Genomic DNA, 72,089 nt, shown 5'->3' with positions numbered 1-72,089 from the left:
TGGAGGAGCGTTTGGGAGCCAAGGGTCCTGCAGTCACTGCTGACTTCAAAGCCGTAACCTGAGTCTCTCTGCAACTCCACAATAAATCAAATAAACCATTCAGTGGGTGTTCAGGGGGGCGGAGGGGACTGAGACGGGCCAAACGCAGAGACTGAGAAAACAAGCAAGTGCAGTAGGGGAGAGAAAAAAACAGAGAGAAAAAGAGAGGGACAACAAAAGTGAAAGGAAGATCAGAACAAACCGAGGAAATGCAGGATGTTACAAAGTAACAGAGAACAATTAACTGATAACTCATATTTTTCCCCTACACATTAATGAGACTGGTCACATTTCATTTCAAGGTCCAGTTCTCTCTATTAACAAACTATTAACTATGACTTTTACCTCAATAAATTCCTAATTTGCTGCTCATAAAGAGTTAGTAGGGTAGTTGTTAAGTTTAGGTATTGGGGAGGATTAAGAATGTAGAATATGTTTGTGCAGAAAATATGCTTTATAAGCACTAATAAATACCATGAGACTATACATTGAGAAATTATGGTTATATATATATATATATATATATATATATATAATTTGGTAACACTTTATTTTAAGGGTCCAGAATAATGCATTAGTTAAGCATTAATTAACGGTTAATTTGTTCACAGTTAAGCATTAGTTAAGCACAAACACACTAGCAATTAATGATTAATTTAACATTTTAAGGTTCCCAAATGATGTATTAGTTAAGTATGAATAAACTAGTAATTCATAATTAACTTGTTCACAATTATGCATCAGATAAGCATGAACACATACATAAATAATGATTAACTCAACATATAGTAAGGGCATATTAGCCATTATTTACAAATTATTAAACGTTTAAAAACACATAAATAAGCAAAAATAAATAACAAAAATAAGCTAGTAATTAATAAATAACTGAATGTACAGTAAATACATGTTAGCCATTATTTTCAACTTAATAAGCTATTATTATTTTTATATTTTTTGTAGTGATGTAAATATATTTCTGTGATTTACCATCTATTAAGTTAACCAAATAATAAACTAGTAATTATGTTTAATTACTGCTGGTTTGCAATTATAAATGGCTAAAATAGTGTAATAAAGACTATTTGATGCATCAGGTTCTACAGTTCTAATGTTAAAGTTATATCCACAATAATTATGGCACTTATTAAGTGATATTCAAGTTCATTTACCAGAATAAGCCAATAATTAAGGCTAAACTGCCATTAATATGGTACTAATAAAGCCAATTTGACCCCCTATTCTAAAGTGAAAGTTATATCCACATTAATTATGGCAAATATTAAGTGATATTCAAGTTTATTTACCAGAATAAGCCAATAATTAAGACTAAACTGCCATTTATACAGTACTAATAAAGCCAATTTGACCCCCTATTCTAAAGTGAAATTTATATCCACATTAATTATGGCACTTAAGTGATATTTAAGTTTATTGACCAGAATGAGCCAATAATTAAGGCTGAACTGCCATTAATTAATAGTGCCATAATTAATGTGCCATAATAATAATAAGTGCAATAAGTGATTAATTACGTGATATGATACGTGATCTCATGATAATTCGTATGTATTTTATGTAAAATGTGGTTCTACAAAACGTACATCAATTTACGTTTTTCCAGGCACTAAAACGTACAATACGTTTTTTTTAATGCAGTATTTGCAGCATCTATACGTACAAATACATACGTATTGTTAGAATTTTAACGTACAATACGTACGTTTTGACAACACCATGCTGCGACTAACAATAGAACCATAAAATATACTGAACACGCATCATAATTACAAAATGAAAAGATTTTATTTCTGCGTTCAGAATCCATACGATTGCGAGGAACAGACCCAAATTCAAGCTTTTATCCGGCGATCTTCATCTCCATCCCGAACAGCGAATCCAGCAGCAACAGCTATAACCCGCGCTGAAGTGCATTTTCTAAATTCAAATATTGCCGCATTAGAGACTACAGGTTTTACGACAGGAAAAAACAACGCTCATTGGCTCCCGCCTGCCTTCGTCACAGATTACGACATGACGTGTTTCTGGTGTTTGAATGATGCGCGGGCGCATTCACGGAGTGGATCAAGACAATAATCTGGATATTATTTTCAGCGATTATCATTTTAAAATCTGCCCAGCACCTCAAACAAACCTACTGCATTCTGCCAGAGAGGACTGCGACTCCAAATGCATCGTCATTTGGATTACTTTTTGGTACGGCTGTTGATATTTTTGTAATAAATCAATGATTGTGATTGCACTGTCATGTTTTGTTTTCTTTATAACTGTACAGAGAGAGTTATGGTTAACATTAGGTTTAGGGGTAGTAGTGGGATTAGCGACTATAAAAAATATTTGTATTCAAAATTCTTAATAAATGGCAATTTCCCTGCATGTTTTGGTCAGTTACGTTTTATGTTAATGAAATAAAAGATACGTAAATATTTTACGTTTTTTAACAAAAAAATACGTAGCTATCTGTACGTTTTAAACGTTGAAATACGTCTAAATTGTATGTTTTAGCATCAATACAAAGTTCAAAAATGTACGTTATGTCCCTAAACGTTAACGTTACGTATAAATACCTACGTATAAACAGTGAGACCAGGCTGAATTAATGGATTATTCTGGTAAATAAATTTGAAAATCACTTAATAAGTGCCATAATTAATGTGGATATAACTTTCACTTTAGAATAGGGGGTCAAATTGGCTTTATTAGTACTGTATTAATGGCAGTTTAGTCTTAATTATTGGCTTATTCTGGTAAATAAACTTGAATATCACTTAGTAAGTGCCATAATTAATGTGGATATAACTTTCACTTTAGAATAGGGGGTCAAATTGGCTTTATTAGTACTGTATTAATGGCAGTTTAGCCTTAATTATTGGCTTATTCTGGTAAATAAGCTTGAAAATCACTTAATAAGTGCCATAATTAATGTGGATATAACTTTAACAGAACTGTAGAACCTGATACATAAAATAGTCTTTATTACACTATTTTAGCCATTTATAATTGCAAACCAGCAGTAAATAAACACAATTACTAGCTTATTATTTGGTTAACTTAATAGATGGTAAACCACAGAAATATATTTAGATCATTCCATAATAATAATCATAATAATAATAATAATGGCTTATTAAGTTGTAAATAATGGCTAACATGTATTTACTGTACATTCAGTTATTTATTAATTGCTAGCTTATTTTTGTTATTTATTTTTGCTTATTTATGTGTCTTTAAATGTTTAATACTTTGTAAATAATGGCTATTATGCCCTTACTATACGTTGAGTTAATCATTATTTATGTAGGTGTTCATGCTTATCTGATGCATAATTGTAAACAAGTTAATCGTGAATTACTAGTTTATTAATACTTAACTAATACATCATTTGGAACCTTAAAATGTTAAATTAATCATTAATTACTAGTGTGTTTGTGCTGAACTAATGCTTAACTGTGAACAAATTAACCGTTAATTAATGCTTAACTATGCATTATTTTGGACCCTTAAAATAAAGTGTTACCTATTTTTTTTTCTTCTTCTTCTTCTTCTTCTTCTTGAGGTTTAAAAAAAAAAAAATCTAGTATGCAAGTCCTAATCTCAACAAATATTTCTATGGAACTTTATTTTCACCACAAAATAAAATTAATAAATAAAATTAAATTAAATTAAATAAATTAGTGTTGCTATTAATTAATATTTTAACAATAGCTCAAGCTCAGAATTGACATTTTGAAATTATTTCAAATCAAAATCACAGTGTGAGTAATTTCATATAATGGTAAATTTTATTTTTATATGTTTTATATATGCTTATTTTAATTAGAATGTAATTGGCATGGTTTATATAATATATTTAATATATACTACTAGTATTATAAATTAAATATATACTAGTATGTATACCATGAACTATGGTATGTATTAAAACTAATAATAATAACAATACTATATATATATATATATATATATATATATATGGGGTTGGTAAGAAATTTTAATGTAAGATGTTGTAATAAAAGGTTTAAAGACAACGACATCTCAAGCTCAGAGTTGAAATTTTGAAATTCTTTCAAGATCAAAATCAGTGTGATTAATTTCATATAACGGTAAAAATATATGTAATATTATTTTATTTTTATATGGAATGTCATTGCTACAATGGGTAATACATTAAATGTATAATACTATCCTGAAATAGTAGTAATCCTGAAGTAGTATATATATATATATATATATGTATATATACACTGTCCTCCAAAAGTTTGGAAACACCCCTGGCAAAGGGTGGTTTTGGACGATATCAGCATAAATCCTTATAATTGTTTGGTGCAAATACATTAAAGTATCTTGACATTATCATTGAAGACCAGCAGTAATAATTTTCATTTTGATTACATAATAATGGCAATGTATACATTTCACAGTCAGACATGCCCCTTTTCCAGCTGTGATGACTGGTTACTGGTTTAAACTTGGCCCAGGTTTTTAAAAGATTTTTGGGTCAACACACCTTAATAGCTTCAACAATTGATTGTCAATTAACTTTAGAATACAGTGAATTTAGGCCCAGATTATGCAGAGCTGTAATAGCTGCTAATGCTGGATATTTTGATGAATCGGAAATGTACGTTTTTTTTTTCTATGTATAAACGATGTATACACAAATTAAAAAGGATTCATGGCAGTATTCTCCAAAACCCCACTTTTCCAGGGCGTTTCCAAACTTTTGGAGGGCAGTGTATGTATGTGTATGTGTATATATATATATATATATATATATATATATATATATATATGTATGTGAATATGTATTGTACACTGTGTAATACATAATAGTATGTATTAAACTAAAATTAGAAATTAATAAATAATACTAGTGTACTAAATTTAATACATAATATATAATACTAGTATTATATATTAAATATATACTAGTACGTATACCATGTTCTAGCATGTACTAAAAAAAAAATAAACAAATAAAAAAAAAAAAAAAAACCTTTAGGGTCGATAAGATGTTTTAATTTTTTTTTTTTTTTCTCTGATGCCCTTTTGGATCAATTTAAGGCATCTTTATGGAACAGTAGCATTAATTTATTTTAAAAAATAATATAAATAATAATAATCAATAAATAATCTTACTGACCCCAAACTTCTGACTGGCAGCATGAAATTAAATGTGCATAATCCAATTTGACCTTTATTATCTGAAAACAAAATACCATTCATCATTCATCAAAGGTTATTTGTAACAGTTCTCACATTATGTAAGGCTTAAAAAAAAAAAAAAAAAAAAAAAAAAAAAAAAAACTAACATTGTTAAATGACTAGTTGTGACTTCTAACCAAATAAGACACATTTTAAGCGGTGTTAAAGTAGCTTCTATATACACACGCACTTGTGACTGCGGATTAGTTTAATCCAATATTAATGAAACAAGTTATGATGTTGCTTGGCAGCCATAAACAGTTAGTCCTAGCACAACTTCTTCCACATCTTGACTTGTTTGGAACACATCCTGCCCTGAATTTTCACATTACACCACATTCCATGTGTTATAAATCTCTATCAGACTAAGGATAATTAAAGATTAAATCTCCTGATCTATAAAAGATCAACACAGAAAAATACATACATACATACATGTATAATATATAGAATATATAGTATTTATACACACACAGACACACACACACACCCCTCTAGGAAGTGTCTGAAGTCCAAATACTACGGGTCATCATCAAAGACCACTATCCTTGGGGTTCACGCCACAACAACTGGAGGCCAGGAGGCCGTAAGAGGTTAAGGAAGGACATCTCAGCGAGGGGGAGAGCGTCCCGCTGAGCCTGCTGGAGAATGCAAGGTATTTCTCGTCTTAAGAATATGCAGGAATGCAAGGGAGCTGACTTCCCAAAGATAACATCAACCTTATATCTTGTTCATGGAGATGTGTGATTATTACAGAACCTCGTCAGCTTCGTAATCATCGAGCTGACACTTAAGTCACCATTTATCAAAGTCTGAACCTGTTCTTCAAACTCGGTCTTATTAGTTTGATGGATGGGAGTGACCTTTCTCAGGTTTTAGAACAACACACACAGGAAAATGAAACGTATTTCAGACACACAGTGGCGAAAGGCAAAAGGGAGGCGAGGGAAAAAATCTAGAGTGCTTTACATGGATTGCAAAATTTGGTTGGACGTGAGCCTCCTCCGTGGAGACCTCCACCCTTCATTGGTTCATTCCCCTTTCGAATGTCCCATAATTTTATAGTTCAGGGTAAAACTGCAGCCAACTTCTGCATTGCATCACAACAGGTGGTTGGTTGTATCCTTGCCTTTCACCCTCCCTAAAGAGACTCTGAACAAATACAGACACTGAACCGGTTTTGCTCTCTTTAATGTTTCTAGAATGTGGGTTAACACCCCTTAAGCTTATTTCAAGACTGACTAATGCATTATTACTTCAGCAGTGACTCTGATTACATTTCATTTTGCATCTTAGGATATGCTTGTGGTGTGATATGTGGTGAGTTTTACAGGAAAAGTTCACCCTAAAAGCTTTCAAATAGACTATAAAAATATTTGAAAAAGTAACTCAGATATTTTCTTAGAAATTCAAAAGTAATGCATTACTTTACTAGTTACCTGAAAAAAGTAATATTATTACGTAACTTGCATTACTTGTAATGCGTTACCCCCAACACTGTACACAACCACCCTATAATGATAAAAATCCACCTAGTGGTTTTTATTTAATCTATATAAATAATTGCCCTTTTTTCTAATCAAGCCAGTCTCAGCATCTTGGCTATGTGATGTCACACAGATCAAGGCCGCTCCCACAACAGTTGACTGACATGATCGTCTTACCTTAGACCCACCCTGAGTGAGCTGTGAAGCAGGGGAAGCGACGTCGGAGCAGGGGAAGACAGCGATTGAGGTGTTTTGTTGTTGAATGCAATAATGAACATAGCAGTCATCATTTACTCCCGCCACTGAAGATGCAGAGGATTTACGTTACGTTAGGGAATGCGCCAATCCCCGATCTGCCTAAATGCGTCTAAGTTCACGCAAATCATTTGTGATCCAGCTTCACCTACAGAAGAAGTGAGTATAAAGGCTTTTATGAATCTTTGCAAATCACCTTTCCTAATAATATGTTAGTTAGCAAGCTTTGCGACTAAATGTGGCTAAAGTAAACATATTATAGCTGGTCATACCACAGAAGAGAGGGGCAGGGTGAAGGGAACATACAACAAAACGGGTTTCTGTGAAAAGAGCTGATTTTGACAAGGTAAATGGTGTTTTTTACATTACCACTGAGAAATTCAAAGCATGTTATAGACTTTAATTAAGACCCTAAAGAATCATATCAACTTGTGGAAAATTGACATCCGATGACCCCATTAAAAGCATATTACTGAAAGTTGTGGTGTGGACTCAAAAAAACTTTATTTTATCGCAGTCATTAGAGTAATCTAGAATTCTTGGTGTGAGCAAGCATTTAGAAGTGGGTCTTCATGCTCAGTGTTTTGCTAAAAATGGAATGTTGCCATATAAATCACATCATATAAATTAATATGAAACTGCTACCTAAAATAGTTATATTTTCTAATAAGATCAAATTTTAAGATTGACGGTATAAGGGAATAGTTTACCTAAACAGCTTTCAAATAGACTTCAAAAGTCTTATGGTCTACAAAAATTGTAGTGGCGTTGGTGCCAAACATCATTAAGCACTGCAACACACGCTTATATGCTCATGTCAGTGCGATACTATTTTGTTACATTGTTGAGAATTGGTGGCTAATTTGTATATATATATTTCATTCACATGTTTTCGTACCTTTTTTTTTTTTTTTTGACATGGTAAACTTGGTAATAAAAACATAATCATTGCCACATATTGAACGTATGTTTTAGCGCCACTTACTGGACATTTCACTTTGAAACTGTCACTAAATGTGCAATGAAGTACATAATATCGGTGTTGCAGAAACACCATCACAAGTATGTATTTGCAAGGAGGCTGAGCTGTGATTTGTTAACGAATACATTTTCATGTTTGCATCACATTATCATATCCCTATGTATGGCTTTTCTGACATGGTAAACTTGCTTGTTACCGCACCTGGTACAGCACTGAATTTGCAATGCAAAATGCTCCAAGTCATGACACTTGATAGAAGAGCTCTAAGACTTAAAATTGAATAAATGCTTTTTTTTTTTTTTTAATAAAATCTCATGTTTGCTTTTGTTAACCCTATCATTAGGTTTAGGGTTTGGTTTAGTGTAGATGGCAAGTTATTTGCGTAAGAAAGCACTAACTTTTTAACGTAACTCAGTGGAAATATCATTTCAAAAGAGCTGTGATACGTACATCAACCAACATAATTTTATAATTTTTAAGGATAAAACATGCCTTTAGCACCACTCACTCGACATTTCACTTTGAAAGTGTCAAAAAACATGCAAAATGCAACATAATTCTATTTTGCATAAATGCCACAGGTATGATTTTCCAATGACCCTGGTTTTCCATTTTCCCAGGTTAAAATTTGTTTAATTTTACTGGAACCAAACGCAATTGACAATGTCAGTCAGACTTTAGACTACAGTCAAAAGTCTGGATTTGCAAATGTAGATGTTTAGCATACTGATGGCAAACAGCTGGGCCTGAAACTAAAATCCTCCCTGAAAAGTTACTTTTTTTGAAAAAGTACTAATTTTGCAGCCATTCCAAAATTATGTTTTATATTGTATGAATGTGTATATTATGATCTGAAGGTACTACATTTATCATGTTGTCACTGTCATGTGACTTGCTAACGTCACTTGTGTCACATCATTGCCATTCCCAAATCGTATGCATATTTGGACACAGCACCCCAAACCTCAGTGATGTCAGTGCTACCATGTTTGATTTATGAGCTTCAATGAAGAAGATTTTCTGAGCATAGAGGCTTAAATTCTACGCAACTAGGATATTCTTCAAAGAAAGAAGAAATAATCTCATACAGGATTGGACTGAATTGAGTGTGGTGAGTAAACGATGACAGAACTTTCATATCTTGGTGAATAAACTCAACACAGACATCCATCTGAACGGATATGCATGACTCCGTCTCGGAAAACAATGGTAGTTATCCAGCTGTGTATGGTTGTGCAAGTCTTTCAGACAATAATTTCCCTGATGGACTGTGGAAGTAAACGGTCATCCTCTTCTTGCACTTCAATGCAAGCTAAACAGGCCACCCAGGACATGAAAGCCTCTTTCTCCCTCCAACCCACACTGTCAGAGCTTTTACTGAACAGGCCTCCCAATCGAGATCTCTGGCCCTTCTCCAAAAACCAATAACATGTTCTACCCATCAAGCTCCCCTTGTCTCTGTTATTTATGTATCAAATATATAACTGAGCTATACTCCCTGCAACATAATGGCGTTCATTACACTAAAGACGAGTAATAGACCAATTCTACGACTTTGATAAGCAGCCAAACCAACCAAGTCAGTACAAACTGTACAAACTTCACAAAGTCCCTATGTAAGGACTAGATTAACCGAGTAGATTTGTGTTGTACCACACGCAAACTCTGCATGTAAATGTCTCCCAGGGCCCAGGGAAGCTGTATGTCAACTTTGCATGTGGAAGCCATGTGTATAATGGTGGGCTAAGGAGGGCGTCATCCCAAGAGACAAGCCTAAGCTGTCCGTCCTGCTGGCAGGTCAATGGGAGGTCTACTGCATTAGTGAGCCTCTGGGTAGTACAGTCACATCCAGTTATTTAGCTAGCTTAATCAGTTTGGCACATGATGATATGACATAATTTGAAACGTTTTCCAGGGTAAAATTTGTTGCACATTACTGGAACTAAACACAATACCATCTCAGTCATTTAAGATTTCCAAACTAGGATCATTGGAAAAACATGTCTCTACCAACATTTTCTGCAAAAGTGTACCAATACATGCAATTCACTGCAGTTTCCAGCTGAAACGAATTGCAAATGGACACGCCAGGCAGTAAATCTCCAACAACTTTTATTCCTTTTTTACACAAATTATTATTTGCAGGGCCAATGTTTCGAAAGCCTAACTTGCACATAACTCCATAAACAATATTGTTATGACCTCAAAACAATTTTAACATGCTGTGAGATTTGAAAACGGATACTTTTGAATGTTACGGTCACATATACAGCTCCATTTATATGGATTTTCTAACGAAGTAGGTTTGCTTGGTAGCTCACGCAATACGCCGTTGCACTTGTGAGGTGAAGCACTCCGTACAAATCCTGTGAAATTACAGTTCGACAAAACATTTCAAACCCGCATAAAAGGAAGTTAAAATAGCATGTTTGCATCAGCAGTTGTGTTTTTATATCACTTTTGCTTTCATTAACACTATCGGATAGGTTTCAGGTTGGGTTTTGTGAAGGGGGTATGTTGTTTTCCAACACAATTAAGCATTTTGGTTTTTCTGAGATAGTAAACTTGCTTGTTAGCACACCTGGTACAGCATTGTACTTGTGATGCAAAGCACTCAGCTATGAGTTCAATTCATGACAGTCAATAAAAGAGCTCAAAGGCTTACAGAGGCAAAATACACTGACATGATAGCTTCAGCAAATGTGTTTTATCTCACGTTTGCTTTTGGTAACACTATCGTTAGGTTTAGGGTTGGGTTTGGTGTAGGGTGTACTTGAATTCTGAACCGCTGCAATACATGCCTGTACCAACGCAATAAAAACATAACCATGGCCACGTATTGAACGTATGTTTTAGCGCCACTTACTGGACATTTCACTTTGAAACTGTCACTAAACTTGCAAAGAGGTACGTAATATTGGTGTTGAACTGACATGGTAAACTTGCACCTGGTACAGCATTGTACTTGTCATGCAAAGCACTCAGAGTCCAAGTCATGACATTCGATAAAAGCGCTCAAAGACTTGCAGAGGCAAAATACACTGACATGATAGCTTCAGCAAATGTGTTTTATCTCACGTTTGCTTTTGTTAACACTATTGTTAGGTTTAGGGTTGGGTTTGGTGTAGGGTGTATTTGAATTCTGAACCGACGCAGTAGGTTTGCCTGAAAGCCACAGCCACGTATTAAACATATGTTTTAGTGCCACTTATGGACATTACACTTTAAAACTGTCACTAAATGTGCACTGAGGTGCGTAATATCAGTGTTGCAGAAACATCACCACAAGCACGTATTTCCAATGAGGCTGAGCTGTGATTTGTAAACAAATACATTTTCATGTTTGCGTCACGTAATCAGCTCCCTACGTATGGCTTTTCTGACATTGCAAACTTGCTTGTTAGCGCACCTGGTACAGCACTGAACTTGTAATGCAAAGCACTCAGGTACGAGTCCAAGTCATGACATTTGATATAAGCGTATAAAACCATATAGAGGGAAGATAAATTGGCATAATCGCTTCAGCAAATGTTCACTTTGAAACTGTCACTAAACGTGCAATGAGGTACATTATATCAACTCCCAATGTATGGCTTTTCTGGCATGGTAAACTTGCATGTTAGCGCACATGGTACAGCACTGAATTTGTGATGCAAAGCACTTTGGTATAAATCCAAGTCATGACATTCGATAAAAGAGCTCAAAAAACTTATAGTGGCAATATAAATTGGCATGATCGCTTCAGCAAATGTTTTATCTGTTTTATCTAAATGTTTGCTTTTGTTAACACTACCGTTAGGTTTAGGGTTGGTTTGGTGTAAAGTGTATGTTACTTTTTCAACATGATAGAGCATCAACTTTTTAGCGACACTTCCTCGACATTTAAATTCTGAAGTGCCACAATACATGTCTGAACAGCGTAATAAAAACATAACCATGACTATGTATTAAACTGATGTTTTAGCGCCACTTACTGGAGATTTCACTTTGAAACTGTCACTAAATGTGCAATGAGGTACGAGCTCCTATGTATGGCTTTTCTGACATGGTAAACTTGCTTGTTAGCACACCTGGTACAGCATTGTACTTGTAATGCAAAGCACTCAGGGTCCAAGTCATGACATTCAATAAAAGTGCTCAAAAAACTTTTGAGGCAAGATAAATTGGCATGATCGCTTCAGCAAATGTTTTATCTCGTGTTTGCTTTTGTTGCTTTGGTGTAGAGTGTATCCTATTTTCCAACACAATAGAGCATTAACCTTTTAGTGACACTTTCCGGACATTTGAATTGGATCATGCCTGATCCAAGGTAATAAAAATGCCACAATACACGCCTGTACCATAATAAAAACATAACCACAGTCACATATTGAACGTGTGTTTTAGTGCCACTTATTGCACGTCACTTTGAAATTGTTACGAAACTTGCAATGAGGGACATACTATCAGTATTGCAGCAATGTTGCCACAAGCACATATTTTCGATGATGCTGAGCTGTGATTTGTTAACAAATACAATTTTTATGTTTGCATCACATAATCAGCTCCTTAAGTAAGGCTTTTCTGAAATGGTAAACTTGCTTCTTAGCGCACCTGGTACAGCACCGAACTTGTAATGCAAAGCACTCCGGTTCAAGTCATGACACTCAATAAATGAACTCAAAGACTCGTGGAGGCAAGATAAATTGTCATGATAGCTTCAGCAAAGGTTTATTTTTGTTTGTTTGTTTGTTTGTTTTTTTTAAAAAAAAGTTTCTTTAAAATCTGCCACGAAGCATGCAGCGAGGTACATAATGTCAGTGTTGCAGAAAACATGCATTTTCAATGAAGCTGAGTTGTGATTTGTTGACAAATACAGTTTCATGTTTGCATCACATAATTAACTCCCTATGCATGGTTTTTCTGGCATGGTAAACTTGCTTGTTAGCGCACCTAGTACAGCATTGAATTTGTGATACAAAGCACTCAGGTTTAAGTTTAAGTCATAACACTCGATAAAAGAGCTCAAAGACTTGATTTGATTGCTTCAGCAAATCTGTTTTATCTCATGTTTGCTTTGTTAACACTATCGTTAAGTTTAGAGTCTGGTTTAGTGTAAATGTTGCGGTATTTTTAAACTCGTCACACCAATAACTTTTTAGCGTCACTCAAGCGACATATCATTTCTAAAGAGCTGTGATATGTACCACAACCAACGTAATAAAACATAGCCATATTGTTTTTGGAATAAAACTGAACATGCTTTTATCACCACTAACTGGACGTTCCACTTTGAAAGAGTCAAGAAATATGCAAAATGCAACGTAATATCATTTTGCTGGAATGTCATAATGTTTTTCCAGTGAGCCTGGGTTGACCATTTTTCAAGTTTCAATTTGTTTCACTTTACTGGAAACAAATGCAACACTGTCTCAATCATTTAAAAAATTCACAATGTGGACCAGACTTTAGGCCTTACATGGCTAGATGTTAGCTTGTGAGTATGTTAGCATAGGCACACACAAGGCTTACCACATGGATTTACACCAGGGTGGGGCTACACACAGCAATGAAATGCTACAAGCTGTTAGCACAGCCTGAAAGTGACAGACTTAGCCAGAGACCAGAGCAAAATATGACGTAGCTAGTGTTTTGGCTAGCCTCCTGTCAGGAAATTTAACTTGTTAGGATTGATCGCCACAAAAAGGGCATTTAGCTCCCTTACGGAGCACTTTTTCCTCTTACTCTTTTTTTTTTTTTTTCTTTTTCATAAGGAGTGCGCTTTGTGTTGAACCATCTGTATAACACATGTCCAAGGGTTAAGAGCTTGTGATTTTATACAAAACACACCAGTTCCCATGCAAGGGCTTTTAACATTCTTCTTCAGCTTGGCGTTAAGAATACAATATAACAATGATGAAGTGTTTTAGAGGCAGTTAAAGAGACCAATGAAAATTTGTTTTGAACCGAAGAATCATCTTAATGGAGCTTATTGTCTTATCTGTAAGTTTGGAGATGAGGTGTATCAAAAATAGGTTGCATAAAACCAAGACACTGTGACTGGTTCATGCTCCTTTGATCTGACCCTGATTGCGTGAATAGATACAAAGGTATGCGTGTTTGGAATAGGAATGTGTCGTGAAAGAGTCCTCATGAGACATCCACAATCTGGAAATCCTGTTTGTCAGACTGACAAATAGGATCCAGAAGTCATCCTCATGTGGTGAAAGAGGGCAAGTAGCAGGGCATTGTGAAAACTACAAGGAATCATGAGTTCATGATGATTCTAAAGAAATTCTATTAATAATAATAATAATAATAATAATATAAGATATAATAATAAGATCATGATGATTCTAAATAAATTCTATAAATAATAATAATATAAGCTATAATAATAAAATCATGATGATTCTAAAGAAATTATATAAACAATATTAATATTAATATTAATAATAATAATAATAATAATAATACATTTTTAAACTGTGTTATTGTTTACTGAAACTTATTATTAAGTGATTTCAGTAATTAAAATATGCTGAAATAAAACAGAATATAATATTAATAATTGAAATATACAAAAAATAAAATGTAAAAAGTTTCCTCAACTAATTAAAATAAAATTATGAAGTACAAGTACTAAAAATGAAGTACTAAAACTAATATATATATATATATATATATATATATATATATATATATATATACAAAAAAATACTAATAAAATATCAAAGCAAATAAACAACAAAATTAGTTTAAATGAAAATGACAATTGAAAATGTAAAAATAATTTCTAAACAATACTAAATTAATAATACTGAAATAACTATAGCCAAACTCCCGCATTTTAATAATAAAATAAAATGATTATTTTACACTTCACAATAAGGTTCATTAGTTACCATTAGTAAAGTACTTAGTTAGCATGAACTTAGAATGAGCTTTTATTAATTGTAGTTAATGTTAATTTCAACATTCACTAATGCGTTATTAAAATCACAAGTTGTGTTTGTTAACATTAGTTAATGCACTGATGAACTTACATGAACAAACAATGAATGACTATATTTTTATTAACTAACATTAAGATGAATAAAAAGTATAATAGTATAATAAATAGTAATAAACGTAATGTTCATGTCTTGCTCATGTTACTACATTAACTAATGTTGACAAATAACACCTTATTGTGTAAAGTTTTAAAACAAAAAATACAAATAAATAAATAAAAATTAATGCTCATTGCAGAAGTTTAAATAGTCTTTATAATGCATATTTTTAAATTGTTTACTGTAGTTTAATGTAGTTTATTTTTGTGTATTTTGTATAGTTTGGACTCAAACATGAGCCATATTGTGCATTGTGTCTTTAATCCATATATGGTGTGTCCTCTATCACAATGTAAAAAACAAACAAAACAAACAAACAAACAAACAAACAAACAAACAAAAAAACGGCTCAGTTGTTGTTGTTATCAGGCCGTAACACGAAAACGCAGATGTTCATAACCTGGTAGTATGTCTACTGCCAACAAGTTCCTCTGCTCTCTCTCCAGGACGGCCGAGACTGAGGTAGAGTAAGGTAGGGGGTTGGTAGAGAGGGGGGGTTAATTGGTTCCTTATGTCAAACTACACCAAGTTTTCCTCTAAATAACAGGGCTTTTTTGTTTCAAATAATGGCTTTTCCATCCTTTTCCATTTGCGATGTTAGAGAGCAAAGCAACAAGCTCAGGAATGAAGAGATCAGTAGTTCACATTGCTTGCTGCTTTTTTCTGTCAGGTTAATTTTGGTGTCTGACGGCGGGTGAAATCTTTAAGTCTGACTCTTTTGAAACGTAATCAATATATAATAACAATATAATAACTAAAAAATAACTGTGTTAACAGTAATTCCTGCTCAAAAGCAACCAGTAGCTTTACCCAAAACCATCACAGGGAAAAGATGTTTAATAGATGGCTGCATAGCACCTGTTTGCTCAGCTTGTGAACTGATTGGTTGATCAAAACCATGTAGATACTTGGGGTAATACGGACCAGACCTCAGATGTCTTTGAAGATCCTGTTTTATGTTTTTTTCAACCAAGCGTCTCCCTTCGATTTTTCCCCTACCGAGAGAAGAAAGAGCTAGAACGGTAATACCGAAGCACCCCGGTTTATGCAGCCTATATGGAAGGCATTAACTCAGAAATTCCTTTGAATCTGTGAGTAAACTGACAGGATGGTGGGACTGGGAGTTGCAATTGGCTTCAAAGGGATTCACCAATCCTGCCATGACCCCCAGGACACACCCACGGTGAGGTATCGCTAACACGCAGTGAAAATGTGATTACTGACCTCACTGACTCAATAACAAACATCTGTAGGGAAAGAGGCTCCGTGAGTCACTCAACGTTCCTTGCAACCCGCATGTAGAAGATCTCACATCTTGAAAGGAATGTTAAACTGAGAAAATGGTCGTTGTGCCAGAGAGCGTTTAGTGATGGGCCATATTCCATATCAGTTTAAAAAAAATATGAAACTAGGAATTTCTTAAAATTCTCATGAATTATTCATGCTTAAGCATGTCCTGGTTAAAAAGACCATTTTAGCTGGTTATCAGCATATTTTGTGGTTTGGATTCTGCTCCACAGCATACAGTCCAAGAGCTGCTATTCTGGTGTTCACACCAGGCTTTAAAGGTGGTCACACACCAGACAAGGAGCACAACAGCACACCGCATCATGTCTAGGACAGTTCACAGATATTGAAAACTGGACAACTCAAGGTTGCAGTCCACAACAGTGAATCTAATCACCAAAAAGGCAAAAGTTCACTTAAAGAATCAAGAGTCAATGACCAAAATTTGAGTGTTGAGTGAACAGAAGAGAGAAGGTGATTTATATTTTATTACATGAAGCATAAACTTTATTCAAGCCACAGAAAGACAAATGCTTTACTGAAAATTGAGGAAAACAATTCTTCCAGTCTAAGGGGGTGTTTACACGATACTGTTTTCACCTAAAATGGAAAATATTTAATGTGTTTGTCCGTTTATTTACATGACAGTGCTGCTTTTGGAGAATGAAAATGCAAACTTTTGACAATGGGTTTTAAAGTTGACATTTTTGGAAACGATACCAATAACATCTTTGTGTAAACCGCGAAAGCTCTAGTTTGTAAAAACAGTTACGTCATGTGCATGCATTTTATGTGTTTAGTCTATATCATGTTCTGAAATGAGGAGGCAAAGGTATCTATTGTATCAATTGGCGTTCTTCTTCTTCTTCTTCTTCTTCTTCTTCTTCTTCTTCTTCTTCCGCTCTTGAGTCTATGGCAGCCCATAGAACCATTTGCGGGAAAGTTGTGAAATTTGGCACACTGATAGAGAACAACATTAACCACAGCAAGTTTGGAGTCTCTAACTCAAACTCTCTAGCGCCACCACTTGTCCAAATTTTCAGTCATTTTATGCTAATAACTTTTGAACCGTAAGGCACAGAAGGATTTTTTTTCCCTCTGAATCCTTGGCTCATGTCGAGACGAATCAAGTCCAAAATTCAAAAATCATTAGGTTTAGTTTTTTTCTATAATTTTTGTTTGAAAAACCTACTTGTTCGAACTCGTCCTAGACGGTTTGTCTGATTTTCACCAAAACTGGCTCAGATCATCTTCAGACCATGCAAACCGTCCTCGAATAACACACGAACGAATTCTACAAAAAGCATGCAAAAATGAATGTGAGGTTATATCTCCACAAATGGTTTGGAATATAGAGACCAAACTTGGGGTGTGTTATAACAAGCCTGACTTGAGGCTACCTGCAGTGTTTCGGCACAGTGCCACCTAGCGGTCTGGAGATACGAAAAATTGCTTATTTTTTGCTTATAACTTCTTAATCGTTTGGCCAAAAATTACAAAACTTGCCTATTTAGTGCATCATGCCAAGTCCAATCATACCTAATTTTCCCATATCAGCCATTTTGTGCATCGGCCATTTTGAATTTTCTGCAAGAATGTTATATTTTATGAACACATTGGCGTATCGTTACAAAACTTGGTATGTGTCTTTAGCACCATCCCTTGACAGTACTCAAAAGGTTTTGGGGCAGTGCCACCCTATGGCCAAAAGTTATTAAGAAATTTTTAAAAATGCTAATAACCTTTGTTTACATTAGCCTATTGTAATGAAGCCTGTCTTGATAGATTCCTTGGATCATGCCGAGAACACTGATACCAATTATACTTTTTCTAACTCCTCCTAGACCATTGATCCGATTTTCACCAAATTTGACTCAGATCATCTTCAGACCATGCTGGCAAAAAGTTATGGATTTCGTGTCGATATACGAAACAGTGTTTGTTTAATGCATCAAAGAATTTGTTGGAAAAATACCAAACTGCATCTGAGGCTGTATCTCCGCAAAGCTTTGACATAATTACACCAAACTTTGTATGTGCCATTGTCACCTCACACTGACTACGCAACATCAATTTGGTAACAGCGTCACCTATTGGTCAGAAGTAATACACCATTCATTAAATATTAATAATGAAATTTACAAAAATGCTAATAAATTCTAATTGCATTAGCCTATTGTAATGAAACTGGTCTCAGAACATTCCTTGGGTCATGCCAACAACATACATACCAATTATACCATAGTTGGCTGAACTTCCTTTCCGCCATTTTGATTAATGTACAAAACTTACTTGTTCGAACTCCTCCTAGACCGTTGGTCCAATTTTCACCAAATTTGACTCAAATCATCTTCAGACTGTGCTGACAAAACTTATGAATTTCGTGTCGATGGACAAAACTGTTTTCATACAGCGCCACCACAAATTTTAGGCTTGATGCCAAAATGACTCTGAGGCTGTATCTCTGTATCTCTAACAAAAGCTTTGACATAATGACACCAAACTTTGTATGTGTCACAGCACCACCTATTGGTCAAAATCCATTAAATTATATGATTAGTGTTGTATTTATAATTTTTCAACCATTTCAACTGATATCCTCCTAAAATGGCTTTTATTACTCAGTGTTGTGGTTGGTCTGTTGCTTCTTGCCGTGCTTAGCTCCTCATTCTGCTGCTTTTGTGCTTGGCCCTGCGATTGCTGCTTGCAGCTATATTTATTATTGTTGTTCTTGTTGTTTTAGTTAAATGTAAATGCATGTCCCAGTCACATTTTCTAAATAAACATTACTTATAGCAATTCTATTTTATATTATTATTATTATTTATTATAGCCAAGTATGAATCTCATCAGGTTAGTGTTTTTAAGAATTTTACATTTGTTCTAAAGTAGTAACTCAAGAGAGTAACAATTTAAACTTTAAAGCTGAACACAGCGTTAAAAGGGCTTCTGCACCCTGGCTCACCACTACCCGGTGGCTTTAGGAAAACAGTGAACGATGAGCATTTAAAGTGGTAAATATAGTAAGAATATTTCAAGTCATTTATATGTGCCAAACTTCCTGCTGCCAGCTGATGGCGTTATGACTATAACTGAATATTGACATGTAGATGTCTTCAAGCCAGGACTTCATATCACATGAAGTTTGGCAGAGATTAAACATGGTATCTTTGAGTTAGTGTAAAACATGACATATCCTGTTGCCAACAGGTGGCGCTATGAATATAACTGAATATTTGCCTTTAGATGTCTTCGGACTCTTACCAAACATGTGACGTCTATTGCAGAATGGACAGTGCTTGTTTAATTTAATGTAAATCAAGTAATTTCATGTTACCAGCAGGTGGCACTATGATTATAACACTATATTGGCATTTAGATGAGTTTAGATGTGTACCACAGACACGCCCTTTAACAAAACCCTGAAGTGTGAATGTGGTGTGAATAATACAGCGTTTGAAGTCCTTTTGATAGATCCGTGTGAATGAGGATTGTTTTGACACCGTTTTTATCTGTGTGCAAAGCCTTTCAATAACGCAAAGGAAATTTCAGCATATTTGTGTCATGTAAACATACCCTATGGTGAAGTCATTATGCACACTGATTTAGAATAAATATAATGCAATTTAACTGAAACTATGTGACTGGCGTGGGATTCTGTGGCATGGCAGGATTTTGAATAACCTCCACAGTTGTAGATGGGTGCTGCGAACACATGCTGAAAGTGTGGTGTGTGTAGACCATGAGTTTTAATTTTAAAGACACGCTTCTTGTCACGCTTCAGCACTAGATGCAGGCCATGCTAGATCACGATAAATGCAACACCCTTAATACCATGATGATTGACTAAGTTTTGCTGAGTTAGGACCTGTCCCTGAACCCTTTTTTTTTTTTTTTTTAGACTTTTGGGTAGAAGTCCATTCTACAGCATATATTGGAAGTAAAGGGGGTGCTAGTGAGTGATTAAACACCACAGCCTCATGGACTTGCCTGGACCACAAGTGTGTTAACTGGAACAGAGCAGTTTTTCAGTAGGAATCCAAAATGAGAATTTGCTGTAAGGGCAAAATATTTCCCAATGCACACCTTGCAACAGGTTCAAGTTGGTTGTGCAAATTTGCTATACTGATCAATAAAAGGTACTTGGTTTTTCAGCATAGGTCAGGAACAGGGTTGAACATAAGATCTATGTTTTAAAGTGATTTTGGTGATTTTCTGACCTAATGACATCATTATCACTTGGCACAGCTGATTGGTTCTCTCTTGTATCAGTAGCCAATGAGCTCACTGCTCAGCATTCAAATATATGACTAGTGCTGGCTGTAAGCAGTTTTCATTATGCTCAGAAACCCTCCACCTTCCCCAGCTCCACCTGTATAGATCTGCTACGAGGTGATTCATGTATGCTATGGGGGTTATTCATGTTATATGTGCAGCAGCAATATTTCTTAAATGCTCACAGCAGCATGTTGTGGATGTATTGACAGTATCAAGTCTCTGTATTTGCGCTGTCGCAGCAGCAGCAGCGTAGCAGATCTATTCCCCCAAGACCAAATACATTTACACTGTCATGTACATTACCACGCCAGTCTCTCCAAGAGTTGTCACGAAAGAACTAGTTAGTAACTCCACCAACACAAAAATGTTTATATGCACAGCTTTAATTGATTATATGTATCTAAGTATAAATGAGATGTTTTTATCCATTGTTGCTGTTTGCAATTTTGTCTATTAAGCTTTAAAAGCACATTTTTTATAGCACATTTCTTTAACTGTAACACATGCAGTGTTCAGACTGGTTATTGAAGTTTTGATCGTTCTGTTCATGAAATCTGCCAGTAATTTTGAGAAATGAAAGCGTTGGGGCAGTTTTCATTACCCCGCTGTCACGCTACGTGCTGGAATGAGGACAAGAGTGCACGACGAAGAAGGAAATCTTTAAATTCTTTAATATAAATCCACAAGGAATGACGAAGGAGACATCCACACACATAGGGACACCAAATACAATGACCGGCCATTGAACTTTAGACAAAGTGGAACTTATGTACATAGACAAATGAGGATAATTAACAGGACACACCTAATAAAGAACTCAAATCAGTGACCTTGACAACAGATAAAACAGTGAAAAACAAAGTCCAAACAGATTCCAATTTAGGCAAATAAATGGAATTTCGTATGTCAGTATGTATTATCGTCAGGAAATTTGAGGATATTTGGTTTATTTTCTCCGTATTTCATTTCTGTCTACAGTTAGAGTAAATATCTATGTACTAAATGCCAATGGGCTTCACTGAAGATACAGTATTTGTGCATCTACTGACTTCATCTTATGTGTGAATTATTTGAAAAACAGAAGCACGCCATGCTGAACAGATATCATAATTACCACACAATGTACAATTTTGGACAAAAGCATACACAGCAGATGAAACAGCACATTTTAAAACAACAAATAATTCCTTTATTTCGACTGGAATCAAATTATTAAAGTACTTCTAGGAGATCTGTTCTTAAGTGATTGTTTGAGTTCTTAAGTTACAGTTTCATAAACTGTATGTCTTGACTATGTGCTGTAGTCATTTGCTATCAAGATGTTAGCGTCACTTCTTTCAGTCTGACAAAGTCATTACAGCACACATGTGGGAGTGGACTCATTAGTCTTGTTTGACCCAGTTCTAAGCTAAAGTGTGTTTATTACAGATTCCGGTAAAACGTTTTCCAATCAAAGACGCCTTCAGCAAAGGTCCTCTTTCATTTTGCTAGGAAACCACTAAGACACCATAGCTCATCGCCTCTATCTGTAGTTTATTTAATCTGTCTCTGACAGCAGTCCGGAAGGTCACCAACCCCTCCACCATATGACCTCCTGTTTCCTCTCGCTCTCGCACCCTCATGTCCTGAACTCTTGTTCTAACTCTTCGGCCGGCCTGTTCTGGCAGAAACAAGAGACGCCAGGTCTCCTGTCAACTCCCCTGGCCTCAGAATACATGTTTAGAAATGTCCCTACTCCCTCTGAAAAATATGGAGTAAGAAGTTAGTTGAGTTATGACACGCCTGGAAGAATGAGGAAAATGTGGCTGTGATTTCAGTGTCATGCTGGTGCTGCCATGCTAATATGATCTTGTTGTTTTTTTAGGTTTTTTTTTTTTTCTTTTGCAATAGAAGCTAATTACACTGGGCAATGCAGCCCACTGCATGGACATTTGACATTTTCATGTTATGAATGCACTGAGCAGACAATCTAACAATGTTTACTGCAGGAAGAAACATTGGTGCTATTGGCTCAAAGCTTGACAGTTTATAAAAAGAAGAAAAGCTTGTTAAACCCAGCTGTAAGTCAGATGTTCCTTCTTGGTATGCTGTTGTGCAAACTTCAGAAGAAATTTAACCTCAGTTTTATTTAAACAACTGATTGGGCTGTAAAATTGATCCATCTTGATGGGAAGGACTGTCATGGAATCATTTTGAACCACAATTTGCAGGAACATAAAGAAACATTTTCTACTTTTATGCAGTGTGAAACAGCATTTATCCCAAAACAACAACAAAAAGCTGAGTAAGCGGTGCAGTATTTTAATGACAAATCTGTGGTATTTTTGCAGGGACTTCATTTCCGCGACTTTAAAGAACAATTATTGTGAAAACTATTCTTTTCAACTTTGGCCCTGTTTACACCTGGTTATGAGAATCTCAGAAGTGCAGAGAAACAGTGCTGTTTACTGTTAAATCTGAGTGACTTTCCTTCATACACTCACGATTAGAATATTCAAGTGAGTTTATCACTCAATTCATTGCAGTCGTTTAAGACCCCTTTATACCAAATGTGAATGTTCGGCTCAAGTTTTATTTATTTATTTATTTTTTCTTTGGTAAGTTGTGTCAGTTTGTTTCTACATCCATAGATGAAGCATGCCAACAGATAAGATGTGAGGTTATGACTAGTATTGGTGCAGATGCATTTAGTGCCTCTGACTCATTCAATACAAATTTGAAAGCTTGTATTTTAGATTTGAAAACAAGCCTGAAAATTACTCTAAATAAAACATTTGCAATACTTTTCATACTTGAGATACTGTGTGTTTTTAATGTGTGCTGAAAAAGCACAAAAAAGAGTAAAAATACAACCAAAATAATGATTTAAACTGTCACGATATGGCACAGACTCAAAGATGACGACAGAAGATGTAGAACAACACATGGTACGTTTTATTGAAAGAGGCAGGAACACAACCAAAACAAGTGACCGAGACTTTATAGTGTGCAGAAAACTGGAGACTTGAGTAATGATGCTTGGATTTGTCTAACAGGATGTCTGGGAATGCACCCACAAACATACACACACACAGGAGAACAGGAGAGACTCAGAGAAGAGTCTCAAAGACTTTGGTGACAAGACAATTGCTATGACGACTCAGAAATGACTTTTAATTGACTTGGAGATGACTTTGGATCAACTTGGAGATGACATAGTAGACTCAGAGATGACATTGTTGACCAGACATTGACTATGAAGACTCGTATATGACTTTGGGTTGACTGGAGATGACTTAGGAGATTTAGAGATGACTTTAGAGTGACTTGGAAATGACTTAGGAGACTTGGTGATGACTTTGATGGCTGGGTAATGACTATGAAGACTCAGAGATGACTTTGGATTGATTTGAAGGTGATTCACAAATTCACCTGGCCATCCAGTCCCTTTGGCTAATGGTAAACAAACCTGTTTTGCTGACCTCAATGGAGGCTCGAACTCATCCACCTCAGAGATTACTAGATCAACTTTAAGTTTACTTAGGAAACTTAGAGATTACTTAGAAAACTTAGAGATGGCTTTGGTGATCAGACAAGTACTATGTACTCAGAGATGACTGTGGATCAACTTGGAGATGACTTTGGTGACCAGAAAATGACTATGAAGACTCAGAGATGACTTTGGTGACTTGGAGATGACACAGTTGACCTTGACAATGACTATAACAACTCAAAGATGACTTTGGATCAACTTGAAGTTCACTTAGGAGACTTGGAGATGACTTTGATAATTGGACAAGTACTATGGAGATGCTGAGATAACTTTGTATTGACTTGGAAATGGCTTGGGAAACTTGGTGATGACTTTGGATTGGCTTGGAGATTACTTAGGAGACTTAGAGATGACTTAGAAGACTTGGAGATGACTTTGATGACCTGAAAATGACTATGAACACTCAGAGATCATTTTGGACTGACTTTAAGTTCACTTAGGAGACTTGGAGATGACTTATAAGCATTGACCAGACACGTACTATGAAGACTTGGAGATGACCTTGGAGACCTGGAGTTGACACTCTTGACAATGACAATGAAGTCTCAGGACAATGACAATGAAGACTCAGAGATTACTTTGGATTGACTTGAAGATGACTTTGATGACCAGACAAGTACTACAAAGACTCAGAGATGACTTTGAATTAACTTGGAGGTGAGTTAGGGAACTTAGAGATGACTTTGGTTTGGCTTGGAGGTGACTTAGTAGAGAACTTATAGATCACTTTTAAGGCCGGACAAGTACTATGAAGACTCAGAAATGACTTTGGATTGACTTGGAGATGACTTAGGAGACTTGAAGATGACTAAAGCCCAAAGTATACTTTGGCAATCTGCATTCCGCAATGGTCCGCGCACTGTCCTTGTGATGTAGTTTTCATCATCAGAAGTGTATGTGGACATCTTCACACACTGTCCATGTGCAGCCCAGTTTTTGTGACTGCACGGACCGTCCGTACAACAGCACAGGCAGAAGGTGAATGTTGAGACAGAATGAATCAAGTAGGTGATATTTTGCATGTGTTGAGCTCATCCATCCGCGCTGGTCGAGTATACTTTAAACATTGTGTGGACGTGACTGTGCATAAGACAGAATGGAATGCGGAAAGTGAAGTATGCCCTAGCCCAGGGGTGTCCAACCCTGTTCCTGGAGATCGACTTTCCTGCAGAGTTTAGTTCCAACCCTAATAAAACACACCTGTCTGTAATTATCAAGTGCTCTTGAGATCCTAATTAGCTGGTTGAGGTGTGTTTGGACAGGGTTGGAGCTGAACTCCGCAGGAAAGTCGATCTCCAGGACCAGGGTTGAGCACCCCTGCCCTAGCCTATAGGAGACTTGGAGATAACCTGGGAGACTTAGAAGACTTGGAGATGACTGGATAATGAATATGAAGATTCAGAGATGATTTTGGATTGACTTGGAAAAGGCATTGGAGACTTAAAGATGTCTTTGATGATTGGATGATGATGATGAAAGCTTAGAGATGACTTTGGATCAACTTGGAGATGAACTGGAGACTTTAAGATGACTTTGATGATTATACAATGACTATGAAAGCTCAGAGATGACTTTGGATCGACTTGGAGCAAGGATAAGCAGTGAGCAGAATTCCAGGAGTCTCTGGTGAGTTTCCCAGTGAAAGTTTCCAGGCAAAGAGAGTCCATGTTCTTTAGACGAGGCCAGACAACCTATGATGGTGTGTGTGTGCGTGTGTGTGTGTGTGTGTGCTTTATAGTGCAGGTGATGATTGTTCATACTCTGGTGACTTCAATGGCTGGGTCAGTGAGGGAAAGCATGGCAAGAGTGTGACTTACAGTAAATGAGACATCACTACTTCACAAGGTAATCTAATTCAGATGTTAGATTTAACTCAGATTATCAGTGAATTTGATATTCTGCATTTGTTAACTGTGTGCACAGCCAAACAACTTTCAGTCTAATTTCTAATATTACCTGTGCTAGAAGAATCATGCATTATTGTCCGTTCTGCATCACCAATCACAAGAAAAACTCTGGTTTATGTTACATATTTTTACTGTAGTTCAAACCATGTCTGCACAATCCAGCCAAGAATGTGGCAGGGCACATGCACACCCCTACACTCACAGCTAGAAACACATGCTTTTTGTAAATGAAAGCCAATGAAAGAATCATGAATGCAAAGTTCTCGTATGCATTCTATAACTGCATTTTATTTGTGTGTAAGTATTCCTATTTTAGAAGTTGTGTACACATCTAAAAATATTTATATGTAGGCACTTGTTTTAATTTTAAAAAAGTCCAAATACTTTTGTAGGTCACTGTACTGTAAGTTTTGACAGCAGAAGGCACCATTATTGCAGACAAATATACATTATATATACGATATGTAAAAGAAGTCCTCACTGAGAGAGTGAGGGAGTGACTGTGATGTCACATGGTGGCAAGTGTTTTCATTCTACCAAAGTATGCTTGTTTGGATAGTGTAAGTACATTTACAAGCTTGTTTACAGTTTACTTGACTATGATTGTTCAGTGCACTGTTAAACAAAGACAACATAAAAAAGCTAGAGAATAGTTTGAAACAAAGGTTAAATGCATGGCAGAATCATCCAAACATATATCCAAATAATGACTTACAGTACCACATACAGTACCTGGTCTGATTATGACTACTTATACCAATTTCTTTTTTTGAGAAATCACATGCATGCTAAGTAAAGTAGTTCACTCGCGGCTTATAAACTTTACTGGGCGAGCTGACAATGTGTTTTCAATTATACACGCCACACCAGAGCGCGCCTACAGTGAGTGTTTGCATTTACGCGTCTGCGTGCGTGTGTGAGTGCGTGACGTCACTCACACATCACTCTCCCTCTCTCTCTCTCTTTCTCTCTCTCTCTCTCTCTCTCTTTGAGAGTATTGCCGCTGAGTCTCAGTGCCGCAGTTGTTCTCTGAGTAACGGGACAGAGGTGAATTATTCCAGCTCACATGCCGTATATGCGCGCAACTGCGAGGACATAAAATGAATATTCCAAACAGCTGTGGACTAAACAACAGCGCTAAACAACAATCGATCCTTCTCTCTTAACCAGACGCTGTGTTTTTGGAGCTTTTAGTACTTTTTAGGACTTACGAGTGAGTTTTGGAATAACTTTGTTGGATTTCACTGTCACTACTGCAAGTAAGTGTTTAACGCCAAGGTTCAAAATGTGAAAATGATAAATGAGATATGTTTTTTCTCCGTATAGTTAAACTTATAATGTGATAAATTTGTAAGCTCAGCATATCATGCACATTTCTGATCTCAGAGACAGTAACGCGTGGCAGTGTCCGACAGAAGAGGCAAAGGAGCTGAAAAAAGCATCGCAATTCATTTTAGCCTCTAATTAATGTAGTCTCCCCTATATGAGTTTAGTGATGCATAAAATAGACGATAAAAATCCTACTCTTTCAAGGTTTTTCTTTTTGGATGTATTGCATAGGTGCCACCCTGTTCCCAAAAGGTGTCAAACTTCAGTGTTTGCCCCAATTTGCACTAATACCTCCCCCACTTTTCCACACAGACTAAACTCTCTCAAGAAGATGATAACGTGTACCTAACAAAAGGGGGTTTGTTTCATGCTGTGTTGTGTGTAGGTAAGGTTGTAACAAGCCGTTCTGGTTTGTTGTAAAATCAGATTGATAGCAGTCAAGCATTCCTGGCCCTTCTGGCCGGCTCCCAAAAAACACGCCTTGGAATAGTGTATTCCAAACCAGAACAGACTCAGGTCAACACACAACAATCCTCTTCTGATGCTGTTTCAATTCTGAAATTTGGTTTATTTTGCAAATACATTTGGTTTTATTGTAAGCAGTGTGTAAGGAGTAGGTGTGTTCAGTCCCACTGTGTAGGATGAGCCTGAAAATCATCTCAAGGGCAAATTTATTTTCATTTCATTAGACTGAGTCATAATGTGGTCACCCTCTTATGCAGTTTTATTAAGTAAGATTACTAAAGAAACACTCTTAAGCTGTCGGATGACTGTACATTTGATTTATTACACAATATCACATAAATCAGGTATATTCAGTGTAATTCTGTTTTAAACAAGTACGATACTTTATATTAAAATACATTTTTAGTTTTATTATTATTATTATTATTATTATTAGTTGTTGTTGTTGTTGTTGTTGTGATTATTTAGCATTTGTTTGTACTCTAGAGGTCATACCTACTCATTTTTCATATTTTGAATTTATATAAATTTATATTTATATTTACATTTATATTCATATTAAATATATAGAAAATTTATATATTTAAAATTAAACTATAATATATATATATATATATAGAACATTGTATAGAAAAATGTTCTGATTTATTGATATTATTATTAGGTGTGATTATTTTGCATTTGTTTGTACTTTTTATATTTTATATTTATATTTAATATATACAAAATTGTTCAAATATTATTATTATTATTATTATTATTATTATTATTATTATTATTATTATTATTAATTTTGGGTGTGATTGTTTTGCATTTGTTTGTACTTTTTTATATTTTACAATTATATTTATATTACATTTATATTTGCATTAAAATGTACATTTATAATAAATACATAGAAAATTGTTCCGATATTATTATTATTATTAGGTGTGATTATTTTGCATTTGTTTGTACTTTTTATATTTTACATTTATATTTACATTAAATTTATGTTTGCATTAAAATACATAGAAAAATACTCAGATATTATTATTATTATTATTATTAGGTGTGATTATTGTGCATTTGTTTGTATTATAAGGTGTGATTATTTTGCATTTGTTTGTACTTTTTATATTTTAAATTTATATTTATATGAAATGTATGTTTGCATTAAATGTATATTTATATTAAATATATAGAAAATTGCTCAGATATTAATAATAATAATAATAATAATAATAATAATAATGATAATAATAATAATATGTGTGATTATTTTGCATTTGTTTGTAGCTTAGAAGTCACTACTTATTTTTTATATTTTTCATATTATTATTATTATTATTATTATGTGTATTAAAATGTATATATATATCAAATCAAATTTATATTTAAAATATAATTTCAATTTATATTAATTTATATTTATATGTTAACTGAAATAAAGCAAAATCTTATATTTGAGCTTCCTGGCATGCAGTCATTGTATTTTAAACCTTTGACTGATAGTATGTTTGAAGTTGGTGTAGCCGAAAACTGAAAGCATTCAAGATGGGCCGCTCCTAACATTTACAGAGTGTTATAAAAGCAAAAATACAGTCCTTTTTTTAATCCTTCATTGTCCTTTTTTAAAATGGGCGGACTTAACAAATTCAGTGCCAAGCTTTTAATATATCCATTGGCTGCTCTGCTGCACCCGAGACAGAGACAGGAAAGCCTCCTCTTTACAAAAAACAGCCACGGTTGCCCATCACCTCCCAGGTCAGGACTGGGTGCAGCTGTGCCGTGCAGCAGAGCTGCGATGCCAATGCTGGTTCCTGCCCTTCCTGCTGTGTGTCAGAGCTGCTGAAGGGAGATATCAAACCCCAAAATGTGTTCAGTGGCCTTCAATTTGCTGCAGTGGCGCTCTCTAAATAAATAGGTGGAACGGGGCATGGCTGGGAGGTCCCGTGACTCGAAAGAGGGGATGGTTGTGCTCTATTGTGTGCTATTTTAATGGCCACCCAGTCAGCAGTATAAATACGACCCACTATTTTGATACATGTGATCGTTTGAGGTGTGTGGTTTGTTGCTTTGAATGGATGAAAAGAGGCAGATGTCAAAACAGTTCAGTTTAGTTACAGTATGAGGTTTATTGATTTCTAAACTGCGTATTATCTTCGTAGGATAATGATTTGTTGTGGTGTTGGTGTCAAGCTGTTATCTGGAGATTGTTTTATGTCCTTACTGGAGTTTACGGCGCCTAGTCTGGATAGCTTCAAAGACAAACTCACAGTGTGAATTGTGGTAGGCTGCTGTAACTTTGTGATGACTTGCTTACATGTAGTAGGGTGTATCCCACAAAAAATACTTCCAAGTTGTATTGTATACACACCAAAATAAACAGTAAAAAGGCCATAAGATGTTTATATGTATAAAAATCTAAATCTTTTGAAAATATGATCTGTTCTTGACAGGTTTTGTGAGATCAAAATAAGTATAAGAAGGTATTTGTTTGCGTTAAAACGTCTGATTTGAGTTATAGCCCATATAATATGTTAAGTTAAAACATGTGTGATTAAAAAAAAAAGGTAAAACTTGTGTGTGCAGCCCATATGCATTTCAAGACACACCCGTACACAACTGTGACACAACTGTGATCACAACAGGCTTCATGGCAAACGTGGGTTTCATAGTTCAGACGAGTGCATGAAATCACCCTTTGGCTTCTTCCTCAAGTTTTCTTACACTGATGTCAGTGAATACTGTACTTAAGTCATATGCCATCATTTTAAAATAACATTTCAAATCCATCATAAGATATCGCACTCAATTTCATAGTGATGTATGTCCGGCCTCTGGTCCCTATTAAACTCTTAACTATCTGATTAACCCTCTTAAGGCGTCGATAGTCAAGAATGTAGGCTTAATTGTTCCTGATGGTTAGCATGTTGTCATACTCATAGTTATGACTCAGACTAAAGTCAGCCTAATAATATCACCTTCAAGTAAGATCTGAAGTCAAGTGTTTGGCAGAACAGTAAATGACACAGGCAGTCTCTCATCTCATACTGTTGTTTAGTAGGAAGTCTTGCTCGTAAAATCCTTAAGAAAGAAAACAGAATAAACAATTCTGAAATACGAGGGTGAGTACAATAACAAAACCATGTAAAGTGAGCTAAAAGTTGCTCAAATACAATAACACATCCAGCTGCACAAGTGAATCATTAAGATTTCCAATCAGCAGTATGTGTCAGCTATAAACAAAAGAAGAAAACTCAACCAAGAAATATTATTTTCAAATTTTTAAGATATCATGTTCTAAACTATGGAAACCCATTTCCGCCACTGAATAAAAAATACAAATAGGTAACTGCGATTTTTTTTTAAATGAAGTTCCAAACGTAGGTTCGGGAGGAGCCTAATCATTCAGTCCTGTCAATCATCATTACGAGCCTAAATAAGCAGCTCTCATTGCACCATCCCAGCCTCAGTTCTTCCGGCATCCCTCCACCCAGGGGCGTTTCTAGGATTTTAAAACATCTGGGGCTGGTGCCAAAACATCAGTGGCTAGTGGTATATGTTAGACAAATAAAATAATACATTTGAAAATGTGTTTATAACTGTAACAAATATATGGTTGCATGCAAAAATAGGGCCCTATTCTTTTCAGATTCTGTTTTCATTTTTCTGGTCTTCGTTTTAATGGTTAAATATAATTTTTATTAATCAAAATGTAATTAATCATGTGTAGTTAATTAAAACCATGAATCTTATACAATTTACCGTCAATTTATCAAAAGTTAGGAAAAATTACATGTTTAGGACCCTATGAAATGTTTTATTTTTTCTCACTTTACATTTTATTGTTACCAAATATGTTTATTTGAATGCATAAAAACAACTTTTATTTATTTTTACAATAGCCTTATGGAATTATGTGTTGTGTATTTTTCTGGTTATCAAATGAAGGTATAAAATATTGATTTCATTGATCTTTTAATGAAAATGATGTGTTATTTTTGGCAAATAAAGGGGATTTACTATTAAAATGTAAAACATGGAAGAAATATTGTGTAATTTTTTTTTAGAAATGTTTATTAATTAATAGTAGTAGTAGTAGTAGGCACGTACATTATACTGAATGATTAATAAAGTTTAACCAAACTTTTACTTTTCCGGGTTGCCGTGAATACCTTTAAAATTCTGTGTATATATTTGGGGCTTGTTTTACTCAAATGAAACAGTGAAATGCTCATGAAGTGACTCTCAGAGCAGTTCTGGAGATGTTGTTAATGTATTTATGTCCTCATTTAGTGAAACGGCAGACGCTGAAATCACTGCACACGTCACGTGTGCAGCATAATATTTACAGATACTAGTCGCGACTTGATTTAAGTTTAATGACCAACTTTTTATCAATTCATTCAAATTTCTACAAATTCCGTGGAAATCATAGGGCCATACAAAAAAAAAAAAAAAAAAAAAAAAAAAAACCATTCGGGGCTGGAGTAAAAACTTTCGGGGCTCAAGCCCCGAATGATTAGCCCTAGCGACGCCCCTGCCTCCACCTCCTCTTCTCTCCTCTATTTCTGTTATTGGGGGGTTGAACTCGGCGCACGAGCCAAGCCTTGGGTTCGAGCCTGCATTACAGACAGTAAGCCAAGTTTGTTTACCATTGCCCATCAGCACTGGATGGGCAGGTGAACTCGTGAATTCACAGTTCTCAGAATTGTGAGATATAAACTCGCAGTTGAGTATTTAAAGTCAGAAATGGTGATTGTAAACTCGACATTTTGACTTTTTTTCTTGAAATGTAAGTTTATATTTCATAATTCAGAATTGTTTCCCCGCAATTCTGACTTTTTTTCTCAGAATTATGAGACATAAACTTGCAAATGAGTGTTAAAAAGTCAGAAATGGTCATTCCAAACTCACATTTTGACTTTTTTTCTTAGAACTGTGAGAGATATACTCGCAGTTGTGAGTATCTGATATAAACTCGCAATTCTGCCTTTTTTTCTCCAAATTATGAGATATAAACTCATAATTGAGTGTTATAAAGTCAGAATTGCTGATAGAAACTTGCAATTCTGACCTTTCTCTTGCAAATGTGAGTTTATATTTCACAATTCAGATTTTTTTCCTGCAATTTTGACTTTTTTCTCAGAATTATGAGACACAAACTGAGTGTTAAGACATAAACTGAGTGTAAAGTCAGAAATGGGTAATATAAACTCACAATTCAGATTTTTGTTTCTTAGAATTGAGAGAGATAAACTCGCATTTGCGAGTTATAAAGTCAGAGTTGATATGAACTCACAATTCTGACATTTTTCTCTTTAATGCGAGTTTATATTTCACAATTCTGACTTTTTTTTCTATTCTTTTTTTCTCAGCATTATGAGATATAAACTCTCAATTGAGTGTTATAAAGTCAGATTGTGATTAGCGATTGTAAACTCGAAATTTTGACTTTTTTCTTAGAATTGTGAGAGATAAACTCACAGTTTTGAGTTAAATTCTGACTTTACAATTCTGACATTTTTCCACAATTCTGACTTTTCTTCTCAGAATTGTGAGATATAAACTCGCAATTGAGTGTTAGAAAGTCAGAGTTGAGTGATATAAACTCACAACTCTGACATTTTCTCTCTAATGCGAGTTTATATTTTGCTACTTTTTTCGCAATTCTAACTTTTTTTCTCACAATTTTATATTTCACAATTCTGACCTTTTTTGCTACTCTTTTTTTTTTCTCAGAATTATAAGATATAAACTCGCAATTGCAAGTTATAAAGTGCAATTTTGAGAGGAAAAAGACTGATATGTTCTCTGAATAGCAAGTTTATACGTCACATTTCTGACTTAATAACGTGCAGTTGCATGTTATAAAGCCAGCACTGTGAGATACAAACTTGCAATTCTGAGGGAAAAAAAAAAAAGTCTGAACTGTAGGGTTTTTTTTTAAAAAGTTGTGAGTTTGTATCATGCAGTTGCAAGAAAAAAAGTCGGAACTGTGAGATGAAAAGTCACAGTTACCTTTCTATATTTTTTATTCAGTGGCAGAAACTGACTTCCATAATAACCCCCTTAATGACTTTCTTCAGTTCAAAACAAAGGAAATATTCAGAAGAATGTCCATGCTGCTCTTGAAAGCTCAACATGCTTTGTTGGCAGATTAACCAATGATGTGTGACTGGCATCAAACCCGGTGTAATGCATCTTGACTATCTGATTTTTGTAGAGTTTTGTCTCACACAAACCATTATGTGGTTTCATACGACTCGGGAATACAATATACAAGCCGTATGGACTTCTTTTAAGATACTTTTATGCTGACTTTTGTCATTTTTGAGCATAAAAAGCCCCATCTATTCGAGGGTTATTGTTTTCTAAAAGTATACATATCCATCCAACTTTCATTTTGTTGTTTAAGAGCAGTCTTTCCATTCTGATAGATATATATACAACAGTTCGGTATAACGGTATTTCTCACAGTGAGTGTCATGGTGGACGCCCAAACTACAACTGTATAAATAATACTGTTTTTGTGACGGAATGTAGTTTTAAGAGTTTTTTAGGCAAGGGTGTACTTGTTTAGACTTTAAATATGCAGTTTGTTAATAAAATTATGTCTGTTTGAAAATTTGGTTCAATGTTTTTTTTTTTTTTTCTTTTCCTTTTTAAGGAAGGTAGAAGTCATGTGAGTTTTGAATGTGGGTGAATATATGTAAACAGAAGTTTCATTTCTGGGTGAACTGTTGCTTTAATAGAGATAGATGGATACTTTACAGAATTGGGTCTGAATACCGCAAACGTATAACCTCAAAATTGAACCCCCGTGACCTACTCTGAGCAAAAACCGAGCTAATTTATGTCAGGGGCCTGCCATTTGGAAACCACTTGTATCTGCAGACCATGTACAGTGAAGAGTAATCTGGAGAAGTGAGCAGGAAACCTAGACCCCTGAGTAATGGAAAAAACCTTTTAAAACATCTTTTATCCTGTTTGCTTCATCCAGCTGAGTTTGCCAACTATTAAGCACTGAGTTTCATAATGATTCAGGCAGCCATGTTGTGGGAATCATTAGATCTGAGGACTGTGTGACTTCCAAGGAATATGAGACCCGCCAGGTGCATCTAATCCATGTGTTCTTCCATGACTATCCTATATTTCAGATAGTTCCACCTTACACTCCAGGATGGTTTCTTCACCAGAATGGCGTAAAACAATTTCCACGTTCAGATGGTAAAATGATTGAACCATGAAGAGCCAAATGCAGATGTTATCTGAAATTTCTTGAGAACTGCAGGATTTTATTCTTGTGTGGTATCTCACTATGCATAGTTCAAAGCTTGTCAAAGACATTTCCATAGATGTGTGATTATTAAGTCAGTCTAAGCCAAAATGAGCAGACTGTGTTTTTATATATAGTTACCCAACAAGCTTCTCTGAATGTACATCAATCACCACGTTACCCCAGCTCACCAATCAAAAAGTGTAGTCCTGAGAGCTCTTTCCTTTCACCATAATACAAAACAAATGGTGACCTGAATATGGTGGCTTCCCATTAGTTTTCTGACGGTGCCAGACTTGCCAGTATGATGGGTCTCCACAAAAGGATGTGAAAAGCAATTGAGGATATAACAATGCGGAGTTAAGATGAAACAGTTGTGAGCTCTTCCATGCTCATGTGGAACTGGCTTTACAGACCTAGATAGTACTGTTTTGTGGCATACAAGCTCTGTTTATGTTGGTTTCTTAACTTCAAGAGGGGCAGCTGCCTTCCTTGGATTTAAGCCCTCCTAGGCTTCGTCTTTGTGGCACAGTGTGCCACCAGACTAACCAACTCCATGCCCTCAAATCTGTAGTGGAGTGCTGGCACCAAGAGCTGCCAAGAGACTTTTACTTTGGCATTGCTGTAGACCAAGGGTGTCCAGTCCTGCTTCTGGAGGGGCAACTTCAAGTTTAGCCCTATCCTGTTCCAGCACACTTTCCTGGGAGTTTCTAGAGAGTCTGGTGACCTTGATTAGCTGGTTCAGATGTGTTTAATTATGGATAAGGCTGAACTTTGCAGGACTGTGATTGTCCAGGAGCAGAGCTGGATACTCCTGGTTGACACACGGGAGATACTCAAAGAGAAAGACATTGCATTAAGACACAGATATACTCACAGTAAAGTTTTCGCTTCTGCAACGCAAGTTCGACACAAGCAGCCCCTTATCAAAAAGAAGTATGCTTTAAGTTTTTTTTTTTTTTTTCATTAAGTATACTTAAGTAAAGTTCAAGTACATTTTTAGGTATACTTTATGTGATAAGTATGTCAGTGTACTAGTAGTATACTTGTAAATGTACTATTTCAATACTCCTTGGGACTAATTTGCCTCACTTTCTAGTAAATAAAAGTATACTTTTCAGTATACTTTAAGGATGACAGTAGTAAACTTTGAGTACACAACTAGTTTGCATGTATGCTTTTAGTTTGTACTGCAACTATATTAAAAGTGAACTTATAGGTATACTGATAGTTTACTAATCAAATACTTTGTAGCATTTTTAGGACACTTTGAAGTATAGTCTCAGTAAACTACTAGTTTAGTAGTTTTATACTGCAAGTATACTCGTAAGTTTTCTTTAAGTAAACTTTATATCATACTTTAAGTATACTACTATGTCCCTATTTAGGTAAAAATTTGTATATATTTTGTTATATTAATATCTGAACAAACAAAACAAAAGAAAGAACAGGGTGTCTGCTTGTAAACAAAAACATTTTATTCTAGCTTAATACATTCTTTTTTTTTAATAAACACTTAAATGTGGGTAAGCTTCATAAAAAAAGAAAAAGAAAGAAAGAACATTTTAAACAAAAAGCTATTTCTGAGAGCACATTTCTGAGAGGTACTTAAAAAAGTAGACTGAAAGTATGCTTTCCTAATTTTAGTTTTAGAAGTGTACTAATAGCACACTTGAATAAACTTTTTTTTTTCGTAAGGGGCAGTATATTGTTGAAGAACTCATCCCAGTGCTGTACATGCTACTGAGTTTTTTTTTTAGATAAATATGTTTCCTCTCAATAATTACATCTCTACCTTATACTATAAATCAGCTTTCCAGTGTGTTCATGTTTTTACTTGATCTGACAGACTAAACAGGACAAATTAACTGGAGAAGATTTCCAAGTCAAAGAAGGTGAAGCCCCAGAGCCACAGCTACCTATTACATAATCTCATCATCAAATCAGTGTTAGTCGGAATGAAGGTGTTTACCACCCAGAAAGAATGTTCAAGAAACTTTTAAACTTCAAATGAACTTTGTTTTGGCCTGATTTGAAATGCTGCCATACCAGTTTGTCCGTCAGTTTCACCTGAAGTATTTCGGAGGTTTTACACTGAAGAACGGCTCTTACATATTCTGTTGCAGTTGTCTCTGGAAACTAGACCTTGTAGTGGTTCATTTTCCATTTCAGTTTTGCTTACGTCTGTTGGAATGATGTTGTTAGGGTACTATTAACTAAATGGACATTCAGCAAGTTGGTTGGCAAGTTGATAGTAAAAATGAGCGAGGATATGTTTTTTATTCCTCTTTTCTTGTGTTTTAGAAGAAACATTTAAAGCCTCCTAATATCAATGCCGAGCTAACGTTTCAGGCCAAAAGACGAAAACTGGACAGTCAAACTGCCCACAGTTCTCAGCAAATTTCAAAAGCATTTCTTAGCAGTCCATTGACACATTTGTGGTGCATTTTGTGATTTAAAGCCTCCAACCCTTTACTTTAGTTGAGTTTTTTGTAAGATCTGTAGCCTAACTGTAGCCACTTTGTGTTTTGGGACTGAGGATGCTTCCAAAGAAATAAAGCTGGTGGTGGGTGGTGGTGACAGATCAATGAACACATTCAACAAAGCAAGTTCACACTGCTTTTGTGTCATTTATGCAGTCCATCTGTAATTTTGTAGTCTCTGCCTGAGGCTGTGTGTAATAAGTTTCACACTTAAGTACATTTTGCATGAGTCACTTTCCAGAAAGCTTTTTTTTTTTTTTTTTTCCTGTTTTCATACACTAAGTATGTCAGAAAATGCCCTTAAGTGTGCTCTGACACAAATATTTAGAGGCTTGTTTTGACCTAAGGGTGCTAGACGCAACAGGTAAAACATACTATTAGCACATCTGCAACCAGAACAGTCCTGAAGTGTGCTATTAGTATACTTATTTTAAACTAAACTAACAGGAAAGTATACTTTTTATGTACTTCTCAGAAATGTGCTTTGTATACTTCTCAGTAATATACTTATACTTAATATGACATTTAAGTGTACTTGATTTATACATAGAAAAAGTCTATTTAAGTGTACTTGAGCTATACTTGTGCTTTGAGAATTCATGTTTTCATTGTTACATGCTAGGGGCACTATTGCACATCTTCTGTACAGAATTTCCCACAAGTGAAGAAGAAACCGAAATGCTTCCACATGTAATCTAACACATTTGTCAGACATAAATCAGCATCAAAACCATAGATACGTAAAACTGTGTAACGTTACGGAATTAAATGTCAACCCATGAAGAGGTAATAATGACTGTCAAACTTTGGGGTGTTGATCAAATCCATCTATGGTTTGATTAGCATGAATAGTCATGATTTTTTTTTACCTTTTTTCAAAAAGTTTATTTATTCTTTATTTATTCAACTTACCCACAAGTGTTTATAAAAAAAATGCCTGGAACTAAAATGTTTTTGTTTACAAGCAAACACCCTGTTCTTTCTTTTAAAGTTTTATACATACAAATTAATACCTAAATAGAGACATAGAAGTATGATGTAAAGTTCACTGAAAGAAAACTTAAGCGTATACTTGCAATATAAAACTATTAAACTAGTAGTTTACTGAGACTATACTTCAAAGTGCACTAAAATGCATAAAAAAAATATTTAATTAGTAAACTATCAGTATACCTATAAGTTCACTTTTATTTGCAGTACAAACTGAAAACATAGATGTAAACTAGTTGTGTACTCAAAGTTTCCTTCTGTTATACTTAAAGTATACTTAAAAGAATACTTTTATATACTAGAAAGTGGGCAATTTTGTCCCAAGGAGTATTGAAATAGTACACTTACAAGTATACTACTAGTACACTGATATTTGTATACTTACTACATAAAGTATACTTAAAAATATACTTGAACTTTAAGTATAGTTAATAAAATAAACTTGAAGTACACTTCTTTTTGGTAAGGGAACGTATAGTTGCCACGTTCAGACTGAAACAAACAACTTCCTCTAGAAACTCAGAAAAGTCTAGAGCAGTCTGTAGTAGATTCTATAGTAGGTCTAGAACTAAATAGTATAGTATTACAATTGATATAGCTCTATCTGAATTGTTTGTGAACATGAAAACACAAAATGAGTTGAATGCACCACTGCTTTACCTGATTTCTTTATTCTTCCTGGACTGTTAACAGCTTGCAGATGCCTACCTAATTATGGGCATAAATTAGCATCATTTTGGTCTGAATCACATTGGAGTATTGCCTCATAGAGCTTAAGCACCAATGTGAACAATTTATTCTTTGTAACAATCTAGTTTCATTGCTTTTTTGACAGGATGGGTGCAGAACAATGCCTGCATTGTATTCTCAGACAGGCAAGGGACCAATACTAAAATGGATCGAGGCTGGTGCTGTTGCTCGTTCCTTAACCTTATTCTCGGGAACTTTGCTTGCACAGTATTTATATTGCATAATAATGTTTGCTTCTGATGCTAGTTTATATTGATGATTATGATCTGGGTCTGGTTGATGTTCTGGAAAGGTGCTAGCATGAACACTCTTTTATTTCAACACTTTTATTATTTAGATATGCTTCCAAGATTGTCATTAATACATCACTAAATCGACAGGATCATGTCAGTTAGGGATGAATGTATTGAAACAACATTGGTATCAAAAAATATCTGAAAATTTAAAAAAAAAAAATGCACTGCATGGATGGTCACAAATAACAGCAAAAAATGCATGAAGTGAAATATTTTTTGAGAAAAACTTTGGCAAATGAAAACATCCTAAGCAAAATTGTTTAAGCTAAGTGTTCACTATAACGAAATGTTTCCTTGAGTAACGGTCTTGCAATGTGGTTTTAGCAGGAGACACTGTGAAGATACAATGTTATCAAATGCACTCAGCAAGGCCTTTCTGGAATTTCCTTTCCACTGTCTTTATCCATTGAGGATGGGTGCTACAATAATGCTGAAACTGTGGCTTTGAGCATTGCTTCAAATGAGAGAGGAAGTTCACAGACATTTGTGCACAGACCGCTCTTGTTCGTTGCCTTTAGTTTAGAGAGATCAGACGCCTGGGGCTGTATGATAAAACACATCGACACACAATGACAGGATCTGTCTGTCTGTATCCCAGCACTATGGACCAGTGTGTGGTGATGATAGGTTTAGAAGTACACAATAACTGTGGAAAGGTCATCCACTCTCGCTTGGCATTTGGATTCTAAACAAATGATAGCATGCTGGGCCTGACAGCTGAATGTGAGCAGGAAACAAAAAATGTGTTTTAATGTGCTAGTAATGGATAAAATAAAGTATAGAAATATATATATATATATATATACATATAACACAAAATAATAAAAAAAATTATTAAGTGAGAATTGTGAGATATAAACTCTTAACTGTGAGAAAATATCAGTCTTTTTTCCCCCTTGCAACTGGACTTTCTAACTCGCAATTGAGCAAAAAGTCAGAATTACGAGATATAAACTCTGCTCACTTTGTCTTTTCATTATGTAAAGTTTGTGTTTAAATGCTTAAATGGTCTTATGACCTTATATAACTTTTTTGAGAGACTGCAGGGGAGCAGCAGATCCTTCTGCAGATAGGCTTCTAGTGGAAATGTAAAGTCATACTTTGTAAAACATTTTCTCAGACTGTTCTCTCAGTGAAAGGTGTGCAATTTTGGAAGTCATTGACTGACTATTTAAAATCTATTGCAAATTATAATAATTTAAAAAGAAATCCATAAAATCTTGGCTGATACAGCAACAAACTTGCAATCATGTTTAATGTACTTATATTATAAATGTGTGTACAACTTTTTTTTTTTTTTTTTTTGTAACTAATTTATAAAGAATATGTCCTAAGGACAAGGGTTGTAAATTAGTTTTAGCTACAAGCACTAGATACATGCATGGGATGACTGTTATTTCAGTTTCATCTGTGTTTATTGTATAGGTCCCTAACAAATAAAAAAAAAAAAAAAATGTGAGTTTCTTTCACGCAGTTCTGAGAAAAAAGTCAGAATTGCAAGAAAAAAAGTCAGAATTGCAAGATAAAGTCAGAGTTGTGAGTTTATATTCTGCAATTCTGACTTTCTAATTCACAATTGCAACTTTATATCTCATAATTTTGATTTAATAACTCACAATTGCAGGTTTATGTCAGAGTTAGGTCTAAATTGTGACAGAAAAAGCCGTATCATAATGATTTATTCATACTTGAATGGTTCTTTTTGCATGATTTTTGAAAATTGAAAACTATATTCCCAATTCATTTCAGTTGCTGGAAAACGAGTGACCAATAAATTGGCATTATTGTGCCATCCCAAAAAGGCATCACAAAATCACATTCATAGACTTTTACATTAAATGTTCACTCCTGGTGGACCTGCCCAATGATCCGAGCAGCTGAGTCCTTAGCCATCGTCAAAAATCGGCTAAAAACACATCTCTTCCATCTTTATTTGACCACCTAACTCTAGCACTCTCTATTCTAATTATATTCTCAACATTTTAATTCTCAAAATTTTATTCTCCTTTAATAGCACACCGTTGAATTAATTTTTAAATAACTTTATGAATTTAATTAAAAAAAAAAAAAGAATACTGAGACAAATCTTACCATAATGACTCTTAAAAAATATTTGAAAAACAATGAAAAACTGCTGAACTCCAGGTGATTGCTTTCAAACACATAGGGTTAAATTATCGTGCAATACCCAAATGAGGCCTATTTCCTGTGCTGGGTGTTTGGGGAGAAAAAATCAGCTAATTCAGTTTTGCATTGATGTGTTTAATGGTTAGTTTTGAGTGTCAGAAACCGATGGTATAGACAACCATTGTGCCTGTTTCCGTGTTTATGCATGTTGTCCTATTTTTGCATATTTAGTTTGCCCTTCCTGGTCAACATCTGTTTATTCAATGAGTGGAAACGGGCTTCCATAATATTTAGTGTAGGCGGGTTTTCAGACAAAAATTATCGTAATGATACTTTATTTATACTTTAATGGTTCTTTTGCATGATTTTTGAAAATTGAAAACTATACTTTCACTTAATTTCAGTTGCTGGGAAAAGAGCGACCACTAAATTTGCATGATTGTGCCATCCCAAATAGGCACAAAATCACTTTCACAGACTTTTACATTAAATGTTCCTCCTGGTGGAATGCTTGCTCTTCTTTGTCTATTATATCTGTTTTCTTTTTATTTATTATATAATTTAAATAATAATAATAATAATAATAATGAAACCTTGCTACATGTACTGTGTTAGGCTGAGACTTGTCATAGCACTTGCATTTCATTGCTTTTTTGTTAATTTTAATTGCTTCGATTGCTCAAAATTTCAACTTTGGTAAATGATGACAACCTTTTCAAAAGTAATAGCACACCATTGAATTAATGTTTAAATGACTTTATGAGACATACTGTAGACAAATCTTACCATAATGACTCTTAAAGAAATATATATATATATAAAAAAAAAAAAACAAACAAAAAAAAAAAAACAGTGAAACTCTGCTGAACTCCAAGTGATTGCTTTCATACACATAGGGTTAAATTATCGTGCAATACCCAAATGGGGCCTATTTCCTGTGTTGGGTGTTTAGGGAAGAAAGAACCGGCCAATTCAGTCTTGCATTGATGTGATTAATAGTTAGTTTAGAGAGTCAGAAACCCACGCTACAGACAACCATTGTGCCTGTTTGCGTGTTTATGCGTGGTGTCCTTTTTTTACATGTTTAGTTTGCCTTTCCTGGTCAACGTTATGAGGTAACATGCCAATAAAAAACAGAACCAGATGGAAAATGCATGCCATAAAGTCAATATTTAATGCCTGTGAAACATCTCACTGAGTTCAGAACATACTTTTGAGTTAAATGATAATCCGCCTTGTTGTTCACAATGGAGACATTGTGGCTGCAATTTATTTTACAGTCTGTCCACTTACCTGTACTCACAGTGTACTTATCTAAGAAAGTACTGGATAATATAAGGTAACTACATGGGTTAGGATTAGGTTTAGGGGTAGATTCACAGTTATTACATAGTTATGAACATATTGTATTTACTATACCAAGTACATAGTATGAACATGTATGAACTACAGTATATAATAAAGTGCTAGCCACATTGCTGAGGGATTTATTCGTTTCTATGGATGTACCATGTATTTTAAATTATCTTGTCCATAGTCGCAGAGCATACATCAACACTTTACATCAGAATAATCCAGTTATTGTGTCTATGGCTCTAAGTCAATTACTCTCAATGTGTATGGGTGACAGGTCTACCATCAGTGTGAAATTGCAACCCATAAATTATGCAAAACTTTAAGCCATGTGTTACTTTCATTAGACTTCATGCAATATTGAAGCTCTGACAGCTTTTTTGATCTTTTTCAGAAACCTAACCTTTCAGGATGGATGACGGACAGTGCTACTACAACGAAACCATAGCCTTTTTTTACAATCGTAGTCATAAGTATCTGGCCACAGAATGGAACCCCGTAAGCAAGCTAGTGATGGGACTTGGGATTACAGTGTGTATTTTTATCATGCTAGCTAACTTGCTTGTGATGGTGGCTATCTACATCAACCGCCGATTTCACTTTCCAATCTACTATCTAATGGCTAACCTAGCAGCCGCGGACTTCTTTGCGGGACTTGCCTATTTCTACCTGATGTTTAATACGGGACCCAATACGAGAAGGCTAACGGTCAGCACGTGGTTGCTTCGCCAAGGCCTTATCGATACGAGCCTTACAGCCTCGGTTGCCAACTTGCTAGCTATAGCCATTGAGCGCCACATAACTGTTTTCCGCATGCAGCTCCATACCCGAATGAGCAATCGACGAGTAGTTGTAGTTATCGTCATCATCTGGACCATGTCTATCATCATGGGCGCCATTCCTAGCGTGGGCTGGAACTGCATCTGTGCCATAGATACTTGCTCCAACATGGCTCCCCTCTACAGCAACTCCTACTTGGGCTTCTGGGCGATCTTCAACCTGGTGACCTTCGTGGTGATGGTTGTTCTGTACGCCCACATATTTATGTACGTACGTCAGCGAACCATGAGGATGTCCCGGCACAGCTCGGGTCAACGGCGGAACCGGGACACTATGATGAGCTTGCTGAAAACGGTCGTGATTGTGTTGGGTAAGTTCTGCATTCATTTAATGATTCGTCAGGCTTGGAGGACCAACATCTTGCAGAGTTTAGCATCAACACACTTACCTGGAAGTATAGTAGTCCCAAAGACCTTGATTATCCTACAAAGTTTATATAGTAGGATAGTAAGGTTCCAAAAGCAGGATAGCACAGTAGTTCCCAACCTTGGTTCTGGAGCCTCTGACACTGCACATTTTGCACACCTAATTCAGGTAATCAAATCATTACTAGAGACTGAAATGGGTCTGAAAATCCTGAAATGGGTGTGAAAGAGAAAGAGACATGTCAAATGTGCAGTGTTGGGAGCTCCAGAAAAAAGGTTGGGAACCAACCCTGCTCCTGGAGGGCCACTATCTTGGAGACTTCAGTTCCAACCCTGCTTCACAACACACTTGGTTGTTGTTTTTAAGTAATCTTGAACATCTTGATTAGCTTGTTTAGTGTTTGATTTGAGTTGGTGCTAAACTCTGCAGGATGGTAGTCTTCCAAGAGGCAGAACCAGAACTATGATAAAAATGGTTGTGATTGTGTTGAGTAAGTCCTGCCTTCATTCAATTGTTCTTCAGGCTTGGAGGGCCCTCATCTTCAGAGTTTATGTCCAACTTGCTCCAGCACACTTGCCTTCTTGTTTAAAGTAATCTCAAAGACCTTGAGTAGTTGATTCAGGTTAAGATTCAATAACTCTGTAGGATAGTGAGACTTAAAGAGCAGCATAGCACAGTAGTTCCAACCTTGGTCCTGGAGCCCCCAACACTGCACATTTTGTCTTTTTAATCAAACAGACCTGCTTCAGGTCATCAGGTCAAGAGTAGAGACTGAAATCGGTGTGACAGACAAAGAAACATGTTAAATGTCCAGTGTTGGGGGGCTCCAGGAACAAGGTTGGGTAGGCAACCCTGCTCCTGGAAGGCCGCTATCCTGTAGACTTAAATTCCAACCTTATTTCACATCACATTTGGCTGTTGTTTTCAAGTAATTCTGAACCCCTTTATTTGGGTTGGTGCTTCCAATAGCCGAGTTGGACAACTATGGTATATCTGACAACAGATCAAAAACTAAAAGTCTGATTGTGTTGGGTATAAACTCTGGCCCTGGAGTGCCACTGTCCTGCAGAGTTTAGCTTGAGTCATAATCAAACACACCCGAACAAGCTAATCAGTGTCTTCAGGATTACTAATGATACAGGCAGATGAGTTTTCTTTAAGATTGGAGCTAAACTCTGCAGGACAGCGGCACTTCAGGATCGAAGTTGCCTATCCCTGGTATAAATAGAGAAGATGTTTTCATTATTGTGGGGCAAGTTAAGATTTGAATCATTTGTTTCTTGTGTTTGTATCTGAAATGGTTCTTCTAAAATCACATTCTGCCTGAGAAGTTACTACATCTGTTGCAGAACGAACTTTGTGATTATTACAAAGTCGATTCTGTATAGTTTGAATGTAATCCAGATGCACTATATCTGTCAAGTTGGCTTTTTCATGTGACTTATGACATTCACAAATGATTCACAAAACCATGGCCTTATGAGATAGTAAAGTGTCCATCAGATGTGCACCCCAGCATTTTGACAGAAGCAGTAAGTAATTCAGGTTCTTTTCACCTACTGTCTGTGGATTCAGACATACTCATTTCACATACTGTGTTTTGCCTGCTATCCACCTGTTTCCTGAATGCGGAAGTCTCGCCCAACTGGAACGATGCTTTACATTTCCGGTCTCTGGTGTTTTTGGTCAAATTAAAGGATTAGTTAACCTCCACAATAAAAATTTCCTGACAATTTACTCACTGCTGTATCATCCAAGATGTTCATGTCTTTTTTCCCCATATAGTGGACTTCAATGGTGCCCAGCTTCAAAAATGTACATACTTTTCAACCACATATGCTTGTCTTGCACTAGCTCAACCTCACACATTACGTAATCACACACGTGTGTCGTAGGCAGAAGTACCGACCCATTGTTTACAAAGCAAACGTGCACAGGCAAACGCCCTTTACAAAAAAGGTAAAATAACAATGTTGGATTATTTTGAAGTTGGAGGAGAAAATTAGATGGAGTTTTTCACCCTACCCTACATTTTTTAACTAAAGTACACAGACGAAAAACTAACCGTGCGTGACTTTTCCAATGTGATTATGCAATGCGTGAAGACAAGCTGTGCATCACAGAGCTGGTGCGAGACAAGCATAAGTGGTTAAAAAGTATATACATATTTATGTATTTATTTATTTTTAGAAAATTATGTTTCGCTAGATAAGACATTTATGAAGATTGTGTAGAGCCTTTTGAAGCTGCATTGAAATTGCAGTTTGGACCTTCAACCCAGTGGGCACTTTTGAAGTCCACGTCAATGAGAAAATACTGGAATGTTTTCCTCAAACACCTTAATTTCTTTTCAACTGAAGAAAGAAAGACATAAACTCTTGGATGACATAGGGGTGAGGAAATGATCTGGAGTTTTTTTATTCTGGAACTGTGCTAAGCTGATAATATACTGTTAACCTATGAAAATGATATTATATTTAGTATGCAAAATTAGATTCGGAATGCAAAACAAGTACTTTACAGGAATTCATCTTTTTGCTGTTACTATGGCAGCCAACAATAGCACAACTTAACCCTGCACACATTATTATATTTAGTTATATAGAAAACATTTTAGTTTAATTAATTCAGTCAATATTTTTACCCTGTTTTAACATGGATTTCAGATGAGGTGAGAGCATGCAAACAGAAGTCCATTACAGCGATGCTCAGCAGTCAGGAAAAAGATGGATATGGTTGGGAAGCAAGCAAATTTGGAAGCATGGACAGTATATGACATGTCCAGTTAGGGTCATTTCTCACACTGTTCCACTTCCAGATAGATTATATCTACGTAAAAAAAAAATAGCAGTAATATCCTTTATTACAATGGCGCAATCATAAGCAGATGGTCTTTAACCACAATGACTTGTTCAACAAACAAATTGTCCGCACTCATTTTTAATATTATTTTAAAATGGTGGGAAACCTCATGAAGGTCAATTCTCTTGACTATCAAATCTTTGCAACAAACCACATGAAATGACCATTAATCCTTTTTTTGGTCTACCGCAAATATCTACATTGTGGATATTAGCATTATGGAGCCAAACTGCACATGTTCTCTGAGAATCTGTCCTTTAGAAAATTTGCTCCTGGGATCAATTTGTTCTCTCCAATTTCTGTTCACACTCATTGCCTTTTTGGCAAAATCCCATGTGTCCGTTTCCTGTCAATGCTAGTATACATTTACGCACCAGCCCCCCAAGCTGTGGTTCAAAACCACCAAAAGCCCATAGATATATACGCAACCTTACCTAAATGCTACGTCATATGTTACCCTTCACTCTATTGTGCCAATTTCAAGTCAACAAACAATGTAGCCCTTGACTAGTCTACAGCTGAGGGCCCGTCATAGTGTTCTTGCAGCCAGTTCCACTGTTTGCCTTGCACTGCATCAGTGTCATGCCTCCCCGGCTCCTCCAGTGAAGCCTGGCCTGGAAAAAAAGGAACCCAGTCATGGTGCAGTGTCCCGCTGCACAAGCGCTTTGCAGGAAACAGTACTGTTGTTGTTTGGGCCGGGCAGAGCTTGTCTTGAACCTCTGGAGAGAATGGAAAGCGAGGGGCCTGGATGAAAGCACGGTTTGTAGACTGTGATCTCACCCTGGAGATAAGAGATGTATAACTATTATTAACATGGTAATTACAGTGTGTAATTAATGTTTAAACAACATAATCCTTCAAAATATATTACAGTACTATGAGACCAGAAATAGGACTACATTTCTTACAGATGTGAGTGTTGATTATAAATTGTTGGGTCCAATATTATTTTTATTTAAATTTTTACTCTAACTAATCTCACTCTGGGTGTTATGCTTATATTATTAATGCTCATAAACACTCATACACCACCTTTGGATTATTCTGATGACATTAATTCACACCTTGCACCTAAAAATGTATAGAAGTGCACTTATGTAGCAGGAAGTGGTTACTAAAAAAAAGTGTGGTCGAAAGAACGTGTCAAATGCAGAAGACTTTTACAAAACAGATGTCACCAGCTACAAGATGTTTTAACAAGGTTATTTCAGTATTTATTGCACATCAGCACATATATCTCCCTGCATTAGGGTTTATTGCATTTCCAAAATTCTCTTTAGTGCATTGTTGGTTAATTATAAGCAACTTGAGTGTGCTTTGCTTGTTTTTCTAGTGAGATCTGGCAACACTGGTGTCCATCATCACACCCAAAATTCAGGTTTCCATGTACTGTCCACCAAAATGAACTTTCCAGGAAACAATGAGACACTGTATCTCCTCACACTGTTCCAAATGATTTCCACAACCTAAAACGAAATCAGTTTTGTGGCTTCTAAAAGGCATGACTCATCCATTGTTGAGAGTTACTCAAGGGCGTATGAAGTACATTTGAATAACATAGTTACGGTGGTGATGAAATCATAGGAGCAGTTTCCGCTCCTCAAGAAAAAGAGACATCGGGACTCGTGTGGTGTAAAGCAGCAGGGCGTTTCATTCGGAATACATTTTGCCAGTGTTGGCTTTTTATTTTCTGGTTTCTTGCCTTATCAGCATTAATGGATCACATGACTAATTCAGACATGCTTGCAAAGCATACAGATAATTTTGGAAAAAGAAAAAAAAAATTGAATTTGCATGTCAATGTTTCATTTTTTTTTTCTCCTTTTGATAGTTTCATGAAGGCAGTGAACATCTTTAAAAACAAATAAGTTGACCATTGCATTTCCAAACTGCATGCATCTAATACATTAAATATGTTGTTGAATTTGCTGGCATCTTGCCCTTTGTGAATACCAGAAACTGACAGAATCATAGTTCATGAGAAATATAAACATCACACCCAAGAGGCTGCAATGATTTGAAGGTTATGCAAGTATATCAGCATATCTTTTTATCAAGCATTCATTTAAATGTCACTAATGAGATTTCCTCAGCTCTGTCAGATGTAAACAACAAATAACTTTGTGCAGTTGATGGCTTAAGCATCAGCTTTCCATTCACTAAGCTAATCCAATCATGAAAATAAATAAATAAATAAAATTAACCTAAATGTAAAATCTAAAATAAATAAAAATAAAATAAAATAAAATCAGCCAAACACACTGACTTCTAGAGAGTATAATATAACTAAACTTTAAATAGTTCTATATTTGAGGAAAACATAGACTTAATAGGGATTACATAAAGATTTCATTAAGAGGATTTTCAGACTTCAACATGTAAATATCCGGTTAGAAATCTGGTTTGTGTGCTGAATCCCATGAAAGTCGTAGGAAAAGCTGTTTAAATGGGTAGGGCTGAACAAATGACCATGCCTTTGCCAAATCCTTCCATCCTAAATCTGCTGTTAACTATGCAAAGCATGCACAAAGCACTTCCACAGGTGTTGCCGTCTCACTGAGTTCCCATCAACCTCCTGCTAATGCTGCATATTTTTGACCACAAACATTTGGCCATGTGTTGTCAAGTTTGCCAAAAAAAAAGGTTGCACTTGTTTTGCAGAGATAACTTTTACTGGTGGGCGGCTAATGTTGATAGACACTGATAGTTTCTGCATTCTTAGTGTTAAAGATGACATTATGTTTGCTGAGAGAACTTATCTCAGATGAGTCAAGGTTTGACATGTGATTATGAAGTGTTGTTGGAAGCAGCAAAATGATAGTGGCTGTAAAATGACTACTCAACTCAATATAATTGCTGACAAGTAGGTCAAATAACAACTATTTTAAGCATGGAAGTTAGAATTACTTTTTAGAATTATTACTTGTGGTTTAGACGGAGAATCAGAGGTGCGTTTCCTGTAAAACAACATAACTTAATTTTGCTGCACATCCGTTATTCCAACCACATTGATTGCACAAAAGAATTCTTGTTAATGACATTATCACACAGGCGAAGTAATAACTTCTGCTAATTAATATTCTAGCTAATTGTTGTAAATAACAAACATGGCACCTAAAGACTACTTCACTTTGTTGTGAATTGGACTACGCTGTTCATGTTGTGTGCTTGTTTTTGCATGCAGCCAGTTTTATTTTATTTTATTTATTTATTTATTATTATTATTATTATTTTTAATGATTCCTGGCCCTTCTAACTCATTGCATTCAATTTAGACTTCACATTTACAAAAAGAAAAATATAATTAATTTTAATGGAACTATTTTTTTTTTCCCTCACATAACTACTATTTTGACTGTTCAATGATTGAATGATTTTATTATATCTCCATGTATTGATGCATATATATATATATATATATATATATATATATATATATATCACAACTTTTCTCACGTCTTAGAACTTCCTTTAGAACTTCCTAGAACTTCCTTTAACTTGAGCACTGCCTTTACAGTATATAACATTGTGTCATGCGTGAGACGCAGCAAAATATGTGAAATGCAAGTCTACCGTGTCCATTGAGAGCATCTTGACATGGAAAACCAATGGAAAAGCAGTGAAGTGGAACGAAAAACACCTTTTGTGTGTGGCTCCTACTTTTCCAGCACCAACTGAACACACTCAATAATAAAGAATAGTTAGTTTCATATTTCTTTTAGGATGTCTGTTGCAAAAAGTGTAAACATTCTAAATAACTGGCAACAACAATGAATTGCTTGACTTCTACTTTCCAAATCAATTAAGGCATGTTTTCCTTTCTCGCTGATGTCAAGGAAAGCCATAAAGTACTTCCTAGGCGAACCCAACATTCACACGACTTGGCAAAATTAATTTGCCTCTGAACCTGAATCTTTTGCAGTGTTCATCTGAACACCCCAGTCATTGTGCCTGATGGTGTTAATAAGCCTTTGCGGAAGTAATAAATTGAAATCCTGCGAAGCAAAACATACAAAGCAAAGCTTTGAGCAGCTGCCAATTTAACTGCTTATTCAGCTTGAAAGTTGAAGAGAGCTTTAATGAAGAGTGAGAGACGTCTTTAAAAGCTGATTTGTACCTAACTAATATTCTTATGTAGTTATGATATTGAAATATCATAGCATTGCTAAACAAACAATACAACTTGGGCGCTTTCACTGATACTGTTGTTTGGAATCATAACTTGATCAGTTTTAATCAAGTTACTATAAAGTCCCAAACACTTTAATTCACTCATTAACAGTATTGAGGGTAACGAATTACAAGTGACGCACGTTATGTAATCAGATTACTTTCAAGTACCTAATAAAGTAACTCACTACTTTTAAATTTACAACACTGGCATGTTCATTGACAGCTCTCTTGTTCCTGTGTTGAGAGAAATTGCATTACTTTCCATTAAAAGTAACTAACACAATTAGTTACTTTTTCATATAGTAACATAATATTGTAATGGATTACTTGTAAAAGTAACTTTGCTCAACACTGCACCCGTGGATTTGACTTTGTGTGTCTGTACTGCACTGGGAAAAATACCCCAAACACAGTTATCCATCAAACTAATTGCTATTACATGAGACGCAGATTAGGGATAAAGTACATCTGATTATTACATCTAGTTGTAAGCGGAAATGTGTGCGAGGAGGTATCATGTCATGATAATGCCACTTACAGATCACTCAAATGTGCAAAATTAAATCAGGATTGTGTTTTGGTGGATGAAATTCCCATTTAACCAATGTCAGATTTCATCCTAAATTAGATGAAATAAATATAGTTAATAAAATCTAGTAAAATGTTTCAGAGAGAGCATGACATCAGCAGGACTTCAGATCTGATCACAGTTCACAGCAATGTTGTAGTCAAGACCAATTTATTCGAATTCGAATCCATACTAGGGTCAACCAAAACCATATTAACCATACATTCCTGGATTTTTTTTTCTCATCCAAAACTAGTTGTTACTAACCTGTTTCAAATTAGTTTTCTGAGCTGTTTGTGTAAAAGAAGCTCTCGACCCAGCTTCATTCTCACAGCTGAACCCACAGTCAAATGCTTTTGATGGAAACCATCTTCATTTTAAGTATATTTTCATTTAGAGATTCATTATTCTCAAAATCTAAAGTGGCATCAAGTTTTCGAGTACACCAAACAAACAGGACGTTTTGTGGAAAGGGTCTTTACTACAGCTTTGTCCGAATCTCTGACTTCAAACGCAGTCCCCCCTCATCTCTGGGTTTGTTCAGAGAGAGCGAAACATGTGGCAAAGCCGTGCTGGAAGCAGCTTGGAGTTTATCTAACTGCTGAGAGTCTCCACATAACTTTCTAGTGATGTAAACCATTCAAGAGCAGCTGCGTTCGACTAAAAGAAGAGCAGTGCTCTTGCAAATGTATTTCTGTCTTGCAAAATAGCCAAATGTTCCTATTCAGTAAACATTTTTGGTTTGTCGAAGACATGTCGGGTTAGATTTGTGAGAAAAGAAAAAGTTTGGCACAAAGGAAATATACCATAAGGATCATTTTAATCACTGGGACGCAACCCTGCCCTTCTCTAATAATGGAAAAGCCAGATATCCGCTCTTTCAAAACTTACTGTGCTGCCTATACAGAAAACTACCTTCTAACAAAGCATCCCTGAAGAAAACTGTCTTTACGCAAACCACATACACTGGAAAAAAAGCAGTTTACTATCAAAAAATGCTAGTTTATTTCACAAATAGTTGCAAATTAAAAGTGAACTTTTGAAGCAGAAAAACTGAAGCGGAGTGTCTATTTACACTAAGTGCAAATAGCCTGCCTTGTTGGCAGAGGCTGTTTACACTAACTCCGCCCACCACTGTGTTATGGGGATAGTCAACACTTGTGTTCTACTCTTTTTGATGCAACTGACCCAGGTTCAAATCTGCCTTCTGGCGAACTTTTTTTCCTCCCTTTTCAAATCTCAATTTTTAATAAAAATGAAGGAAATAATTGAAAAGTTGAAAATAAAGTATCAGCCAGGGTTAGGGTAGGTGTAGGGAGGACTTATTGTTCCAATAAGGCAGCATCCATTTAATCAATTGAATTAAAACTATAATTTACACTCAATACATAATTACTGCACACTCTTTTAATGTACTACAATACTGAGGTATCTATTTGCAATACTGAGGTATCTATTTTGCAAGTATTATAAAAGACTGAAAATATATACTATTTACACTTAGTGTAAATAGCCTATGTCGTTAAGAAAATATACTATTTTCACTTAGTGTAATGCTTTATTATCAATTTTGAAAAATCTTTTTTTTTACAGTTTAGGAGACTTGAAACTCTTTATACAGCTTGCCATTAGCATGTTGCTAAGCTAATGTTATCTTACAAATATTTCCTGGAATAGACCAGTTTCAAATGAATTATAAATACTTTTAAGTATTGAATGAAATATTTAACATTTCTATCACCTCTCTTACAGAAATATTTTACATTTTATGTAAAAAAGTAGACCTACACTGTATGTAGTAGTAGTAGTACTAGCAGTATATTTCTAAGCATTCTATTTCTATACGTCTTAAGATTAAATTTGCCATTTTTGTTTTGTTTTGTTTTGTTTTGTTTTATGAACATAATACTTTTAAGTTTATTTCAAGTGTAAGTTTGAAATCCCCTAGAGGGTGCTATGCTGGAGACATTCCCCATAGCATCCTCTGGGGCAGTGGTTCTCAACTCCAGTCCTCAGGGCCCACAGCTCTGCACATTTTGTATGTTTCTGAATCTGACACACTCAGTTCAGTTCATGGATCTTTCTCCTAACGAGCTGATGATCTGAATCAGATGTGTTAAATGAGGGAGACAAACAAAATGTTCAGAGCAGTGGGCCCTGAGGAATGGGGTTGAGAACCACTGCTCTAGGGGACACAGCATCTCAGTCCATATTCTCAGGGATCCATGGTTACGTGCATAACCTAAGACGTTCCCCTTTGCAAGGGAACTCGCGCTGTGTCTCCAAGAGGGCGCTATGGGGAATGCCTCCAGCACAGCAACCTCTAGGAGACGCAGCGTCTCATTCTCTATTCTTAGGGACCCATTGTTGCAATGCGTAACCTGAGACATTTCATTGTTTTTATACTACTAAATATACTTGTAATTTTCTTCAGACCAATGTGAACCTAAAGGAGAAGTTCACTTCCAGAATAAAATTTACAGATAATTTACTCTCCCCCTTTTCATCCAAGATGTTCATGTCTTTCTTTCTTCAGTCGTTTTTTTGAGGAAAACATTACAGAATTTCTCTCCATATAGTGGACTTCATTGGTGCCAATGATGCAGTTTAAATGCAGCTTCAAAGGGCTCTAAACAATCCCAGCCGAGGAAGAAGGGTTTTATCTAGTGAAACGATTGGTTAATTTCTAAAAAAAAAAAAAAAAAAGTACAATGTATATACTCTTTAACTTCAAATACTTAACTTGTCTAGCTCTGCATGAACTTAAAAAAAAAAACTCCCATCTCATTTTCAAAATCGTCCTACATCGCCATTTTACCACTTTTTGTAAAGGGTGTTTGACCTCATTTGCATGTTCAATTTGTAAACACTGGGTTGGGACTTCTACAGCAATGTAGGATGATTTTGAAGTTGGTGAAGAAAATGAGATTGGCGTTTTTCGACATAACCTAACTGTACTGACCCGGATTACACAGAGTTCACGCAGAGCTAGACAAGACGAGCATTTGAGGTTAAAAAGTATTTAAATTGTACATTTTTTTTCAAAAATAACCGACTGTTTCGCAAGATAAGACCCTTTTTCCTTTGCTGGGATTGTTTGGAGATCTTTGAAGCTGCATTGAAACTGCATTTTGGAAGTTCAAACTCATGGATACCATAGAAGTCCACTATATGGAGCTCCTGAAATGTTTGCCTCAAAAAACATAATTTCTTTACGACTGAAGGCAGAAAGACATGAATATCTTGGATGACAAGGGGGTGAGTACATTATATGTGAATCTTTGTTTTGGAAGTGGACTTCTCCTTTAAAGAGTCGTAGGGTAACTGTTAATATACCTACTATAGAAAATGTTGAATACTCCAAAACTATGAAGGATAGTTGACTGTTGTGAATAAATCTCATGTTAAAGTTTGACTGAGCTACTTTTAAACCTGTTAAATCCGTACAGAAAAACACCTTTCTCTGTCCTCAAATACTCATGAGCCACATCCATTTTCTCTTGTTTTCCAGGCGCTTTCATCGTGTGCTGGACGCCTGGTTTGGTGCTTCTCCTGCTGGACGTGGTCTGCTCCAACTGCAATGTCCTGACCTATGAAAAATTCTTCCTTCTTTTAGCGGAATTCAACTCTGCCATGAACCCTATCATATACTCCTATCGGGACAAGGAGATGAGCGTCACATTCAAACAGATCCTGTGCTGTCAGCGTCAGGAGAATGTGAACGGTACAGCAGAGGGTTCGGACCGCTCTGCGTCCTCCATCAACCACACGGTCCTGACCGGCGGGCACCATAACGAACATTCGGTGGTCTGAGGTTCGATGCGGGCTGGGATCTACTCAGCATAAGCGAGAAGAGACTGTGAAAAAGGCATTTCATCAGCAAAAGACTTGTGGTTATGAAGTTTTCTGTGCTTTTTCTGTCTTTATGTTTTAACATGATATTGAACTATTTAAAGGCTAATCCAAGAGGATTAAATAGCCAGTTTAACACAAATCGTATTTGTTCCCGAAAAAGTATGGAAAAGTTAAAGGAGTATTTTGGCTAGTTGTAATTTTTTGGCCAGAGTGTTGTAAATGGAGAAGTTATTTTTTGTGTTGTACAGTGGGTGTTGAAGTGAAGGGCGTAGTGAAGTGTCCAGTGAATCTGTCCATCAGTTTGCACTAGAAAGAAAGAGTGCACATAAGGGACCACTGGGAAATTATTTTGGTGACCTGTGCGAAGTACTTGATTGTTTGCTTTTTTTTTACAAATTTATTTTGCACTGCAGGTTCATCCCTATGATACAAAGCCACCAAACAGAACACCCAAAAATACACTATCAGTCAAAAATGTGGAATATTTTTTTTTATTTATTTTTTTTAAAGAAGCCACTTATGCTCACCAAAGCTACATTTATTCAGAAATACAATAAAGCAGTGATATTGTGACATTTTGTGAAAACTGTGATACACTACCATTCAAAAAGTAAGATATATAAATGAAATTATACTTGATATTTTATTGATCAAACATTAGTTTAATATACACTTTATTTAAAGAATAATAATATATATGTATACATATATATATATATATATATATATATATATATATATATATATATATATACACACACACACTGCCGCTCAAAAGTTTGGGATCAGTAAGACTTGTAATGTTTTTTTTTAAAGACGTCTCTTATGCTCATCAAAGCTGCATTTATTTGGTCAAAAATGCAGAAAAAAACATTAATATTGCAAAATGTAATTGCAATATAAAATAATAGTTTTTATGTTAATATACTTTAAAATATAATTTATTCCTGTGATGCAAAGCTGAATTTTCATCAGTTGTTATTCCAGTCACATGATCCTTCAGAAATCATTCTAATATGCTGCTTTTTTATCATTTTATTTATTTATTTTATTTTTTTTTTATACTTTTATTCACCAAGGATGTGCTAAAAAGTGATAGCATAGATTTACACTATTAGAAAAGATTTATATTTTGAACAAATGCTCTTCTTTTTAACTAGATATTCATCAAAGAATCCTGAAAAAAGAATCACAGGTTCCAGAAAAATAAATAAATAAATAAATAAAACAAAAATTGGTAGCACATCTGTTTCCAGCATGAATAATTCTAATAATAAATCAGCATGTTAGAATGATTTCTGAAGGATCATGTGACACTTAAGACTAACAGCTGATGAAAATTCAGCTTTGCATCACAGGAATAAATTACATTTTAAAGTATATTAAAATAAAAACCATTATTTTATATTGTAATAACATTTTGCAATATTACTGTTTTGGTATTTTTGATCAAATAAATGCAGCCTTGATGAGCATAAGAGACTTCTTTAATGTATATTAGAATGATTTTGAAGGATTTTGTGACTCTGAAGACTGGAGTAATGATGATGAAAATTCAGCTTTACATCACAGGATTACATTACAGTTTAAAATATATTCATATAGAAAACAGTTTTTTTTTTTTTTTTTTCTAATAATATTTCATAATATTACTGTTATTTTGATCCTATAAATGCAGTCTTGGTGAGCATAAACTGTGAAAAACAAAGTTTAGTTTTCATATAAAACAAAGATTATTAAGTATGGTTCACAAAAAAAAAAAAAAAAATAATAATAATAATTCTTTCTACTTCTAAATTTTATTTAATTCCATGTGTTACTTCCCATTTTTCCATTTCTTTGTACTGTTAAATTTACTAGCAATTCTGAGGGGAAATTGTTTCAAGGACACATATATAAGAGACGTCTTTCAAAAACATTTAAAAACACCGATAACACGTCTTTTAGCCAAATAAATCATTTATGGGTCTGAAACGTTTAGAATGTAGATTAATGCTTGAAGTTAAATTTCACATGACAAGGACCATGAAATATTAGTGTGAACCTGAGTAAACTTATACTTTAAAAAATACTTTAATTTACTCAACAAACGTTGTCTCGAAAAATTGAGTAAATCATTCCCATTTTCAACAGGGATCAGCATTTGTGCCTTAAGTATTTTATTATTTAGAGTTAATCGTTTAATGAATTATATTCAGTTTTTAAAGGTATTCTGTACGCTTTTCTACAACAAAATAATAGTACAAATGAAGATTATTTTTTATGAATGTCAATTTGTGGCCACAGAACTGACTGATTCATTGAAGTGATGCAACATACCTTGTTTCATAGTCTTAATGAAAATCAACTGTTATCATGTTGAAAGAATTTAAAAATTTCTTATGTTTCAACATGATGAAAATTAAATTATGGAAAATGTCTTAACTTCATATACCACCATATGTACGTATGTATATAATATGTGTATATATTCATATGTTAGTCAAAAAGGGAATGTTTATTGTTTAAAGTTAAACATTTGAACCAAGGTATAGCTATTTTTTTTTTTTTTTAAATATTGTCTTTTTGTTCTAAACAACTTCTTTAAAATCTAATTCAATCATACTAAATAACATTTTGGCCAAATATGGAAGGACAAGTGTTTTAGTATATGAGGTTAGCCCTACACTGTAAAAAAAAAAAAAAACAAAAACAAAAACAAAAAACACAATTTGTTGATCCAACTTAAAATTATTTGTTACACTGCTGCCTTAAAAATTTAGGTTAAGCCAACTCAAATAAGTTTAGTCAACTTGAAATGTTAAGATGTACTAAGTGACAACTTAGATATTTGATATTTGAGAATCATTCTCACAAAAATGACACAATAAAATTCATAAATCGCACTTATAAGTGTTCGAAAACTTGTTGGGTCACTGTAGGAAAGTTCAGCTTGACTGTAATGTGTAACATACTATAATGCTAACGTCTGTGAAATTAACAGCTTTCACTGTAAAAAAAACAATTTGTTGATTCAACTTAAAATAATTTGTTACCCAGCTGCCTTAAAATTTTAAGTTCAATCAACTTAAAAATAGTTTAGTCAACTTGAAACCTTAAAATTGTATTAAGTGACAACTTAGATATTTGAGTTCATTCCATTTAAAATTTTAAGGCAGTAACAAGCCCAGCTTTTAAGTTTAACAAACCAACTTGTTTGTTCAGTCAACTCAAATATCTAAGTTTGAATAAATCTGCAGGGTAACAAATTATTTTAAGTTGACTCAACAAATTGTGTTTTTTTTTTTGTTGTTTTTTACAGTGTATGGCGTATTGTACATAAGAGGGAAAGTCTCTCAGGAAATAACCTCCAGTTTAAAACAAAATGAGTATTTTGTACCCTATTTCATTTTGACAGTATTGTTTTAATGTTTATTCATGTTTGGTATAGCATTGTGTGTAATGAGAACGAATCGACATTAATATGGCTGAAATTTGAAGATTTGCACACTTTGACAAATAGAGGAGTTTTGGCTGAGATGCTATATTTCTAAAACATATCAGTATTATCAGTAGTCTTACGAAAACATACTAACATTGTCATACGTTTTACAGTGAAAACTGTTCATGTTTTGTGTCTTACCAGGAAAACAACCTATAAAACCTCTTTATTTTCGCTTTAACCTAGCAGCAAATGTTCCAGCGTTGTTGCAAGTCTTGCTCTGCTGCGAAAGCATACGTCCAAATAACGTCCATCCAGAAAAGACAGCTGTGCTCGACAGGTCATGGGCCACAGGTTCATTCTAGGTTGAAAAGTGACAGTATGTTTCCTGTTCATTTCAGTAAATGTGACCATTTCAGATACTTGTTCCCCCAATGAAGTTTGAGCTCTGAAATCCTGTATGGTAACATTCACATAATAATGTCATTCAATTAGTGAACCTTCTTAAAATAAATCTGTATATGAGTCAAATCCTCATCTGGTGCATCATTTACATATAACACAGTTTTGCATTTCAATGTTGGACTTACTAGAATACACATGCTGACATGTTTAGTTGTTTTCCTGCGAGGGAAAAATGTGTCAATTACCCCGTAATGTCACGGCTTGCAGTTGACAGATATTTTCCAGAATTACAACAAAATGGAGTTTTCCACATTTCCTGAAAGCGGTAGGAAATCCTCGCGTTCAGAGCAGGCTGACGAGTGACAGGGATATTATTCCGTCAGTGCTGATGTCACTAATCTACAAGAAGTATTAAAAACAGACCCTCGCTGGCCTCATTTTTGGCCGCCATAGGAACGTGTGTTATATCTGTAAAACAATCGTGAAAATGCCTGGTATGTGAAACATACAGCCAAAGAGATTCCACAGGACAATTGGACTTCAGTTTTTGCGTGAACATGGCCAAGACTATAAACCAGAGCAGCTGGGGTCGGCATTCCTCTGTGTTTGCGTTACTCTTTAGTCATGTGTGATAGTAGACATGGAGTTTCTCAGACAGCTATCATGAAGCTGTGAGGAAGAGCCGTGTTTGAATGTAGAGTACGTTGGGATCCAATTGTCTAAAACTAAATTTTAAATATTTGGAACATTTTAGATTAGGGAACACTAATTGCTTATAAAAATGAATATTACTTGCATATTGGCTGTTTATTATGTACTTATAAACAAAATTTAAAATCCCTTAACCCTACCTGAACTTAACAACTACCTTAAAACTATTGATAAACAGAGTTTTTTGGGTGAATATGTGTTCCCTAATCTGAAGTGATACCAAATATTTAGATTTTACATACATTACTAAATGTGCATTTTTAATGTATTCAAAACTTAGAAGTATATTTAAAAAATGTATACTTAAGTCTAGTTGCTGCCTTCAATTTTTAAGTATAATCAACTTGTTTAAATTGCATTATACCAAAAAAAAAAAAAAAAAACAAAAATCTAACTGAATTTCACATAACTTGAAAAAAAGTTGAAATTGCTCAGCTTATTTTGAGAAGTTCCCATTATTTACTAATACCTTTTATTCTTATTATTATATTCAACCATTATTAATAAAATAAAATAAAATAATAAAACTCCCAAGATTTTTAATTTTGTTTTGATATATACACTGTGTGCATAATTATTAGGCACGCTAATATTCTGGTCATATTTTTTTTCCAAGCACATTTTACCAATTCCAAACCACATCAATCTTAATAACTACTATTAATTTTGTATTTAATCATTTATACGTGATATATATTTGTCCATGAAGGCTGGAAGTGAAAAACTCCTTATATTCAGGTGTGCGTAATTATTATGCACGTTTTCTTTTACATATAAATAAGCCAAAAAAGAGATTTAACCCAGACTGAAAAGTCAAAAATTATTAAATGCCCATGAGAAGGATGCGATACTAATGCAACACTAGAATTTGCAAAGTTAAGGCATGACCATTGGACAGAGAAATGCTCGTTGGGTCAGCACGGTGAGAAAAAAAACAGTGGAGAAGAAAAGACACTTTAATTGCAAAAGAATTAAGAATTAAAGTGAAGAATTAGCTGTGAAACCATCAGGAACCATTTAGTCTCCAGCGGCACCATTTTCCAGAGCTGCAACCTACCTGAAGTCTTCAGAAGTTCAATGTGTCAGGTTCTCAGAGACTTTTCTTGGGTGAAAAATCCTAAAAAATGACCCTCATTTAAAGAGAATAACATGCTGAAGTGTTGTGAAATACATGAAGACTGTTTTCTATAGGCTTTATAGACAGATAAGTTGAGAGTGACTTTTGAAGGACCAGCATCAAATCCTCTTATAGCACTCTTTCAAGAATTTATCTTCCAAAATCTGGCAGTAAGTTTTGGGAGTTCATTTTGGTCCATCTCTGCAAGTCAGACTTTTCAGGATAGGAGAGACTAAACATGAACTCCCAAAATGTACTGCTAGATTCTGGAAGACAAATTCTTGAATCAGAAGTACAAGAGGATGTGGTGCCGGTCCTTCAAGAGTCACTCTCAACTTATCTGTCTATAAAGCCTATAAAAAAACTGTCTTCATGTATTTTACAACACTTCAGAATGTTATTCTTATTAAGTGAGGGTCATTTTTTAGTTTTTTTTCTCAAGCAAAGTCTCTGAGAACCTGACACAGTGAACTTCTGAAGACTTCAGGTAGGTTGCAGCTCTGGAAAATGGTGCCGCTGGAGACTAAATGGTTCCTGATGGTTTCACAGCTAATTCTTTACTTTAATTCTTAATTCTTTTGCAGTTAACGTGTCTTTTCTTCTCCACCGTTTTTTTTTTTTTTTCTCACCGTGCTGACCCAACGAGCATTTTCTGTCCAATGGTCATGCCTTAACTTTGCAAATTCTAGTATTGCATTAGTTTTGCATCCTTCTCTTGGGCATTTAATAATTTTTGACTTTTCAATCTGGGTTAAATCTCTTTTTTGGCTTATTTATATGTAAAAGAAAACGTGCCTAATAATTATGCACACCTGAATACAAGGAGTTTTTCACTTCCAGCCTTCATGGACAAATATATATCATGTATAAATGATTGAATACAAAATTATTAGTAGTTATTAAGATTGATATGGTTTGGAATTGGTAAAATGTGCTTGGAAAAAAAATATGACCGGAATATCAACGTGCCTAATAATTATGCACACAGTGTATATATATATATATATAATTATTATTATTATTATAAATATATAAATAATAGCAGTCATACATTTCCTTAAAAAGTTAAATGGCCACTAATGTAAAAACTGTTAACACAGAAACAGAATAAACAGAATGAATGAATGAATGAATGAATGAATGAATGAACGAATAATATATTTTTGTTGTAGTAATTGTACCACATTACATTAAATTGCAATTGAAATTAAATTAATTTTGCACTTAAGTATACTTAAGTATAAAGTATATTGTTTCCCTGCTTTTTAAAAATATGCTAAAGTGCACTTTTTCACACAGGTAATACAGCAAATTTCATTATTCTGTTCAGCCATTATTTAAAAAAAAAAAAAAAAAAAAATCAGGTGCCTTAAAGTTGAAATTACTCAACTTGGTTTGAATTGTGTTCGTGAAAACATGAGTTGCCATGATATATATATATATATATATATATATATATATATTATTATTATTATTATTATTATTATATATATTATTATTATTATTTTATTATTATTTTATTTATTTTAATAATATTATTATTATTATATTTATTTGTTTATTTATTTTGTTAGTGTTGCAGTACATTTGAAACCATAGTTTAATCTTTGCACCACCTTTCATTAAATTGCAATTAAAATTAAATTAAATGAAATTTGCACTTAAGTATAAGTATATTATATTATGCCTGTTTTTTTTTTTAATATATATATATGTATATATATGAACAGTATAATATAACTTCATGTATATATATATATATATATATATATATATATATATATATAAAGTGTACTTTTTCACACAGGTAATACGGCAAATTTATCATGATTAATAAAATGAAGTTATATTATACTGTTCATTTGTCTACTGGTAATATATGTTAATGATGTGTAAAGACACTCATATAATAAAACTGCATTTTATAGAAGTTCTTTGTTTAGCAATCAACTTCATTAGTTTCTTACAAATGAATATGGCCACTAATGTAAAAACTGTTAATACAGAAGAAGAGCGAGCAAATAAATAAATAAATGTATGACCATTTGGTCTGGGAAGAGTTTAATGGGCATAGTTTGAGTGCATATTAAGATACTTGGAATTCATATTTGGTTCTTTTTGAAATGTTGAGACATTGGGATCTAATAAATTCTAGTGTAGACATGTGAGCTTACTGGGGTCATTTTTCACATTCTTTGTACTATTAATAACACTATAGTCCTGCAAAAATAAAAATATAAAGCAGAGGCTGTAGCTAGTCAACTGACTTCCCAAGCTAACCTTACAAATAAAACTGGCACATTTTAAACTTGGACAAGTGTCCATGCATGCATAATGTGGTGTCTGTTAAGTAAATCAATAAGGTTTTACTACAAAATACAAGTAGGCATCCAAGTACTACTATTCTGAAATGTAGGAGACCATGGCTATACCAAGTTGTGCGCTGAAGTCCAAAATAAACCTACCAAAATGGGAACAGTCAACCTACTGTCCACTTCCCAGGTTTATAATACTCCACCCTCTTACTCAAAGTCCTGTGTCAGACCCCAAGATAGACCAGAAACTGGTTTGTGATGGTTTAGACAGAAACTGAAGAATAAGAAGAATACGGCTTTAGAAATATAAGAGCAAAAGAGGATCTCATCAGTATCTCAGCTGTTATTCCTAGAGTGAGATTAGATGACGATCAAAAGGAGACTCGCAGGTCATTGTGGTTTCCTGCTTTCTCCTGAGAAAGTGACCCCAGTAAGCTCACATGTCTCCACCAGAATTTATAAGATCCCAATGTCTCAACATTTCAAAACGAACAAAATATGAACCCAAAATATATCAATATGCACTCAAACTTTGCCCATTAAACTCTTCCCAGACCAAATGGTCTTACCTGTTACACATTTATTTATTTATTTATTTATTTATTTATTTATTTATTTATTTATTTATTTATGTGTGTGTGTGTGTTGTCTGTTTGGATGCTCTATTTCTACATAGTTTTTACATTAATCTATTTTAATTTCTAAAGAAATAAAGTTAATTGTTAAATGAAACACTTCAAACATATACAGTTTTATTATTTGAATAGCTTTACATATCATTGAGATAATTTACCACTAAATAAATAGACAGTATTAAATAGGATGGTATGAAATGCATACCGTATTAAAAAATAATAATAAAAAAATAAATAAATAAATAAATAAAAATAAAACCAAAACAATAATCTGTGGGAGTCAATTTTATTATTATTATTATTATTATTTTTTTTATAGATGGCTGAACAGAATAATGAAATTAGTTCTGTTTCTCCCTTATGAAATGCAATATCCTATCCAATTTCAATAGTACTTTTTTGTATTATAGTAACAAAGAATCAGCTTTTTATTAAGTGTCTTCTGGGGTGATCAGGAATTTGCTGTTTTTCACCAAGTTACATCACAAGGGTCAGATAGAGTGTACAGTTTGAATAGAAATCACTGAGGCCCAAATTCACCCGCTCGGTTGTGTTGTGGCCTCTCCGTCTTCCAAACGTGCTGGCAGGAACCACAGCTCGTGAATCCATTCGTCACTTGTTTTTCCTGGCCTACTACTATTGGGACGTCTGTGGTTTCGCCTCGCTTACTCCTTGAGGTTTCTAGAACTGTTAAAAACTCATGGCAAAGACAATGTGTTTCTAGGATTATCAGATGTGACCCGACATTCCGAGATGACGAATTAAACACTGGAATACAGCAACTGTCCCACACACGTTGAAAGTAAATCCTTCGCCATCTTTCTTCATTAAATGCCAGAGTGATTTAATACCGTCTCAGCTAGTTCCTGTTTTGAATGCTTACAGCAAAAACCGTCTCAAATGCAGAGAAAGGTAGTGTCATAAATCATGCTCCATGAGGTCATTTTAGTTCCTGTGATGTAATACTGCCCCCTGCCTGCAACATGAAGTAAACCACAAACTCAAAAACAAGACTGTCAGTTCCTTAATAACATCATAATGTTACAACATCAATCATATTTTGTGTTGACAGTTACTTATATACTGTTAATGTTGCTTTTTGAACTGTGGATTGCCGTTTTTATTTATAAACATGTTTTCAAGACAACAACAAGAGAAATTTAATAAACAGTTTTATTTCAAGCAAGTCATTTCCAACATCTATTCATATAGTTAATGGAACAACTATAAAAACAGAGCTGGTTTAAAATTGTGTAATAACACAATAATGACATAATAATAACACTACAAAAAGCATAATGCCATGTGTGAATAATAACAAATTCCCAAAACATTTTTTTTTTCTGAGATTTTATCTAATTTTATTTTATTTTGTCAGAAGTGTGGACATGCTGAAATACATTGAAATGAAAATGAAATGGGTGACTTGTGTCAGATAGTGAAGCGTTCGGCATGCATGGACAATGCTATAGTACTGTTTACAAAACATCCCAGAATGCACCAGGATGTATAGAGATTTCATTATATGTTGTGCTATAATGTAGAGAAAGGGTGGCTATTAATATATTTAATATTTTGGTCACTACATAATTCCCATACATAATTTTCATTGCTTTTATTGCTTGTTATAGTCATAATGAATTCATACTTTTGACTGAAGGGGCCATCAAACAGATAAATGATTAAAAGCTGATTTTAAGCAGATCATTTTGTCTCAATTTATGGTGACATACATACAATTAATACCAATTAAATCCTATTGAAAAACGAGACATGATCTTAAGGAATTGTTAAAAAATATTTTACATACAATATTCTCTGATACATTGTTTCACTCACTTCTACTTACAAATAATACTGAAAACACACAAAGTAACAACTTATCTTGGAATATCAATTAATGAGAAATTAACAAAACTATTTAGTTACAACATAAAACAATAAAGTGATGATGTGCCACTTTGGAATAAGCTATTCTACTTAAATCTTGAAGCTTGAAGCATTATAGCATCTTCTTGAATGAACTTTTTCTAAGAACGTTAGTGACAGATGCATAGTACTAGCAAAATTGAACTCAAAATAGACCCAAAAGCAATGAAAGTAAAAATAACAGGCAATCATACTGTATATCTCTGCTTGCAGAGATTTCAGTCTAGATTCTTGCAGTGACTGCACTCCATCCACCGTATTACTAGATGTTAACCTTTATTACTGGTGATCCTGTTAATATGAATCACCTCAAACCTTGACTAGCATTCATCTAATGTCTGCCATACATCTGCGTCATTGAAAAATAACAATTGAGATCCTATGACGCAAGCGGTCATCTTTTAAGAGTTTGAGGGATCAGTATTCCTTAAGGTGTGTGAGCCTTTTCAATAATTTTAGGCTTCTTTCACATTCCTCGGTGTTCCTCTGGGTTCTTCAGTATTTGTGGGCACTTTAAGGTTTGTTAGGACTCTGTAAGTTCACCTCTGGGTTTTCTTGAGCTCTTGTGGATACTTTTAAATGTTTTATCCTTCTTCAAGATCCCTCAGGGTTCTTTGGGAGTTCCTTAATCATTTGATCTTTTTGATTCTTTGAACTGCATCTTTAGAGATGCTCAAGAAAGGCCAGATTTGAGCATCTGGTCATGCATTCTTTCCAGGATGCGGTGAATGCTGGGAAAACTAGGCCGGTCAGTGGGATGAGTGCTCCAACACAAACGCATCAGGTTATACAGCTCCTGTGGACAGTTTTCTGGACAAGCAAGCACATTTCCATCCCTTACATAGTAGATGACCTCCTCATGGGCCATGCCGTAGTATGGCTGCATGCCATATGAGAAGATTTCCCATAATACCACACCATAAGCCCACACATCTGACTCGCTGGTGTAGCGGTTGTAGAAGATAGATTCGGGTGGCATCCAGCGAATCGGGATGGCATCATTTTCACCGGCTTTGTAGTAATCTGCCGCATAGATGTTGCGTGAGAGTCCGAAATCCGCAATTTTCACAACCAAGTTTTCTGCTACCAAACAGTTGCGGGTAGCTAGGTCACGGTGCACAAACTTGCGTTCCGACAAGTAGGCCATTCCTGCCGCCACCTGCTTGGAAATGGAGAGCTGCTCCAGGCAGCTGAGGGGCGGGTAACGCTCAGGTTCCGACACGAGACTGCTGCACGTCAAGGTATCCCGACTTAGGCTTGGCTGCTGGGTTGGAGAGCGCCGACGCAGGAATTCATTCAAGTCCCCATAGGCCATGTATTCAAACATGAGACACATGGGCTTCCCCACCGCACAGACTCCTGTATGACAGATACACAAATGACAGGCTTAATTACACTTCCAACAGTTGATACCTAACCAAAAATATCCCTCTGTTATTCTAACACTGGGTCGAGGCATTGAATCTGGTTCCGGAATGCCACAGAGGGCACTGATCCAGGGTTACACACTGGGTCAACTCTGAAATGGATAAGTCAAGCTATTTTAAGGCTTTTTCGATTGTGTGGTACCCTTGAGGAAAGGACATACATGTAATAGGAAGCAGATGTGGTTCATTTTAGGAAAGTCCTCAAGCAGATGTATAGTGGAAGCCTTTGAAGGCATATATTGTGATACATTACCCAGGAGACGGACAATGTTGGGGTGATCAAACTCAGCCATGAGTGCAGCTTCTCTTTGGAAGTCATTCTGCATATCAGCCGAAGCTTCCTCCTTCAACATCTTCACTGCCACCATGGTGAACGGCTCCATTGGCAAAAGACCAGGGGCTCTAAAGAGCAGCAGGCACATTGAAAACTAGTAACTACAGTTTGCTTGCATTAGTTGAAATTTGCAGGAAAACAAACCTGGAACATCAATCATTTTATGAGCTTTTAGGTAGCTTTACTATGTGTCTGAGGTAATGCAGTAGGCATTATAATCTGACTTGCTTAACTGAGAAACTTGGACAGGAGTAATAGGCCACCGTCACCAGATTTCTATGTACATACTTTCACAAATTGTTAAACAGGTCAATAAACCCTTTCAAAATAGTTTAAATGGTGACGCCAAACTTTGGAAACAGAGCCACAATGGCAGTAACTCAAGAACTAACTCAGAATGCCATTGAGATTGCACTTCCTGTGCCGATGGCTCCTGTGTGTTCCTGGAGAAGTAAACACTTTTCTAATGGGCGTCTATAAATAACCTCCTCAGCAGGGCTCGCTCACACGATAGTGTCTACAGGGAAGTTTCATATTGAAACACATCACATGTTTACCAGACCTATCCAAGATCCTATTTCAGGAGACAGACATATGGTGTATACATTTTATCCACTGCTGTACTTCCCAAGGGTCTCTGTATACCTGATATCAGGACTACTTGGCTGTTTGTTCTGTATACGTCAAACCTTTGCATGCTGATTCATTGTCGGTTTATCTGGTGAGTCAGTAAAGAGTTTCTAAGAGTTCAGTCATTGTTATCAAAACTGGGTTCACTTAATCATTCACATACTATAAAAGTTCACTTTGACAAAAATCTTCACTGCAACCATGGTGAAAAGAGATCATGTGATTGACTGTCCGTATAAACACTGACAGTGGCAAACAAGGACAGACATTAGCACCATTGGTGTTACATTTGCTTGTAACATTTGGTAGCTCTCACCTTGCCTGAAACACCCGACCAAAGGCCCCCTCTCCAATATCACGGACATATTCAATGTTGTTGCGTGGATATTCGAGACTGAGGAGCTTAGAGTTGAGAAGGAGAGGCAGTCGTTGGTACATGGGGTTGGGATGAAGTCTGTCCAGCAAGAGCTCTGAGGGGAGGGTGGTCAGAGTAGGCGTATCCAGCACCCTACTGAATATAGAGGCATAACTTTGTTGTTTAGATGCATTTACCTGATAATTTAGGTAATATAACTTCCAAAGCAAATTGAAGTACACATTTGGTAAGAGCTTCCATAGGCAAGGGCATTCAGTTCTCCAGGAGACCAACCATCCTGCAGAGTTTAGCTAAGCAAAATGTCCAGGATCACTTGAAAATTACAGGCAAGTGTGTTGGAGTTGAATTAGAGCTAAACTCGGCATAATGGTGTAACTCCAGGATATGGGATAGCCCAGGGGTAGGCAAGTTCAGTCCTAAAGAGCCGCTGTCCTGCAGAGTTTAGCTGAAACGCTTAAAAAAAAAAAAAACTCAGCTAGCTTGTTCAGGTGGTTTAATTAGGGTTGGAGCTAAACTCTGGAGGACAGCAGCTCTCTAGGACCAAACTTGCCTACCTTTGGGATAGCCAACCCTGCTCATGGGGGGCTGTATTCCTGCAGATTTCAGTTCCAGTTTGCTCCAGTACACACACTTATCCTGAACACCTTGATTTCAGGTAAGTTTGACTGTGCTGAACCCAAACTCCGCTGAATGGTATCCCACCAGTATGTCTTGCTAGAGTTGGAATTGGGACTGATTGTTTAATAGGGACCAACAACAGATGTTGATACCAATGCACACCCTACTTGGTACATCTTGGGGCATCAAGGGTGCCCAATCTTGATCCTGTAGATCCTGCAAAGTTCAACTCAATCCTTGATCAAACACAACTGAACCATCTATTTAAGATTGTCAAGAGTACTTGATAATTACAGATGATGTGTTGGAGCAGGGTTGGAACTGAACCCCACAGGCAGCCCTATCCTCCATGTCCTCATGGATCACACTTTTTGCAGAGTTTCATTAACCAACATGTCCGGGATTACCTGAACATTACAAGCAAGTCTGTTGGAGCAGAATTGGACCTAGACTCTGTATGATGGTGTACCTCCTACAGATGGGGTAGCCAACCCTGCTCATGGATGTCTACATTCCTGCAGACCTCAATTCCACTCTTGCTCTAGTACAGTGCTTTTCAAACCAGTCCTGGAAGTACCCCTGCCCTGCACATTTTATATGTCTTCCTCACTCTAACACACTTGATTCAACTCATCAGCTTGTTAGTAGAAACTGCACAACATGAATTGAGTGTGTCTAACTAGGCCGACATACAAAACGTGCAGGGCAGGGGTGCTTCCAGGACCGGTTTGAAAACCACTGCTCTAGTACACCTTTATTTTCAACTAATCATGAACACCATAATTTTAGGTGTGTTTGATTAGGGTTAGAGCTAAACTCTGCAGAAAGGTAACCCATCAGGAGTTGGATACCTCTGTTCTAGAGTAATTTAGATTATGTGTCTTGCTAGGGATAGATTTGGGATTAGGACTGTGATTGTTTAATAGGAATGTTGTTTCAGGGCCAACAACAGATACCAATGAACACCCTGCGTCAGGGTTTTTTTTTAACTCTGGCCCTCAAGGTCCACTTACTCCAACCCTAATCAAACACAACCGAATAAGCCAGGGGTGCCCAACCCTGTTCCTGGAGATCTACCTTCCTGCAGAGTTTAGTTCCAACCCTGATAAAACACACCTGTCTATAATTATCAAGTGCTCCTTCAGATCCTAATTATTTGGTTCAGGTGAGTTTGATCAGGGTTGGAGCTGAACTCTGCAGGAAGGTAGATCTCCAGGAACAGGGTTAAGAACCCTTGGAATAAGCTAATCAAGGTCTTTAGGATTGCTAGAAAGTTACAGACAAGTGAGTTTGATCAAGGTTGGAGCTAAACTCTGCAGGAAAGTGGATCTTGAGGGTCAGAGTTGAGAACCTCTCCCCTGCTTGGTACATTGTAGTCAGGGGTAGGCAAGTTCAGTCCTAGAGAGCCGCTCTCCTGAGGAGTTTAGCTCCAACACTAATCAAACACACTTGAACAAGCTAATCAGTGTCTTCAGGATTACTAAGCCTTTAGGCAGGTGTGTGTTTCTTTTTTTTTAGGTTTGAGCCATCAACCTTTTAGCAGTGCAGATAGTTGTACTGAGTGACTTAAATGAGACCTGTCAGTCCATTATTTACCTTTTCCTCTTTTGCCACATTTTCTTTCGTCTGTGGCACATGAGGATGAGTATGGTAAAGAAGGCCGCCCCAGCAAAGCCAGAAATTATAAAGATGATAACGCTCATTGAGTAGGCTGTAGACACAGGAGGAGGCGGGTAAACCTGGACTGGTTTTGTAATTGAGGGTGCAGTCTTTACACTCATAACTGAAGAAAAGAGAAATATGTTGAGGTAAATGATTTTGTTTTATAATTAAGAGATAGCTGACAGTCTAATCTTATTTATTAGTCAGGTATACATTTATGCACCTTCTCCACATTTGGGCACCAGACAGTACTCCCAGCGTACATTAGGGTTTGTTGTGTAGCACCACGGCCTGTCACTCTCTCCGCCTGGGTTACGACAGTAGTTTTCTGCATTTCGCAACTCAGGAATCACATCTACAGACAGTCTATGTTGATGGGGATCCTGAACAGGATAGAAAGAGAGAGGTCAACCAAGAAACTCAAAACTTTGTGGCTAAATTCAATATTCCCATTATCCCTGATATTTCCAGCACTGCCAGGTTTAAACCCACTGCATGCATTAAACCTTTCCACACTGTTTTGAAAAGAGACAAAATCTTCTGTATTCAAAACTTCATTTCAAAGGAAACCTTTGAATTTGTGTATTTTGACCCTCCATTGTTTTTACACTAAAAACATTTGTTTCCTGTGTATATATCTTTTGAAGGTCACCGAGCGTATGCCAACATGCAGTATTCAGATTGTTTTGGGTTAGGTTATTGTT

General features: G+C 35.4%; 2 protein-coding genes across 2 annotated transcripts in view; one reads left to right on the top strand and one right to left on the bottom strand.

Annotated features, from left to right (window-relative positions):
* The first annotated feature begins 27,091 nt into the window (after window positions 1–27,091).
* Window positions 27,092–59,757, top strand: lpar1 (lysophosphatidic acid receptor 1). The gene is made up of 3 exons (XM_051121534.1): window positions 27,092–27,343; window positions 43,536–44,291; window positions 55,462–59,757. The coding sequence occupies exons 2-3, from the start codon at window positions 43,553–43,555 to the stop codon at window positions 55,761–55,763; spliced, it is 1,041 nt and encodes a 346-aa protein (XP_050977491.1). The 5' UTR covers window positions 27,092–27,343; window positions 43,536–43,552; the 3' UTR covers window positions 55,764–59,757.
* A 6,300-nt stretch (window positions 59,758–66,057) lies between these two features.
* LOC127172285 (muscle, skeletal receptor tyrosine protein kinase-like) overlaps window positions 66,058–72,089 on the bottom strand; it is a 13,008-nt gene continuing 6,976 nt past the window's right edge. The window contains exons 6-10 of the mRNA XM_051121533.1: window positions 71,609–71,768; window positions 71,320–71,506; window positions 69,046–69,240; window positions 68,019–68,167; window positions 66,058–67,697 (exon numbers count right to left, since the gene is read on the bottom strand). Of these exons, the coding sequence (XP_050977490.1) occupies window positions 67,012–67,697; window positions 68,019–68,167; window positions 69,046–69,240; window positions 71,320–71,506; window positions 71,609–71,768 (1,377 nt within the window). The 3' untranslated portion in view covers window positions 66,058–67,011. The remainder of the gene's footprint in view (window positions 67,698–68,018; window positions 68,168–69,045; window positions 69,241–71,319; window positions 71,507–71,608; window positions 71,769–72,089) is intronic.

The sequence above is a fragment of the Labeo rohita genome, chromosome 10 (genome assembly GCF_022985175.1).
Source record: "Labeo rohita strain BAU-BD-2019 chromosome 10, IGBB_LRoh.1.0, whole genome shotgun sequence".
NCBI classification, from domain to species: Eukaryota; Metazoa; Chordata; class Actinopteri; order Cypriniformes; family Cyprinidae; genus Labeo; species Labeo rohita.
Note: the sequence above shows the minus strand (reverse complement) of the source record. Positions and strands in the feature narration are given on the sequence as shown.

Bases quoted from the DNA above. Each gene is read 5' to 3' on its own strand.
- lpar1 (XM_051121534.1), top strand. From the start codon at position 43,553: ATGGATGACGGACAGTGCTACTACAACGAAACCATAGCCTTTTTTTAC. The intron at 44,292-55,461 runs GTAAGTTCTGCA...CTTGTTTTCCAG, and splicing joins AACGGTCGTGATTGTGTTGG to GCGCTTTCATCGTGTGCTGG.